We start from the raw sequence: 72089 nt of genomic DNA on the forward strand, positions 1-72089 counted from the left end.
CCCATTCAGAATATGTGGAATTACTGGAACATTTAGGATCATGGAACTCCAAGGGACTATAAAGCTTAGCTCATCCAATGTCTTCAAACCCAGGGCTTCCTTCCTCCAAGTTCAGTGCTCTAATCATTCTAACTATTATGCAATGTTGTCTCTTGTTGCCTACCTAGTAAGTGGATGATGGGAGATTTGAAATCAGGTCTACTGATTTTTAGGTCAGTATTTTTTTTTTCACTGCATGCCTTGGTCATTGAAAACACTCCAAACTTAAAAATCAGAAGACCTGGGCTCAAGTCCTGACTCAGCCATTTATTAGCTCTGTGACTTTGAACAATCTTATCTCTGAGATTCAAATTTTTCATCTTTAAAACAGAAATAATACTTGTAACACTTGTAACTTGTAACACTTAAGGTAGTCTGACAGGGCTTTTTAAGAGATTTAAGTGAGACAGCATATATAAAAGTGCTCTTTGAGCATTTAACTGAATTAAATAAACATTTACTAAGTGCCTATGGTATAAAGAATTATGCAAGGCACTGGGGATATAAAGATGCAAAAAAAGAGACATAATGCTTGAATTCAAGAATTTATTCTACAGGGAGGAATATGGTATTCATACAGATAAGTATGACACAGAGCAGAGTGCTGTAACAAGAAGGGATCTAGGCAAAACACTTCAGGAAAATATGAAGAGGGAAAGATGACTTTCAACTGGAAGAAAAAAGGAAGGTTTCATGGAGGAGGTGGCACTTGAGTCTTTAAAGGATAAGAAGGAATTTGATAGGTGGAGATGACTATGCATTGACTGTAGAGTGGCTGAATTAATTATGATATATAAATGCAGTGTAAAATTATTATGCAATAAGAAAAAAACAAATGTAAGGAATTCCTAGAAACAATGGAAATTTTGATAAATTGACATAGAAGGAACTAAGCAAAGCCAGAATAATATATTCAGTAACTAAAATCATGAAAATAAAAAGAACACTAAAGTAGTACCAAATGCTGCTTTGTTATGATGACTAGTCTTAGCCTAACGGGAAAGGTGAAGGAGTACCCTCCTCCTTTCAGCAGACATATAAGTGGTCATGGGCATGGAATGTTGCACATAAAATGAGATGCTTATGTGAAGTCTTGGTGGAAATGTGTATCAAGGGGTTAATGATATGGGCTTGAAGCCCAGGAGAGGAGGGATCCACAATTATAGATCTGGTAGTCACTTGATAACTGAATTCACAGCATGTAATGAGATAAAAAAGAGAGTGTGTAGAGGGAGAAGAGGAGAGAGTCCAAGACAGAGCCTTGAAGGATTGATAACTTTATGATGATTCAGTGAAAGAAACTGAAAAGAATAGTAAGCCAAATAGGAAGAGATAGTGTCATAATTTCAGGAAAGTAGTGTCAAAAACGGAGGGTAGAGGGTGTCTAGTAAGAAGAGGTTAAAATTGTCAAAAATCTTCATGATGGTAAAAACAAACAAAAGAAGAAAATATGGCAAGAACTAGGAAAACACCAGCATCTGGGAGAGCAATGACAATCGTGCTGACTGCCATTTCAACTGAGTAATAGGGCAGAAACTCAGATTGCAGAGGACTGAGAAAAGAAAAGGGGACAAAGAAATAGAGGAAACCAGCACAGATAAACCTTTTTTCTAGAAATTCATCAGTAAAACAAAGAAGTATAGGATGATAACTTGAAGAGATGGTAGCATCAGATGATTTTTTTTAATGGAGGAGATCTGGGTGCATTTAGGCAGCAGGGAAGGAGCAAGTGAGTGGACAGAGATTGCAAATTATTAATAGAGAGGTGAAAATTGAAGGGGAAAGTTCATGGAAGGGGAAAGGATAGGATCCAAGGTATAGGTAGAAAGGTTGGCCTTTATCAGGGAAAAATACCACCTCTTCTAAGAGTAGAGAATAGGACGATAGAATTGGGGAAGATGTTGAAGCTACTTGGGGTACAGAAGTAGGGAGAAAATAAGAGATCCTTTCATATGACCCCAGTTTTCTGAGTGATGAGGCAAAGTGAGTGAAAGTCTCTGAGGCCATCTCATCCAACCCTCTCACTTTCACTTTTTCCTGAGAGGCATGAGAAGGCATGAGAAGAGATTAGAACATTTGGAACAAACGCTATGGCAGGTGTGATAGACAATCAATCAGGGAAGAGTAAAAGGATTGCTTTGTAACAATGAGAACCTGATTGAGATTAGACAGCATTCGTTTATAGGGGAAGCAGTCACAATGGTTATGCATCTTCCTTCAGTGGCATTCTATGGTTCATGAGGAAAAAAATAGAGAAGGAAAAGTGGGGTCAATCCAAGACTGAGTTTGGAAAGAGATGATTATGTTGGGACAATGGAACAATGTATTCAAGCCTTAATTTCTTTATGGTAATCATTGTATATGCAGTATGAAATTCTATTAAACAATGAGAACCTGATTGAGATTAGATAGCCTTCATTTATACATTGATATAAATACATACACTAGATAGCATTCATTTATAGGGGAAACAGTCACAATGGTTATGCATCTTCCTTCAGTGGCATTCAATGGTTCATGAGGAAAACAAAGAGAAGGAAAGGTGGGGTTAATCCAAGGCCAAGTTTGGAAAGAGATGACTATGTTGGGACAGTGGAACAATCTATTCAATGTATACAACAATGTTGCAGACGAAAATATAAAATTCACTTTAGAATATCCCTCTGCCATGCTGGCCACCTTTTCCTCAGGATGAGTTGCTTCCAGGGATTCCTTTTTGGAGTCAGACCCAAGCAGATAGTTTATTCTTCTATCCAGATGTGCTTCTGCCTCTTCAGATTTCATTTCCATGTTCTCTGCAGTGACACCTTATCTTGTCCCCTTTCAGCTCCCTTAGAATGTAAGCTCTGTGAGGGGAGGGAATGCATGTCTTTTTGCATGTGTTTTTATCCTTAGCATTCAGTGTAGTACCTGGAACATAATAAGCACTTAATAAATGCTTGCTGCCTTGTCTTGTCTTGTCATGTCTTCCCTATAGCATCAAGATTTCTAAAGGAGGAAATTCAGTACCGAGCAGGAGTGATAGAGTGGGAAAGCAGTTAAGTAAGATACCAGTTAGAAGACTATTAAACATTCCAAGAGAGATTTTGATAATTAACTGTTAACATAGCATCATAGGGTCTCATACAAGATTTTCAGTACATGGTTAGCATTTGCTTTTCTAGGAAAGTTAAGTTTCCAGCCTGTGAACTTTCACCACCACTTCTTAAGGCTATTTTTTTCAGTAGATTTGATTGACTGACCACAGCACATGAGGAATTTGTTGTAAATGTTTAAAATGAGAGGAGCTTAGAAGAGATGAAACCTGAAGGATACCTGTTGGTTTGGAAACTGGATGGATTCTTCTTTGGTTTAGCTACAGATGTGACTACAGCTGTCAGGCCAGCTGTTGCTACTTTGTAATTGGCATGTTAGGTTTGAAATTCATCGTGTCGACAGACCAATTTTCAGTCCTGGGTGGAATAAATACAATATAATATCTGCTAAAAATAAGTTACGTGAATAATCTATAGCAGATTTTTCCACTCATTATCTCCCTCCTGATTTCAATCCTTTCAACAGTAATTGCTCAACATAATCCAGCATCATGTTTTATACATAAATCCTCATTCTGATTTCTGACAATGTTATCACCCTGGACAGAGCCTTAAATTCCTTATGGTACTCATTGTATGTGCAGTATGAAATTCTCCATTCAAACATTGCTCTTTAAATGCACGACATGTATACTTCAAAAAATAGCAGTTCTCATTTAAACCCATGCTAATGAGCATTAATATTAAATTCTACAAGATGGAACTGGCAATGACAGAGATCAAAGGAGCGTAGGATTTAGAGTAGGAAGGGGTCTCGGAGGCCATCTCGTCCAACTCTCTCACTTTACAAAAGAAGAAACTGAGGTCCAGGGGAGGGGAAGGGTATCCCAAGGTGACAAAGTAGGTAAAACAAGATTGTACTTCCAAAATTCCTGGGCTAGTGATAGAGACAAGAGAGGCAGAAATAACAGAATTACAATAAATTTGAAGTTAAGAGGACTTAGGGCTAGCATCTCAGCTCTGCCCAGTTTACTGCCCAAATGGCCTGGGGTCCCCTCTTTGGTTTCAGTTTGGACGAGTTGACTTGTAAGTTCCTTTCCAGGTCTAACCCTCTCTTCAGTGGGTTGGCTTGAGGGTCAAATCTGGCCTTCTGCCTGCTTTTCTCAGTTAATAATTATTAGGCTGTGGCAGCCCCCAATAGGTGGCAGGCCATATCTGTCCTGCTGGTCGTAGTCTGCTGAGCCCGTTTCTAGATTTTAAGGTTATTTCTAACCCTCATGTTCTAAGCTTCCTTCTAGCTTTGACATTCTGTATTGTAAGTTAAGTCCTTTCCAGATTTATGATTCCGAGAGTCTAACCTCTTCTAGTGTTATTCTGAATTCTTATTTAAAATCACTGTTGCTTAACATTTCCTTTGTATGTCATAGTTCTAACTAGACTGTAAACTGATTCTTTCACTACCTGCATGACCTTGGGCAACAAGTTCTCTGGGCCTCAGTTTCCCTATCTATAAAATGAGGATTTTGTACGAGGTGACCTCTAAGCTTCTGGTCACCTCTTACATTTTATGATCTTAGGATCCTCCAGGACAAGGCCAGGTCTCATATCTTATGATATCCCATAAAGGGCTCAGCCCAATGCACCCATGTCAACAGTTGCTAACTTAACGAATATTTGTGGGTTTGATTTGATTCTTACTATCATGAGAAAATCAGAAGAGGAGAACAAAAGGAAGAAATTAATAAATGGAAAAGGAAATGACACGCTTATTGCTAGAAAGTGTAGTACTTATAAAAGAACTTTAAGCACCAACTGCCTAGTTTCTCTCAAAATGTACTGTAGTTGGCATTGGAAAATAGATTTCTTCACTGCTTCGAAAACAACACATAAGCAATTGCTTTGCTTCAAATTAGTAATGGGAAAATTTGCTGCCCTTTAAAAAAATCCTACATGCAAACTTTGTGATTAATTTGATAAATTCTTGGAGGATTCCCACAATTATATAAACATGGGCCTATTTAGTTTGTTTGTTTGCTTAGGAATTTAGCCATATTCCCCAGGCAAAAATTATGAGGTGATGATGTCTCTGGAATGCTGAGAAAATAATAAACCACCCACAACCATCCTTTTCCCCCATATAACTGTGATAGATGGAAAGAAAAGAGGAAACTGTAGTTACCACAGAGGAGGACCGTGACTTGGGAAGTGAGATGTGTGAATGAAAAGATGAGGGAGGAGACTTTTATTCTGAGTGATGGGAAAAGAATCAGGGAGAAATGCGGACATGGAGACAAGGACGGAAGGAAGGTATCTTTTTGACAATAAGCTTTATGTCAGTCAGATTGTGTTGCACTACATAGCTATGTATATTGCAGGGGGGCAGGCAGTGTGTGTTAATGGCAAGAGTTCTATACTGGAAAGCAAGAGACGGACTCTGGAGTTGCGCCTGTCTCTTCACAGCTCTATGCATGGGGAAAACGCAACTTCGCCAAGCCTCCATTTCCTGATTTTGAAGATCCTCTTCCAGCTCTGATATTCTGAATCGACAGGATCACAGAATTAGAGTTGGAAGGGACCTTAGACATCATCTAGGCCAGAGCCCCTCATTTTACAGATTAGAAAATTGAAGTCAGGAGAAATTAAATGACTTGCCCAAGACTACACAGGTAGCAAGAGGCAGAGACTAGATTTGAACTCAGATCCTCTTAATCCAATAGTCTTCTGTTATACCACCTGACCATTGTATAAGGTCCTTTTACCTCTGACATTCTCTGTTCTCTGTTCTAAGGCCCTTTATAACTGATGTTCTGTGTTCTGAGCTCCCTCTCAACCCTGATATTCTCTGTTCTAAGGCCCTTTGTAACTCCGATGTTCTATGTTCTGAGGTCCCTTATAGTTCTTATATTCTCTATTCTAAGAGCTCTTTAATTCTGAATTCCACATTTTAAGATCTCTTTCAGCTTTCATGCTCAAAAGGCTGTTCTAGCTCTTCCATTCTCAGTTCCATGTTATAAGACATCACAGTACAATGAATAAAGTGTTAGCTTTAGAGTCAGAAGACTTGGGTTCAAAATCTGATTCTACCATTTACTAACTCTGTGATTTGTGGGAAGTCACTTAATTTGGCTTGGTCTCCATTTCCTTGGCTCTAAAATGGGAATGGGGATTGGCATAGATAACCTTCAAAGTCTCTACTGGCTCTAAATGTATGATTTTATCAATCTAGCCTTGAGGCTCTTCCAGCCCTGATATTTGGTGCTATTTCTGATCATTTTTATTGGCCCCCCACTAGGCATTGGTCAATATTCCTTTGAAGACTGGAGTTGTAGAATGTGTAGGTAAAATGTTTGGTTCAGTTGCTGTCAAAATTAATGATTTTTATTGGCAGAAGGTGGTTGAATCTAGGTATTAGAGACATTTTTTTTGGCTTGAGTGGAATTTATTTTAAAATGTAACACATGTTGCAGCCCGGGCTGTGAAGTATTAAGTGACAGAGGGCAGGGCCACCAATTTATTTCGGTGTATGATTTTGTAGTTCATGAGTAATGTGTGCTTGAATAGTTAATTTTTCATTTCAACACTGCCTGAGTATTGAAAAAACAGTGTGCCCAAAACAGTCATAGGCAATCTGAAATGTAGTCTGCTATTTAAATATGAATACCCCTTTATTCCCTCATTGAAATACCTAGAGGTGGAGTCAAGGTCAAAAAGTATTTACTGACTAGCTACTATGTGCCTAGCATTGTGATAGACATTATAACAGATACGTAGGCTATAGAACATGTAAGTTCTGTTCAAGATGAGTTTACTATAGATCTTTTTAATATCTAAAAGCTTTGCACATGGAAGAGGTATTTGATGTATTCTGAAAATCTCCTGAAAACAGAAGTTGGACAAAGACATAAAGGTCAGATTTATGATGACATGAAGGCAGATGAGAGGAAGCATGGTGTAATGGATTAATCCCTGACCCTGAAGTCAAGGAGATGTCTTGCCTCTGATACACATTAGCTGTGCGGTCATAGACAAATTGCTTAGCTTCTCAACGTCCTAGGCAACTCTCTAAGACTAAATTAGAGAAGAATGATTTATTTGCATTGGTGGAGGAAACTTCCACACTGGCAGTTACCCCCTCTGACAAACTCATGGGTCAGGATCCCATAGCCTGGTAGGTAAACTGTAGCTGTGAATGATACATTGATTGACAGAATCAGGATTCAAAAAAAAGATTGTGGTAGTCTAGAATGATGCAATGTAATAAAGACAAATGTAAAACCATGCACTTGAGCTAAATAAACAAACTTCCAAGTAAAGGATGATGGAGATGACAAGCCACTTTATTTCTCTGAGCCTGGGTTTGCTGATTTGTAAAATAAGAGGTCTTCCAATCCTAATTGATGATCTCATGTGCCTAGAAAAAAGTTTTTGTGAAAAAGTCCAGGGATAGAGGTAGGGGGTGAGGCTGAATATACCACAAGCCCAATATAAGTCAATGTTAAAAAAAGCTAATCAATCTTAGGCTGGATTAATAGAAGAAAAGTATCTAACACTAGGAAAATGATTGCTCCAATGTGCTCTGCCCTAATTAGAACCTAACAGAAGAGTTGTGCTCAGTTTAGGGATCCATATTTGAGGAAAAGTATACATAAACTGGAAGGCATCCAGAGAGAATTGGTCAGAATTATGAGGAAACTCAAATCATGACGTTCGAGGACATGTGAAAAAACTGGGGATTCTCCTTCTAGAGGAGAGAGTTTTCAGTATGTCATAAAAGCTATCTTCAAATCGGTGGAGTGATCCCATGGAGAAGATATGAAACTTGTTTTGCTTGGTGCCCAAGAGCATTATGGGTAAAAGATCAATTACAGCTCAATAGAAGGGAAAGTAATTCCCTATAAATTATATTTAGCCAAATAAAGTCAAATGAGCTATCGTGGAAGACAGTGAGTTCTTCAAAATTGGGCATATTCAAACTGAATCCAGATTCCATGATAATTCATCAGAGTTTCTGTGAAGGAGATTCCCTCTCAGATACAGTTTGGACTTTTGTTATTCAGTTGTTCTGTCACATCCAACTCTTCATGACCTTATGGACCATAGCACACCAGGCCTTTCTCTCCTCCACTCTTTCTTAAAGTCTGTCCAAGTACTGTGCTAGGCCTCAGGGATGCAGATTCAATGATCTGGAGTCTCAGGAATTTTATTGAAATTGATATTTTATTGAAATAAGGAAGACTAGGTTTAAATTCTACTCTAGACACTGCTCCAGCACAGTGCCCCACATGTAGTAAACAATCAATGCTTTATCTAATCTAGCCTGACAATCTATTTGTGCTTATCTTCCCTTGGTTTCATTTTTCTCAGTGAAATGGGAATAATAATATCTGTAAAATTTTCCTCATGGTAACATTGTAAGGGTCAAATGAGATAACATGTGTAAGATATTTTGCAAACCCTAAAACACCATCTAAAAGTTGTTTCTGTAAGGGGAAAAGGAAGGAATGCCAGCCTTAGGTATGAGTAAAGGAATGTGAGATATTCCTATTTGTCCCTTGCAAAGCTTTCTTTTTAGCTTTTATTACTCCCCAAAGTCTTCTCACTCCTTCCGCTCCCCCAGCTCCCACAAAGCACCAACTACCTTCATACTGCCCTCACTTGACAAGTGTGTGCTATCGGCCACAAATGGGTAGAGACCAGGGTGAGTCGAATTTCTTAGAATTCCACATTCCTTTTAGGACCGCTCAAAGAACAGTCTCAGATGCCCTTCCTGTCGGTGGTGGATTAATTGAACTGTCTTTGCACAGCAAGAGCAGCACATTGTCAGGTTAGAGTCACCAAAAGCTGGGTCCCTTCTCCCATCATGCCCTTTACCGAGCCTGGAGAAATGTCTAAATGAGCACAATTGTATGGGGGCAGCTAGGTGGTGCAGTGAGTAGAGCACTGGCCCTGTAGTCAGAAGGATCTGAGTTCAAATCTGGCCTCAGACACTTGACACACTTACTAGCTGTGTGACCTTGGGCAAGTCACTTACCCCGATTTTGCCCTGCCTTTCCCCTCAAAAGAAAAAAGAAATGAGCACAGTTGCTACAAAAATATGAAGTCAAAGAATGAGAGAACAAAGGCTCTTTTTTGATAGCAGTTCTTCCCTCCCATTGCAGTCTTCTTTCCTCAAATTGGATCTCCATGAGATGCTTCTTCTCTGGGCAGAGGCAGGTACTGTACTCAGTGTTCTTTCTCGGAAATATCTAGTGTGGTGGATTGCTTGTATGGCTAATTCACAGCATGCATTCACAGCCTCTGAAATATGTGGGCTATGTGCCCACATCTGACTCTGAGCATGGCTTGCACTTCATGAAGAGGGTACCACCACTCTTATCCTTTAAAAGCAAAACAAAACAAAACTAAGGGCAGGTTATCACAGCAGAGTATTAAAGGCAGTCTTTGCTAAGTTTCTTGAGTTGAGTAACAACTTCCAAATTGAAATCGTTAAACATTTCTGAATAGGATTTCAAAGATATATCATATACCTAGGTATGATCGTTTCTTATAGAGGCTATGAATCTGTTGGGGAGTATGCAGATAATTGAAAGGAAACTATACATTTTTAAAACTCAAAATCTCCAATATTCTGATATTAATTTTTTCTCTACTTTACTTTTCAAAATCTTACTTTTGTTATCTTTTGTTTTTATGACTTTTCCTAATGATTTCATAGATTGGATTTTTCCTGTTGCTACTATTGTTTGTTCCACTTACATTTGTTGTAGTCATCGTGTATATGGTTTTCTTGGTTCTGCTCACTTTACTTTGCCTTAGGTCATATACATCCTTTTCCTCTTTCTTTTTGCTTTTATTTGTATTTATTTATTTTTTAACATTCATTTTTTTAAATTTTCAGTTTCAAATTCTTTCCCTCTCTCTGGCCCCTCTTCCACTCATAGAGAAGGTAAGCAATGTAATATTAGGTAATATAAATATTAATATGCTTCTATCAATTCTTTATATGCATCATTTCTTACAACAACATAATATACCACTATATGCATGTACTGCACCTAGTTTAACCTTTTCCCAAATTATGAATTTCTATTTTTTCCCAGCTCTTTGCTACTATAAAAAAAACTGCTGCTATTGATACTTTGGTGTACTTTTTTATCACTGACCTCCCTGTGGTATATGGCTAGCATTAGTCACTCAGCAAAATTCCAATTTTTTTCCAGAGTCTAGACTAATTCACGGCTGTACCAGTGATGTATTCATGTGCTTATCTTCCTAACAACCCTCCCAACATTTATTGTTCTCTTTTTTTGACATCATTGCCAAGCTGCAGAGTATAAGTTAAAAATGTCAAATCTTGGCTCTTCTCAGCAATACATGGTTCAGAGATAGCTCCAAAAGACTCATGATGGAAAAAAGCTATCCACATCCAGACAAAGAATTACAGTCTTAATGCAGATTGAGGAAAACTATTTGCTGTCTCTATTTTTCTTCTTTTTTGATTTTGTATCTTCTTCCTCATGATTCATTTCATTGCATATAATTCTTCTTTATAACTTGACTATTGTGTAAATAAGTTTAATATAAAGGTATATGTAGAACCTATGTCAGATTACATGCCATCTTGGGGAAGAGAATGAGGGGGAGAAAATTTGGAACTCAAAAACTTGTGGAACTGAGTGTTGTAAACTAAAGATAAAAAAAATTGAAAATAAATGGTGCATTAAAAATGTCATATTTTTAAACTTTGCATTTCTCTTAATAATGAAGATTTGGAACATGTTTTCAAATATTCATTCATAGTTTGCCCTTTTAAATTTTTTGTTCAATTCTTCTGACAACTTAACTATTGAGAGATATTTAATAACATTTTAAAGGCAAAGGCAAAATATTGCCTAAATTCAAATTAGAAAAAGACCTGAGGGTGTTAATAGACCACATGCTCAATAAGAGCCACCAATTTGACATGGCAACAGCCTCAACTGACACTATTGAGAGCTACATCTGTAGAAACCCAAAATCCAGAGTGAGAGAAGTAACAATCCTATTACAGTTATCCCTTTGACGTCACGAGGGTTAGGGCCATGCCACCCTGAATCACCCCCACTCCACACTCCAAACCTGCATACACATCCATGGCATTAGTGTGATCTGGAAAATCTGTATAAAATTTTTCTGCCACTCCTTTCATACCAGAAAAGTCTGAATTTTTTTTCTTCTATGAGTTGTTTACAATACCTTATTGTAAAATTCCAGTAGACATTATATAGTACTATACATACTATGAGTTTTTTGAATTTGTAAACTTTTTCTTTGTCATCTGCTGGCTTTCATGTGTTGTCTGTGGCTTCAGGAAAACTCCCCAAAAATTCCCATTTAATTTCTTATGGCAATCCATGAGATAGCATAACCATAATGGGGAAAGCAGCAATGTGGAAGAGATAACTGTACCTGGTCTCATCATGTACGGAGACATCATATTGCCTATCATATTGCCATAATGCATATTATACATATACATATAAACATGCTTTCCCCAAGGCACAGAATTCCTTGAACACTAGACATAAAAAGGATGAAGACTCTAGTCCAGAAAGTCAAAGGCTGAGAGGGAACAAGCTTAGAACTTTAAAAATCACAAGCAGCAGCATTGTTAGCGAACCTATACTCATTCCCTAAAGCCTGAAATAATTCAAGTCTTTGAAAGTTGAGGTAAGGAAGTTTAAGACAAATATAAGCTATCCCACTTCACGTGTCACGTAAGAAACTTGTGGAGCTTAAAACACCAAGATGTGGTACTGGCAGAAATAGAAAAGGATCTAGGGAACATTTGGACAAAATGATAGATGGTGGAGTCATCAGTGGCTATAGACAAAAGCTGAGACAAGTTTGACCTTTAAGGCTGACTTGAAGGAATAAAGACATTCTTTGCTGGCATGTTCACTGAGGTATAAATTGGAAACAAAATAGAATTGTAGACTGTTTTGGCTGGAACACACCTCAGAGATCATTCAGTCCAACCATTTCATTTTACAGAGGAAGAAACCAAGGCCCAGAGTGAGTAAAAGTGACTTACTTGAAGTTGCACAAAGGAGACAGAATTGCAATTTGAACACATCTCTGGGTCTTGGTCTTGCTCCACTGGATAAGGGGCTATATGTTTGGATGATAATAATACCTGGATCCCCAAGGCATGACATTAACTTCACTGAGAGCCACTTTAGTCATCTGTAAAATCAGAATAATAATACATGTAATACCTACATAACAGGGTTATTGGGAACCTTAAAACACCTTGTAAATATTGGTTTTCACAGTATAAACAAAAGACTTTATTTTCCCATCCTACCAAAAAATGTAAGTGAACTTTATAGTATCTTTACGTTAATTTCAAATAGGACTTAAGATTTTTGTCATTTATCCACTGACGCCATGGGAATCACAGTTTTATGTTAAAATATATATTTTTTACTAACCAAAGTTGTGCTCATTTAACTCAACTAAAATGTATCAGTTGATGATTTTTTTCTTGCATTTTGCCTGTGGAACATTCCTCCTGAATAGCCAATAGTAGTCAGCCAGCGTGCCTGAAATCCATTTGCCTTGATATCATTTTTTTTTCATTATGGCAGTTTCTTAAAGGAAGCATACCCTATGCTTTTCACTGAGAGCATGTAGGTTTGGGTTTTTCCTTTTCGAGGAAAAATGACAAATGTGAATAAAGTAATAGATCTTGAATAACTTTTATGCTTCGTAACTTTATAGGCTTTCAGAAAATCATTTGCAATGTCTTCATCATTTTCTCCTTTCTCCCAATATGTTTTAATCATTTTAAAACATGATTTCCATTCAGCTCTTCATCGTCATTCAATTGTTCTTATAAAAAATTTATCACTTCTGTTACTTGAGGACTCTTTTTATTTTAGCCACATTGATTCTTTTTTTAATATATTTTTATTTATTTTGTTAAATATATCCCAATTACATGTAAAAACTCACATTCATTTTTATAAATTTTGAGGTCCAAATTCTCTCTCCCCCCTCCTGCCCCTTTCCACACCTTGAGATGTAAAGCAATATGATATTGATTTTACATATAAAGTCAAACAAAATATATATCCATATGAACTATGTTGCAAAAGACAGCGCACACGTGTGTGTGTGTGTGTGTGTGTGTGTGTGTGTGTGTGTGTGTGAGAGAGAGAGAGAGAGAGAGAGAGAGAGAGAGAGAGAGAGAGAGAGAGAGAGAGAAAAGAAACAAAGTTAAAAAAATATGCTTCAATCTGTACTCAGCGTCTCCCACTTTTCTCTCTGGAAGTGAATAGCATTTTTCATCTTAAGTCCTTTGGAATTGTCTTGTTCAGAGCCTCATTGATTCTTAGAAATTTATTTTTATATAAAGAAAACCTGCATCATTTGATACATTACCTGACAATTTCTCTTTTCATTCAACCAAGCTCAATGTGTTAGTGGTGAGAAAACTTTTTCAGGACTGAAAAACAGAGTTGATCTATCACATTCATCTTTCTTGGAATCAGTTACTTCCTTTGAAACCAGTTTTTGTTCTAAATCTCTAGCTCTCTCTCTTTCCCTTTCCTCCCCTTCTCTCCTCTTCTTCTCTATGTCTCTGTCTCTCTTTGTCTCTGTCTCTCTGTCTCTGTCTCCGTCTTTCTTCCTTCCTTTCTTTCTTTCTTTCTTTCTTTCTTTCTTTCTTTCTTTCTTTCTTTCTTTCTTTCTGTCTCTCTCTCTATTTCTCTCTGTCTGTCTCTCTCCCTCTCCTTTGCTGTCTCTCTCCTTCCTTCTGCTCTCTCACTCACTTTTTCCCACATTAGAGGATGCAAACAGGGAAGAAACACTATAACCACAACAATAAAGTTGTAATTAAGTGTAATTAAGAATTCGTATATCAGACAGGTCTTAAAGGCACAGTAAAATCCATAGAGGGGAGAAATCCTAGTAATATAGTAAGTCAGTCAATAAGCATTTAGTAAAGACCTATTATGTTCCAGGAATTTTATCAAGCACTGGGGATGCAAAGAAAGGAAAAAAAAAACTGTTCTTGTTCTCAAGGATCTCACAGTCTAATGAGGAAGACAACATACAAACAAAACATATGCAGAATAAAGAGGGTATAATCTCAAAGGGAAGTCACCAAGATTAAGGATGACTGGAAATGTTTTCTTGTTAAAGTTTTCATGTTAAAATAGACTAGGACATTAGCTGGGACTTAAAGAAAGCCACAGAAGGCAAGGGGCAGAGATGAGGAGGGAGAGAGTTCCAGGTATGAGAGACAGCCAGTGAAAATGCCTGGAACTGGGAGACAAAAGACCTTGTGAGAGGAACAGCAAGGAAGCTAGTGGTACTGGATAGCAGAGTGAAGAGGGGAGAGGCATGGAAGGTAGAAGAAACCTAAAAAAAAGGTGGGAGGGGGCCAGGTTATAAAAGACTTTTAAAAACCAGAGCGTTTTATTTATATTCAATTCTAGAAGTAACAGAGAGCCACTGAATTTTACTAAATGCAATAGGAAGGGAGGAAGTATGATGTTTTAACTTGCATTTTAGAAAGATCAATTTGAGTGGAGGAAACTACCATGAGATGAAATGTGAGGCAGGAAGACCAACATGAAGTCTACCACAATAGCCTAGATGTGAAGTGATAAGGTCTGTGCCAGGGCAGTGACAGTGTTAGAGGAAAGAAAGAAGCATAGATGAGAGATGATATGGAGGTAGAAATGACAAGATTCATCAACTAATTGGATATAGGAGGTGAGAGTGAGGATTTAAGTATGACACCTTGGTTGCAAGCCTAGGTGACTGGGAAGATGGTGGCATTCTTAACAATAATAGAAAAGTTAGGAAGAGAGGAGAGTTTTGGGGAAAAGATGTGTGCAGTTGGGGAATATTGAGTTTAATATGCCTACAAGACATTCAATTGAAGATGTCTAATGGCAGTTGCAGATGTGAGACTAAAGGGCAAGGGAGAGGTTAGGACTGGACAAACAGATCTGAGGATAATCTGCAAAGACAATAAGTGAATCCATGGGTGCTGACGGGATCAAGAAGTGAAGGAGTATGGAAAAGAGGCCTGGAAGACAGACATAGTAAGCGGATGTGACCTGGATGAAGATTCGGTAAAGGACACAAAAAAGAAGTGGTCAGACAGGAAGGAGGAGAACCAAGGGAGAGCACTGTCATGAAAACTGTCATGAAGAGAGTTACCAAAGGTTGCAGAGAGGGAAAGAATAAGCACTGGTAAAAAAAAAAGAAAGAAAAAAATTAAATTTGGCAATTGATGGATCATTGTTAACTTTGGAGATAGAAATTTCAGTTGAATGATGAGGTGGGAATCCAGACTACTGAGTTAAGAAGGAGCCAGTGATTTTAGGTGGCCTTAATAAGAATTTAAATCAGGAAATGGAGGAGAGGTGTGATAGGATAGCTAATGAGGATGCATGGATCAAGTGAAGATTTTTTCATGGGGAAGTTATGGGCATATTTTTAGGCAGTAGGAAACAGCCAATAGATAGGAAAAATTGAAGATTAGTGAGAAAGCAGGTATGATAGAGGAAGCATTCTTCTGAAGAAGACAGTATGGAATGGGATCACTTATCCATATAGAGGGACTACTTAGATAAGTAGAAGGGCTATTTTTTTATTGTGCAAAAGAGGTGAAGGAGAAAATAGTAGCAGGAGACATCTCTATAATGTGAGATGAGGAGCAGAGAAGAGAAAAATCTCACTGAATGGCTTGTGCTTTTGTTTTTTTTTTTGTTTTTTTTCCAGTGAAACATGAGGCAAGGTAATTAGCTTGAGAAGACGAGGGCAGGGGTAACCACGGAAGGTCTGGGAAAGGATGATAGACCTAAGTAATTGGAGAAATATTAATTGTTATGAGTAGACTGAGCCAATATAATAAAAATGACAATGCAACCTTATTCAATACCATACCAATTAAACAACCAAAGGATTACTTTATAGAATTAGAAAAAATAATAGCAAAGTTTTTGTGGAGGAACAAAAGGTCAAAGATATCAAGGGAATTAATTTTAAAAAGTGAAAAGGAAGGAGGCCTCGCAGTACCAGATCTCAGACTATACCACAATGCCATAATCCTCAAGCATTTTCATACTACGAAATAGAGTGGAATGTAACAGGTGAACCCCAAAACAGTGGAATGCAGTTAGGTACACAAAACAGAATCAAATAAACACCATAGCCTAGTGTGGGATAAATCCAAACATCTAAGTTATTGGGGCAAGGATTCATTGTTTAATAAAAAGGATGGTCAAATTGGAAAGTAGTTTGAGAGAAACAGATATAGACCAACATCTGACCCCATAGAGTAAGGCAATCTCCAAATGGATACATAAGTTAGACATAAAGAATGACTTCATAAACAAACTAGAGGCATCATGGAAGAAATTATCTGTTTGATCTTTGGACATGGAAAGTATTCATGACCAAACTAGAAATGGAGAGGTTAATAGGAGATAAAGTAGACATTTTTGATTACATAAAAATAAAAAGTTGGTGCACAGATAAATACAAATCAATGCAGTGTTTCTCTGATAACGGTCTCAGTGCTAAGATATATAAGAAACTGATTTAAATTTATAAGAATATGATGAGAATATCATATTTATAAGAATAATTCTCAAATTGATAAATGATCAAAATATGAATAAACAGTTTTCAGAGGCATAGTCTCAATAGCCATATAAAAAGCTCTAAATAAGTAATAATTAGAGAAATTCAAATTAAAACAACTCTGAAGTATTTCCTCATGCCTTCATCAGCAAAGTTTAACAAAAAAAAAAGAAAAAATATAAATGCCGCATGGATTATCAGAGAATAGATATGTTACCACACTGGTTATGAAACTGTGACCTAGTCAAGCTATTCTGGAAAGCAATTGGAAAAATTGCTAAAAAAACTAATAAACTGGGCATAAACCAGTCATATCACTAATAGATCTATACCCCCAAAGCCATCAAAGAAAGAGGAAAAGCACTATATATTTAAAAATATTTACAACAGTTCTTTTTGTGGTGGCAAAGAATCGAAAACTGAGGGGATATCCATAAACTAGGAAATGGCTAAACAAATTAGGGTATATGAATATGATAGCATACCATTTTTTATTTTATTTTTTATTTATGGAACAAAACAAGCATTTTCACATTGTGCTATCAGAAATGATGGAAACAGTTTCAGAGAAACCTGGAAGGGTTGTATGAACTGACACAAAATGAAGTGAATTGAACCAGGAGAAAAATGTATATAACAAGAATACTTTAAAGACCAACAATTTTGAAAAACTTAGGAATACTGATCAACTCAATGACCAACCACAATTCCAGAGGTCTCATGATGGACCCACCTCTAGATAGAGAAGTGATGGACTCAGAGTGCAGACTGAGGTGCACACACACACACACACATAAGTATATATATATATATATATATATAATCACCTATATCTATATTCATATCTATATCGTCTGTCTATGATGATATATCTCTTTATATATATATATATATATATATATATATATAGACATATATACATTTATATATTTATACATGAAATTAAAGTAAACTTACTCCTTAGAAGGAAAGCTATGGCATATCTAGATAGCATACTAAAAGTTAGAGACAATTCCTTGCTGACAAAGGTCTGCATTGTCAAATCTATGGTTTTTCCGGTAGCAATGTACAACTGTAAGAGTTGGACTATAAGCAAAGTCGAGTGACACAGAATTGACACTTTCAAATTGTGGTGCTGGAGAAGACTTTTGAGAACCCTTTGGATAACAAGGAGATAAATTAGTCAATAGTTAAAGAAATTAAGTCAGACTATTCATTAGAAGCACAAATACTGAAGCTGAAACTTAAATACTTTGGCCACAGAATGAGGACAGGATTTATTGGAAAATATCCTGATATTGTGAAATATTGAAGGCAAAAGGAAGAGGGGATGGCAGAGGATGAGATGGATTGATAGTGTCATTGAGGCAACAAACATGAGCTTGAATAGACTTTAAGAGATAGCAGACGATGAAAGGCCCTGGTGTTCTATGGTCCATGGGGTCATGAAGAGTCAGACACAAGTGAATGACTAAATAAATAACAGCAACAATAACAAACATACACACATCTATATATACACATAGATGCATATGTGTATCCATAAAAACATGGCCAGTGCAGAGATTTGAAATTTGTTTTCTTTGACTATACTTGTAGAATTGGGTTTTCTTTTTCTTGCTTTCTCGATGGCTGAGGATGGGGAGGTGGGAGTGGAAGAAGAGTTGGGGGAGTTGTCAGGCAGAGAACGCGGACTTGAGAATTTGTTTTTCAAAATTGTTATAGTTATTTTTTAAAAAGAGGCACTGTGGTGAGTGGGATAATGAATTGGTTAGTGAGGTGTAAAGAGATTGCCTTGCCACGGTGAGGGCATAATTGAAATTATGCCCCATAAATTTGTAGTGGACCTGGTCAGCACAGTTTTAGGGTTTTATCCATCTTCATTCAGTAGCATGTGAGTAGGAGCAAAGGTGGCAGATGGTGTGAGTAATCCAAAAGCTTGGGAAGGCAAGATATAGGATAAAGGGATAAGGAACTGGAGAGAAGAAGGAAATGTTGAGTTTTACTTGTTTACTAAGGGGTCAAGATGTGGAGGGAGGAAAATGTAACTAATGTAGAGGTGACAACTTAGTAAGAACTGATGGGTAGAGAGGTTGAAGGTCTCAGTGAGGACAAACAACAGAGTTTGGGATTGCAAGGGCTAGGGAGAGGTGGAATGACAATAGATTGTAATCAGATGAAGGGATTTCAGAGTTCCTGAGTCTGGGAGTGGAATATTTGTGAGTGCTGACCTGGAGGTAATAGGAAATAAGTTAAGATTAGGACTATTACAAATGCCCAAATTAACTGCAAAGGAACTATGAAGGAAGACATTATCTGAATCCAGAGGAAGAACTGATAAAGAAGTATGTATTTACATAAAATGTATATATGCATATATATGCATATATGTACACACATATTTGTGTCTAATGGCAGCCATCTCTAGGGCAAGGGAGGGAAAGAATAAAGTGGAAAAAAAGAAAGTTATATGATAACTTTATTATATATTTAAAAGGAATAGCAAGTTGTACAAAACAGATTTGTAGTTTCATGTGTAAGAATCTTTTTTTCTCTTCTACTATGTTATGGAAATGCTCATTTTATTTCCCAATTCAGGATTTTACAAAAACACTAAAAAATAAAAAAAAAGATTAGGAATTAAGAAGTTAGGGTATTCAAGTTAGTTTAAATTTCCTAATATAAAAGCAGGAGTTGGGGTAGGAAAGAGACTGCGTCTGGCACTGAATTCATCGAGGAAGGAAGAAAAGTATCCTGGAGGTGAGTAGAAAAAAGCTACCAGAATCTTGATTGGGTGATAAACATAAAAATATATATACATCTATATACACACATGTACATATATACATGCACATGAAAAACATACATACATATATGTACATATGTGCACATATATCACCATAATTTCTCCTCATTTGAGGTAATATACACACATATACATATAAACATACATATATTTGAGGTTTACATATGTATACATTTGAGGTTATATATTATATTTTAGGTTACACAAAACACACACATATATAATGTATATGTGTGTATGTATGTATATATAATCTCAAATGAGGATAAGTTATGAAGTGATGGTGGTAAAAGGAGAGCCTGGAAGTGTCATGTGGGAGCAATGAGTATTCCAACTCCCCCAACATGTCCACCAAATGGGGGACAAAGAGAGTTGGTATGAATAAAGGCTACAATTCAGAGAACAATAAACATGCATAAGACTTCTCTTGGGAGAAAACCAAACAAACATGCACATGTAGCATGGAAAAAGATTCAGCCAGCATTCCCATTTTTATACACATCAGAAATATAGGGCATAGTTCCACATTGCTTTTTCTCAAAAATTGAAGTCAAACTCATTGATCTATAGTTGGCAGATTGTTTTCTCTTCTCTTCTCTTCTCTTCTCTTCTCTTCTCTTCTCTTCTCTTCTCTTCTCTTCTCTTCTCTTCTCTTTTCTTTTCTCTTCTTTTCTCCTTTCCTTCCTTCCTTCTTTCCTTCCTTCCTTCCTTCCTTCCTTCCTTCCTTCCTTCCTTCCTTCCTTCCTTCCTTCCTCCCTCCCTCCTTCTCTTTCTTTCTTTTCCTTCTTTCCTTCTTTGTTTCTTTCTCTCTGAAATCAGGATCTCTTCCTTCTCTAATCTTATGATACCATACTCATTAACCAATATCTTTCAAAAAACAGCACCAGTGGCTCAGTAATAATACTGGTCAATTCTTTATGGATTCAATGATATAATTCATCTAAGCCAGGTGACTTGAATTCAACAAAGGCATTTGGGTACTCTCTTATTATGTCCTTTCTTATCTCAAAGACTCAAATCCTTATTAGTCCTCATTATTTTGCAATTTGGGGGACTTAGGGGGACTTTGGGGATTTTCTGTATAAAGATCATTCCTTTATAATATAATTTTTTATTTAAAAATGAGCAGCTCTGACTTCTCTCTATGACCATTTGTCAATATCCCCACATATCCCAAACAAAAGTCCTGCTCCCTTATCAATTTTCTTTTTTCTTCCCTCCTAGCCAAAAAACTAACAAACAAAAAACCCAGAAACAAAAAGAAATTTTGTTGTCCTTAGCTTCCCTCACCAACTTCATCTCATTCTGAGCTGTAGCATTCCTGGCGCTATTTTTACAGGAACTCACCACCACCATAAACATTTTCCATGACTTGGTCTTGTTTTCATCTTTTGTATATTTCTAGTTAAATCTAAGTTTGTTTCTCTGTTCCCTGTAAGACCAAATTTTTCCCCAGTCAAATCCTATTTTTCTCCTCATTGAATTTGTTTCCCTTTGTATTTTAAGAATTTCATTCTTAGGTATCTTCCATTCCTCCTGATATTACTTCTTCTGACACATTTTAATAGATAGGATCTTATCTATATTTCCCCTGAACCCTTGGAAATGCATTTTCCCAAAATCTAAGATCCCTATCACACTAGGTTCAGATTTCCTCTTCTTCATCACATATTCAAGGATGGAGTGGTCATTTGCCTTCACATTTCCTGTTATGTGAGCCACAGAAACTAATTCCTCCTTGTGGGTGAGAATCAAATCCAGAATAGAATTTTTGCTTCTTGGTTCTTCCACTGAGGTAGACAAAGACAAAATGACAAACTAGCATGACTCTGGGCAAATCATTTTGTCTCTGTTTACCTCAGTGTCCTCAACTGTAAAACAAGGATAATAACCACATCTGTCTCCCAGGGTTGTTGTGAGGATTGAACGAAATAATATTTGTAAAATATTTAGCCCACTGCCTGGCACATGGTAGGATATTAGTAAATGCTGTTTTCTACCTTCTAACCCATACTCCTTCTCTGTTGTCTGCACTAAGTAGGCCCACGTTTGTAATTATACTAACTCCTATTATTTAAAAATCCATTTCAAAGAAATTTGCTGAAAAGTGATAGACTGAGGGAAAATAGTCTGTGATATTCTATGGGAATAGGGATGAAAGGGTGATTAGTTTCTTCTTTCTGTTTTCAAATGGATGCCTATAAGTAATTGCTTTTTCAAGCAATTTTTGGAATCCCAGGTGCATCATGTCACGGTTTGGAACATATTTTGTAGTAGAAAATGTTGGACAGAAAAGTCAGTCATAAACGTCAAGCTAAACCAGTTCTTCAGTGCAAAAGATCACTCTGACATATAAGGAAGAAAGGACACTGGAGACCTGTAGCCCACAGGTCATGTTCTATGGAGAATTTGTAGGAAATACTTATAAATCTGGACAAGTGGACACAGGATTAAGTATGTATGACAGAGAGAGAGAGAGAGAGAGAGAGAGAGAGAGAGAGAGAGAGAGAGAGAAAGAGAGAGAGAGAGACAGAGACAGAGAGAGAGACAGAGACAGAGAGAGAGAGAGAGAGAGAGAGAGAGAGAGAGAGAGAGAGAGAGAGAGAGAGAGATAAAGAGAGACAGAAAGATAGGAGTCATAGGCTTTAAAGACAGAAGGGAAATCATCTAGCAATTCCATTCCCAATTACAGAAGAGAAAAATGGGGTCCAGAGAAGTTAAGTTACCTGATCAAGATCTCGTTAGTAAATAGGTGAGCTGGGATTTGAAACTGGGCAATCTAATGCTAAGATCAAAAACTTTTTTTTTCCCCACTGCATCATACTGACTTCAACCCTTGACAACTGAAATAAATTCAACAAATACTTACATAAAAACTACTTTGTACAAGTCAGGATAGTAATGGGGAAAACTCACTGTCTTTGGAATCAGAGGACCTGTGTTCAAATCTTGTTTCTGTTATTATCTTTTTTTTCATAAAATAGTTTATTATTATTTTTAAAATGAACAAATAAGAATTTAAAATTTTGTCACTTTTAATTTGAATACAGTAAATATTGATAGATATAACTTACATGAACAAAAGCTCTTTGAGGTCCTCAATAATTTTCTTTTTTTTAAATTTAATATATTTAGTTTTCAGCATTGATTTTCACAAAAGTTTGAATTACAAATTCTTTCCCCGGTTCTACCCTCCCCCACTCCAAGATGGCATATATTCTGGTTGCCCCATTCCCCAGTCAACCCTTCCATCTGTCACCCCACTCCCCTCCTATCCCCCTTTCCCTTCTTCTCTTGTAGGGAAAGATAAATTTCTATGCCCCATTGCCTGTGTATCTTATTTCCTAGTTGCATGCAAAAACCTTTTTTTGTTGTTGTTTTTGAACGTCTGTTTTTAAAACTTTGAGTTCCAAATTCCCTCCCCTCTTCCCTCCCCACCCACCCTAAGAAGGCAAGCAATTCAACATAGGCCACATGCGTATCATTCTGTAAAACCCTCCCACAATATTCATGTTGTGAAAGATTAACTATATTTTGCTCCTTCCTAACCGATCCCCCTTTATTGAATTTTCTCCCTTGACCCTGTCCCTTTTTGAAAATGTTTGTTTTTTATTACCTCTTCCCCCTGTCTGCCCTCCCCTCTATCATCCCCCCTTTTTTATCTTCTTCCTCCTTCTTTCCTGTGGGGTAAGGTACCCAATTGAGTATGTATGGTATTCCCTCCTCAGGTCAAATCCGATGAGAGCAAGATTTACTCATTCCCCCTCACCTGCCCCCTCTTCCCTTCCTACAGAACCACTTTTTCTTGCCACTTTTATGCAAGATAATTTACCCCATTCTATCTCTCCCTTTCTCCCTCTCTCAATATATTCCTCTCTTATCACTTAAATTAATTTTAATTTTTTAGATATCATCCCTTCATATTCAACTCACCCTGTGCCCTTTGTGTGTATATATGTATATACACCTACATATATACACACATAGATACACACATATGTATATATATGTTTACACATACACACACACATATATATATATATATATATCATATATGCATATTCCTTTCAGCTACTATGATATTGAGGTCTCATGAATCATACACATCATCTTTCTATGTAGGAATGTAAACAAAACAGTTCGATTTTAGTAAGTCCTTTATGATTTCTCTTTCTTGTTTACCTTTTCATGCTTCTCCTGATTCTTTTGTTTGAAAGTCAAATTTTCTATTCAGCTCTGGTCTTTTCACTGAGAAAGCTTGAAAGTCCTCTATTTTATTGAAAGTCCATATTTTGCCTTGGAGCATGATACTCAATTTTGCTGGGTAGGTGATTCTTGGCTTTAATCCTAGCTCCATTGACCTCCAGAATATCATATTCCAAGCCCTTTGGTACCTTAATGTGGAAGCTGCCAGATCCTGTGTTATCCTGATTGTTTTTCCACAATATTCAAATTGTTTCTTTCTGGCTGCTTGTGTTATTTTATCCTTGATCTGGGAGCTCTGGAGTTTGGTGACAATGTTCCTAGGAGTTTTCTTTTTGGGACCTATTTGAGGAGGTGATCGATGGATTCTTTCAATTTCTATTTTACCCTCTGGCTCTAGAATATCAGGGCAATTCTCCTTGATAATTTCTTGAAAGATGATATCTAGGCTCTTTTTTTGATCATGGCTTTCAAGTAGTCCAATAATTTTTAAATTATCTCTCCTGGATCTATTTTCCAGGTCAGGGGTTTTTCCAATGAGATATTTGACATTGCCTTCCATTTTTTCTTTCCTTTGGTTCTGTTTTATAATATCTTGATTTCTCATAAAGTCACTAGCTTCTACTTGCTCCAATCTCATTTTTAAGGTAGTATTTTCTTCAGTGGTCTTTTGGACCTCCTTTTCCATTTGGCTAATTCTGCCTTTCAAAGCATTCTTCTCCTCATTGGCTTTTTGGAGCTCTTTTGCCATTTGAGTTAGTCTATTTTTAAAGGGTTGTTTTCTTCAATATTTTTTTCAGTATTTTTTGAGGTCTCCTTTAGCAAGTCATTGACTTGTTTTTCATGGTTTTTTTTGCATCATTCTCATTTCTCGTCCCAATTTTTCCTGTACTTCTCTAACTTGCTTTTCCAAATCCTTTTTGAGCTCTTCCATGGCCTGAGACCAGTTCATGTTTTTCTTGGAGGCTTTTGGTGTGGGCTTTTGCACTTTGTTGACTTCTTTAGGCTGTATGTTTTGGTCTTCTTTGTCACCAAAGAAGGATTCCAAAGTCTGAAACTGAATCTGAGTGTGTTTTTGCTGCCTGGCCATGTTCCCAGCCAACTTACTTGACCCTTGAGTTTTTCAGCGGGGTATGACTCCTTGTAGAGCAAAGAGTACTTTGTTCCAAGCTTGAGGGGATGCGCTGTTGATTTCAGAGCTATTTCTATACAGCCAGCTCTGCCACCCCAGCACTCGTCCTTCTTCAAGAACCACCAACCTGTACCTGATGTAAATCTTCAGCAGGCTGTGCACTCCTGCTCTGATCCACCACTTACTTCCTCCCACCACATGGGCCTGTGGCCGGAAGTAACTGCAGCTGTAGTTCTGTGGCTGCATTTCCCCCACTGCCCCTGGGGCAGTGGCTGAACCGTGAACTCTGTCCCCCGCAGCTTTTCCCACTAACCTTCTCTGTTGTCTTTGGTGTTTGTGGGCTGAGAAGTCTGGTAACAGCCACAGCGCACTGATTTGGGGTGCTAGGGCCTGTCCTGCCTGGCTTCTATTCTGGTTGGTTCTGCTGCCTCCCACGCTGAGCTCTGCTCCCCTCTGCTCCATGCGTGATAGACCTCATCCATTGACCACCCAGGCTGTCCTGGGCTGGATCCCTGCTTCCCTCTGCTGTTTTGTGGGTTCTGCAGTTCTAGAATTTGTTCAGAGCCATTTTTTATAGGATTTTGGAGGGACGTGGTGGGGAGCTCACACTAGTCCCTGCTTTCCAGCTGCCATCTTGGCTCCACCCCCGGAAGGCCCTGTTTCTGTTATTATCTGCATGCTCTTGGCCACATTTATTTTAGCTCTCCTGACTCTAAGTTTGTATAAAATGAAGAGCTAAGAGTAAATTTTGCCTAAGGTCTTTTTATGCTCTAAATACTTCATCTTACAAATGCAGCAACAAAAATGAAATCCCCTGCCCTCAAGGAGCTTACATATTTTCCAGCTAGATGGCAGAGTGGATAGAATGCTAGGCATTAAGTCAGAAAGATTCATCTTCCTGAGTTCAAATCCAGCCTGAGACACTTAATTAGCTGTGTGACTCTGGGCAAGTCACTTAATCCTGTTTGTCTCAGTTTCCTCATCTGTAAAATGAGCTAGAGAAGCAAATGACAAACCACTCCAGTGTATTTGCCAAGAAAATTCCCAAAGGGTCATGAAGAGTCAGACAAATGACTAAGCAAAACAAAACAAATGAAAAAAAATACACATCCGTATTACACAAGATAGAGAGTGAAGGGGACAAGGAAGAGACCAGACAAAGTGCCGTAGGCAAATCTAAGGAAAGAAGGCACTCATCGTGGGGACATGAGGAATGGTTCCATGGAACAAATGTTATGTGAGCTGAATCTTTGTTGTTATTATTATTAAATTTTATTTTTAACTTACAGAATAAAACAAACATTTCCATAATGTAGTACAATAAAAAGATGGTTGCACATGAAACTACAAATCTACTATGCACAACTTGCTGTTATTTTCAAATATACAAGAAAACTATCATGTAAATTTCTTTTTTCTCCCTCCACCACCCTAGAGATAGCTACCATTAGACACAAATAGGTATACACACATATATATGTAAATTATTTTTTGCATATTTCTATTTACCAGTTCTTTCTCTGGATGCAGATAGTGTCTTTCTTCAAATGTCCCTTATAGTTAATTTGGGTATTTATAATAGTCAAAATAGCGTATTCATTCTAAGTCATTCCTAAAACAATATTACTGTTTCTGTATACAATGTTCTCTTGGCTCTGCTAATTTCTTGCTACATTATATTTTGTCTGTCTTTCCATGTTTTTTTTTCTAAAATCACTGAGCTCATCATTTCTTATAGCACAGCAATATTCCATCACAATCAAATACCATGACTTGTTCATGGCATTCCATCAATAGATGGTCGTCCCTGCAATTTCCAGTTCTTTGTCACCACAAAGAGACCTGCTATAAACATTTTAGAACATATAAGTGTGTGTAAGGAGGATTTTGCTATCCTTTATAGAGTTCAGTTTCTCAGGATCTATGGCCTTAGGAATGTCTAGTTTCCAGATGCTAAATAATAACTCCTAGAATAGCCCCAGGGACCCTAGATAGTAATTCCCAGAATCTTAGTGATAGGCAGTCCTACTGAGGCTGCACCATGAGATATAGGGGTGATATAACTCATATTTACTATACTTGTACAGAATGACAATATTGTTAAAGTTAACCTATGAGCTTAATGTTGGCAAGATGCCTTCTTTGTCTGTTGCTCTATAAAGCAAGTTGGCACTGGTAAGTGAGTGGGGAAAGCACAGGGGAATCATGGGGAATCTGTGTGTACCTTAACTGGCCCCCATCAAGGCTTAAGGATATTTAGGGATGCACAAGCTATGACTGTCTCAATTGACCCCATCGAGACATAGGGATAGTTGTTACCCCCCCTTCTCACTAACCCTTGTGAGAAGGGTGATTAGAGAATGCTGTAGGACCTGGTTCTCTCATTATCAGCAACCTTTTTGAGAAGACTAGATTAGAATAAAGTAAGATTATTAACCCCTCCAAAGGTATCTGCCTGTCTAATCAGATCAGGAGTGAACCTATTGGAGGCTGGAGTCCCAAAACTCCAGTGCTTCCTGTGTGTTATCTCTGAAACAATAGATTCTTTTTCTTTTTCTCTAATCATCTTTGGAAATAGACCAAGTAGTGGTATTGCTGGGTCAAAGGGTATAGGTAGTTTGATAACTCTTTGAGCATTCTAGGCATGAAGGATAGCTGGCACAAATGCATGGAGGCAGCAAGGAATGATGAGTTTGGAGACTTGCTTAGAGAGAATGGACTCTGTGCACGAGGGGAAATAATACGAAATTAGTTGGAAATGTGGGTTGAATCCAGACTGCGGATGCCTTGAAATACCAGATTAAAAAGTTGATATTTTATCTCAGAGACTAAAGATGTTTGAGTTGGGCAGGGACATAGCCAAGATTATGCTTTAAGAACATCGTTTTGACATCTGGATGGTAGAAAGATTTTATAGGGAAGGGAGTGATAGCCCAGAGTCCAAATACCTAGTTATTAGAGGTGAATAAGGAGAAATGAATAAGCATTTGGTGCTCCTCTAGCACCATAGGCATTTTAAACTCCACATATATGAAAATCAACTCCCCCCACCCCCCATAAATCTGTCCCAAATCTAAGTTCTATGAAGTGTATTCCCATCCTCTTAGTCACCCAGCCCAGAAACTTTGGCCTTGTCTTAGGCTCTTCCCTCTTATTTTTTCTTGCACAGTCCATCAATTGCAGTGTCCTATTGATTCTGTTTCCTTATATTTTGTAGCTGCCCTTTCTTTCTACAAATATGGTCACAATTACAGCTCAAGCCCTCAAGACCTCTCAGCTGGACTACCCCAGAGGCAACTAGGTGGTGCAGTAGACAGGGGTTAAGAAGACCTGAGTTCGAATTTGACCTTAGCCATTTGCTAGCTGTGTGACCATAGGCATGTCAATGAACTTATGTCTGCTTTAGTTTTTTCAACCGTAAAATGGGGATAATCATCGAGGGAGAGAATATAGTGTAAATAAAGCAGAGGATGTAGGTCAGAACATTTGGTGCCACGTATACCCTAAAGGCATGAGACCCAGTAAAGGATTAGAAGGAACAGAATTCAACAACGTCATAAAAGCCAAAGGAAGACAGGATACCAGATGGAGGGGTCAATCATCCCTGCCAAAAGCAACAGAAATATTGAGGAGGACAAGAAATTGGGACAGGAAAACTACTTTCCTCAAATCCCTAAACACTTGCAAGAGTTTGTACACACAAAAAAAACAAAACATAAATCAAATGGGAAAACAACAAAAACAAGAACAACGCAGGAGTAGACAGCCAACTGGCAAACATGATTTGTCTTTCCTAGTCATGGTGATGGAAAACATGTCCTCAGAAAATGACCTGGAAACAAATAAATCTCTTTGATTCACTACAACAACTCTCTCTGAAGCTGAGTCATTATTGTAAGCCCTACTCCCTGCCTCTAAGTAAGAGAAGCCAACTCTGATAGCCACAACTGTCTTAATGAGCTGGTCAAGGAGTAAGTGGAGGCCTCAATAAACCCTTCCCAATATACCCACATCCTTCTGTACCAGGTAGAAGATGCTTGAATTTTCAGGTCAGAGCTGTAGCTCTATAATGCTATACCTAGGTGATTTCTGAGTTCCCTTCAAATTCTCAAATGTCAAACATCTGACAGTAGATTTTGCTGGTAGTATGGGAGAGACTAAGTGCCCTAGACAAATTTTGCCAATTTCACAATATTGCTCTAGAATTCATAGTACAGACCAACATAAGACAGCTGTTTGCAGATCAACATCAGTTTACAACTTGATGTCTAGTTACAAGTAAAAAAAATATTTTCTTGAGTTTCTAATTTTTTCTTGTAATATTAACGAGCTATTTAGAGAGTTCAGTATAGATTAGGAGTCAGAAAATTTGATTTTGAATCCTGGTTCTGCTATTTCCTTCTATGGATCTATAATTTCATCAGTTCAAATTATTACCCATCCATGCCTGCCTGGCCTGTGAAACTTTTGTCCGTGCCTTCTTATAAGTTTGCCACAAGGGATCTACCCAATGTGCTAGACCATCTTCTAGTTCTTTTGATGATTGGATGATACTAATGGAACGCATTAGTTCTCCATTGTTTTATTGCCTTGTGATCATCCAATCTTCCTTTTTGCTGATACCATTTTTTGTTTGTTTCCTTTCCCTCCATATTCATTATTTCTACTATGTTGCTTCCTCTTCATACCCGCTCTTCTCTGTTGCCCTTTGGTTAATCCTCAATTTCAATTCTTTACAGACTCTAGCATTTTATAACTCATAGTTGCTCAATATCACCAGAAGAATAGGTTTTTAGAAGATGGTTCTTTGTTTCAGCTGAGAAGCTTTGTAAAGATCAGCAAACAATTTCCCCAGGGCAATCCAGACTACTTAGGCCAATTTAGAAACATAAACCTGCATTACCTCAGAAATGGTAGGAATCTCAGAGATTATTTAGTCCAACCTGACCAAGAACTTTCTTTACAATATTCTCAAGCAGTGGTTCTCCTCTATTTAAAGGCCTCCATTGATGGGAAAGCAACTACTTTATGAGGCATCCCTTCTGGCTGACTCTAATTGTTAGGGAGTTCTTCCTCACAGTAGGATGAAATCTGTTTCTCAGCAATTCTCACCAACCCAACTCTTCTTAGTTCTCTAAAGTCCCTTGTAGCCCTAAAATCTATGGTTCTGTGAATATGAAGGGAGAACCTTAATCCCTCGGAAAGGTTTTGGGATTAGTTGGAGATGGTGATGCTTTTTAAGGCTTAAGGCCTTTGCCAGAGGTGGAAAATAAATGGAAAAACAGTAATTTCATTCATTCCAGCTATTGTGTTGGTCCTTTGCAGCCCACATTTCTCACTTTGTTCCAAGATTTAAAGGAGGGATAAAAAAGTTTTTGAATACTTTTTTTGGTTCTGTTTTGTGTTAAAATACAGGTGTTGTGGCCTGCTTCTGCCCTGGAAGAATATCCGCTTTTTATGAACTAGATTAAACAAAGTTTCTCCAACTCTAAATTTGAAATAGCATATTTAAAGGCAGGTGGGTGGATGGGTATGGAGGTGGAAAATCAGAAAAGACAAAGGAAGGGAACAGGGGAGAACTCTTGGGAATCTGTTCACAGAGAGCTCTCAAAGATTTTTCAAGTTGAGGAGTGATATTATGTTAATATATGTTCTAATTGCTCAGCAATAAACAACACCCACATGCTGAATAAATGTCAAGACCAAGCCTTTTTAAAAATCTGCTTTGAAACAATGTCAGTCACTGCTATTATTACAAAGAGACTGAACACTTTTGTTAGCATTGAAATTTATATGTATATATATATATATACATACACACACACACATACACACACACACACACACACACACACACACACACACATACATATATATATATATATATATATATAAAACCTGGGGTATTAGTTACTGAAAGTAATAGACCTCATGTGAGAACCAAGAGTGGGAGGACAGACATAGTTAGTTGTTACCATTTGCCAGCCAACTATTAACAAGGGACCTCACCTCTTATCAATGATATACATGACAGCATTGTTTATTACTGAACGTGCTATAGGTCAGGAACATGCTCTGCTAACTGGCTGACAATACTATGGTGTAACATACATGTATGTAAGTATATATGTATACATGTGTATATATACACTATATACATGCTTATATACATGCACATTATATATGTATATATACATAAATATGTGCATATATGTATATGTGTGTGTATACACACCTGTGTCTGTATGTATAAATTTAAAGTGCAGATGGGTAAAAGAAAATGTGTGCCCAGTAGAAATGCTATGTAACATTCTGGAACATTAGTTCAGTCTTTCCAGTGTAGAAGCTGCAAAGGCTTAAGGTAGTAGAGCCCAGCTACTTAAGGAAAGCAGTATGACAATGGAAAAAGCAGTAGCCTTGAAGTCTTGGTTCTACTATTTGACTTTGGTCAAACCATTTCCATTCTGTGAAGTGGGAGAGTTAGATCAGACCTCTATGATCCTGTGCCATTTCTAACATATTTTTTCTACTTGTGGAAGTGAGATCATATAGTAATGATGAAACTCATAGGATGTCAGAGCTGGGAATAGATATTAGAGGTCATCTAAACCAACCCCTAGACAAATTAACCAAGGCTGACAGCTAATAGGTGACTCACAGCTCCTTAACTGAACTCCTAAGTCACAGATCTGACCACGTCATTTTCTAGCTTAAAAAAGTTTCTGCTGCCCTTTGCTACCTCTGGCATTAAAAAACAAAGAAATTGTTTAAAATTTAGAGCCCCTCCCAATCAGTCTCAAGCCACATAATAACTCCTTGAAACTCCTGTCACAATTTGCATTTGTTTTCTTATCACCTGGCACAGCACCTGACACAGAGCTGAAACTTAATATATGCGTATTGATTGACTGACCTTTCCAAACATTGCATATCATTTCCTTTTACAAGGATTAGACAGCCTCTAAGGTCCCTTCCAGCCAGAAATCTGCAATCCTCTACATAAAATCACATCTCTTGCCTCCAAGCCTTTCTGTTACAGAAAGCAAAATCTCATGGGATTCGGAATATATTTTTATTGCCATAGAGAGAGAAAGCCTGAGGAATGGGATCTTGGGTGGTCACCAGAGGAGGGGAGAAAAGATAAGAAGACCAGTGTAAGGTTTTTTATAAAAAATATAATTAAATTCCCACTCAAACTCAGAATGAATCAGAGCTCAGAAATCTTGTCTTAATGAAAATAAGAGCGGTTTCATACTTTTGTTTTTCTCCAAGGTAGAACAAGTCTGTAGGAACATAATTTAAAAATAGAAAGAGCCCCTCCCCGCCTACTCCACCCCCCCAAAAATCACTTATGAGAGGAGTAAAATTTAAGCAGCAATATTTTATGGCAAATAGAGGGTTAGCCATTGAGTCAGGAAAGTCTGGGTTCAAGTACTGTTTCTGACACATTTTAGCTATATCACTTTGGGCAAGTAAATCAGTTCTCCTTTGTGGTCTTATTTATCAGATGAAGATATTGAACTTGATGATTTCTAAGGTCGCTCAGAGCTCTGACCTTCTGTTACTGCAGTTCTGTGATCACTGGGTTATCAATCAGTCAGTTAAGTAGCATTTATTAAGTAGCTACTATGCATCAAGGACTGGGCTAAGCAATTTGGGCAAAATTAAAAGCAAAACACAAAGGAAGAGTCCTCACTCTGAATGAGGTCATAGTCTAATGGTGGAGACAACATCAAACAACTATGAACAAATTAAGTATATATACATGTATATACACACATATATATGTGTGTATGCATACAAATATGTGAGTATGTGTGTATGTATGTGTGCATATGCTTATATATAATATGTATATACATAAATGTATATATGCATGTGTATGTACACACACACAGGAGAAATTGGGCAATCTTGGAGGGAAGACACTAAGATTAGTGAGAACTGGGACAGGCTTCTTGGAAAGGTTGGACTTTAGCCAAGAATTTAAGAAGTCAAGGAACCTAGGAGGTAGAAATAAGGAGGGAGAAAGTACCAGGTACAGGGGACAGACACTAAAAGTGTTGAAGTCAAAAGATGGAGTGTCCTGTGTGAGGAACTTCAAAGAGGCCAGTAGGTTAGTAGTGGTGTAAGAGGTAAGAAGAAGAGAAATGTAGGAGGGGCTCAGGTTACAAAGGGCTTTTAAAGACAGAAGATTTTGTATGTGGTCCTAGAAGTTATTGGGAGTCACTGCAGTTCATTGAATGGTGGTGAGGATAGGTGGTAATAGGGTCAGAGTTGCATTTTAAGATCAATTTGACAGCTGATAGACTGGAGAGGGAGATGAATCAGGGTGAGCAACCAACAGACTACTGCAATAGTCCATGCATGAGGGGGTGAGGACATGAGTCAGGATGGTGTCAGTGTCTAAGGAGAAAAGGGTGCATACGGAAGACTTGTCACAAAGATAGAAAAGACAGGACTTGACAACTGATTATATGGGGGGTAGGGGTGTCATCCAGTCAATCAATAAACATTTATTAAAGACTTACTTTATGTGCTAAGTGCTGGAGGTATAAAATATAAAAAGAAAGACAGTCCTAGACCCCAAGGATGTTATAATCTAGTGGAGGAAGATAGAGGAAGGGAGAAGACAAAGAAGTAGAAAAGGGGCAGGGAGCAGCATCTGTATGAGATGGGGGCGGGGCACAGTAGAGAAATTGTTGTTGTTTATCCTTTGTTCCTGAAGATGATCATGACATCAGGAAGATGATGTCAAGACTTGCAAGTGAATTGGATTTAAGTGAGGGAGGGCTGTGCAAAGTCACCAGCCTCACTTTCTCCTCCAGGGCCATCTGGGCCCAGTGGCATAGATCCAGACAACTGGAGCTGGCCCTGGATGCACTTGGCCTTTTTAAGCTAAGGCCTTTAGCAGATTTCAGTTTGATTGAAGCAACAACCATTCAGTGTTTAAGGCTAGGTAAGAAATGAGGCAGAGAATGGAGAAGTAGGAAAAGTCACAAAGTCGTGCAGTCAGGTGAGAAATGAAGAGGTGAGAGTGAGGAGTCTTTAGATGGCACCCAGGTTTCAAGCTTGGGTGACTGGAGAATGACGGTATCTTTGAAAATAATAGGGTATTTAGGAAACAAGTGGGTATCCCCAGAGTCAATATGTATCATTTACTTTAAAAGCCTTCTCTGATAGCCCCGAAGTTTATCTCTCATAAGTACATGCTGCAGATCTCAGAGGAATCTCTGTGTTCTCATCTCAGTTTTACAAAAAAATAGTGTTATAGGAGGCCTGAGGGTTTATTTCTTTTTCAAAGCTAGTAAAATGCCACTATTTTAGATAGTTAAAAGACTGAGAAAGATCTATGGCAGAAAACGTATAAACACAGTATTCCCAAAGTTTCAAAATTTCGTTTGAAACTCTTCTATTGAACTTTTCCCTTTAACTTCTGAGAAGCACTTTGGTACATGCATGTGGATTTGTAGATCAAGAGGCCTGGATTTGGAGTCAGACAGCCTGGGTTAAAATCCTCACAGTGTGACTATTCAGGAGTCATTTAACCTCTCCCAGACTCAGGTTTTTCATCTGTGAAATAATCTGAAGTAATAGAGATCCTGGCTCACAGGTTGTGATAAGAATCAGAGGACTTAAAGAGAGGAAAGTACTTAGCCAACTTTCATTCAACATATAAATGTAAGTTTTCATTGTAAGTAGACGTAAGTAATGGGAGTTTCTGCTCCTATTTACTTCTACTTTGCTCTTGTTGGTCAGTCATCTTGGACTCTTTGTGACCCCATGGACCCTAGCACACCAGATCCTTCTATCCTTCACTCTCTCTCAAAATCTGTCCAAGTTCATGTTCGAGTACAGTCTCTCCATCCTATCCTCTACAATCCTCTTTTCCTTTTGACTTCAATCTTTCCCAACATCAGGATCTTTTTCAGAATCCAAACTTCTCATTATGTGGCCAATGTATTCAAGTTACAGCTTCAGTATTTAACCTTCCATTGAATAGTCTGAATTATTTTCTTCAAGTATTGACTGATTTGGCCCCTTTACTTTCCAAGGAACTTTCAAAAGATTTTTCCAGAATCACAATGTGAAAGTGTTCTACAGTGTTCAGCTTTTCTTATAATTCAACTCTCACAGCCCTACAATGCAACCAGAAAAACCATAGCTTTGACAATACGGACCATTATTGACAAGGTTTTATCTCTACTTTTTAGTATGCTGTCCAGATTTGCCATAGCTTTTCTCCCAATGAGAAAACATCTTTTAATTTCATGACTTTAATTTCTTTGAGCCCAAGAATATAAAATCTGATACTGTTTCCATTTATTCTCCCTCTGTGTGTCAGCAGGTGATGGGACCAGTTGCCAAGATCATAGGTTTTTGTTTGTTTGTTTGTTTGTTTTTTGATATTAAGCTTCAAGATAGCATTTGCCCTCTCCTGTTTCGCCTTCATCAAAAGACTTCTTAATTCTTCTTCACCTTCAGCCATCAGAATGGTATCATCTAAATGTCTGAGAATGTTACTATTTCCCAGGCAACCTTAATTCAGCTTTTGATTCATCGGTCTTGGTATGTCTCATGATGTACTCTGCATCTGTTATTGTTTAGCCAGTCAGCCACGTCTGACTCTTTGTGATGGTTTGGACCTTTGCACAGTAATACTGACTATGAGATTTTCTTGGCAAAAATACTGGAGTGGTTTGCCGTTTCTTCTCCAGTGGATTAAGGCAAATAGAGGTAAAATGACTTGCTCTGGGTCACAAAGCTAGTAAATGTCTGAGGCTGAATTTAAATTCAAGTCTTTCTGACTCCACACCCAGCATTCTATCCACTGAGTTACCATTATCAGCATTATATATGTTACATCTACACAAACTATTCTGTACATATTTCTATCAGTTCTTTCTCTGGCTGCAGAGAGCCTCTTTCTTCATATATCCTTTATAGTTAATTTAGGTAATCATAATAGACAAAATAACTTATTCACTCAAAGACATTTTTTTTAATTTTATCATTTTTATTTAACATTTTAGTTTTCAACATTGATTTCCACAAGATTTTGAGTTACAAATTTTCTCACCATTTCTACCCTCCCCTGGCCAATTCCAAGATGGCATATATTCCGATTGCCTCGTTCCCTGGTCAGCCTTCCCTTATGTCACCCCACTCCCCACCCCTATCCCCCTTTCCTTTACTTTCTTGTAGGGCAGGATAGATTTCTATGCCCCATTCCCTATATATCTTGTTTCCCAGCTGCATGCAAAAACAACTTTTTTGCTTTGAGCATCTGCTTTTAAAACTTTGAGTTCCAAATTCTCTCCCCTCTTCACTTCCCACCCACCATCCCTAGGAAGGCAAGCAATTCAACATAGATCACACATGTATCATTAATGTAAAACACTTTCACAATGCTCATGTTGTGAAAGGCTAACTATATTTCCTTCCATCCTATCCTCTCCCCCTTTATTCAGTTTTCTCCCTTGACCCTGTCGCTTTTCAAGTGTTTGCTTCTGATTACCTCCTCCACCTGTCTTCCTTCTCTTCTATCATCCCCCCTTTTTATCCCCTTCCCCTTACTTTCCTGTGGAGTAAGACACCCAGTGGAGTGTGTATGTTATTCCCTCCTCAAGTTGAATCTGATGAGAGTAAGATTCACTCATTCCCCCTCACCTGACCCCTCTTTCCTTCCAACTACTTTTATTTGCTACTTTTATGGGAGATAATTTACCCCATTCTATCTCTCCTTTCTCCTTCTCTCAATATATTCCTCTCTCACCCCTTAAATTTATTTCATTTTTAAAGATATCATCCCTTCATATTCAACTCATGCTGCACCCTCTGTCTATATATATATATATAATATATATATATACATATACATATATATACACATATGTATGTGTGTGTCTGTATGTATGTATATTCCCTTCAACTACCCTAATACTGACAAAAGTCTCATGAATTACACACATCATCTTTCCATGTAGGAATGTAAATGAAACAGTTCCACTTCAGTAAGCCCCTTATAAATTCTCTTTCTTGTTTACCTTTTCATACTTCTCTTGATTCTTGTATTTGAAAGTCAAATTTTCTAATCAGCTCTGGTCTTTTCACTGAGAAAGCTTGAAAGTCCTCTATTTTATTGAAAATCCATATTTTGCCTTGGACCATGATACTCAGTTTTGCTGGGTAGGTGATTCTTGGTTTTAATGCTAGCTCCATTGACTTCCGGAATATCATATTCCAAGCCCTTCAATCCCTTAATGTAGAAGATGTTAGATCTTGTCTTATTCTGATTGTGTTTTCACAATACTCAAATTGTTTCTTTCTCGCTGCTTGCAGTATTTTCTCCTTGACCTGGAAACCCTGGAATTTGGCAACAATATTCCTAGGAGTTTTCTTTTTGGGATCTTTTTCATGAGGTGATTGGTGGTTTCTTTCAATTTCTGTTTTTTACCTTCTGGCTCTAGAATATCAAGGCAGTTCTCCTTGATAATTTCTTGAAAGATGATGTCTAAGCTCTTTTTTTATCATGGCTTTCAGGTAGTCCAATAATTAAAATTTAAATTATCTCTCCTGGATCTATTTTCCAGGTCAGTGATTTTTCCAATGAGATATTTCACATCATCTTCCACTTCTTCATTCCTTTGGTTCTGGTTTATGTCTTGATTTCTCATAAAGTCATTAGCATCCACTTGCTTCAATCTAATTTTTTAGGTGATATTTTCTTCAGCGGTCTTTTGGACCTCCTTTTCCATTTGGGTAATTCTGCCTTTTAAGACTTTCTTCTCCTCATTGGCCTTTTGGAGCTCTTTTGACATTTGGGTTAGTCTATTCTTTACGGTGTTATTTTCTTCAGTATTTTTTGGGTCTCCTTTAGCAAGTTGTTGACTTGTTTTTCATGGTTTTCCTGCATCACTCTCATTTCTCTTCCCAATTTTTCCTCTGCTTCTCTTACTTGATTTTTCAAATCCTTTTTGAGCTCTTCCATGGCCTGAGACTAATTCATATTTTTCTTGGAGGCTTTTGATGTAGACTCTTTGACTTTGTTGACTGCTTCTGGCTGTGTGTTTTGATATTCTTTGTCACCAAAAAAGGAATCTAGAGTTTGAGTGTGAGTCTGAATTTGTTTTAGCTGCCTCTTCATGTTCCCAGCCAACTACTTGACCCTTGAGCTTTCTGTCAGGGTATGACTGCTTGTAGAGTAGAGAGTACTTTGTCCCAAACTTTAGGGTCCAAGCACTGCTGTTTTCAGAGCTACTTCTGCTCCACTGTCACCCCAGGCTCTGTCGCAGAAGCACTCATCCTCCCCCAAGAACCTCCAACCCGGACTGCAATCCAGATCCAGGCAGGGCATAGCAAGAGAACCTGCCTTTGTGCTCACAAAGCGCTCCTTGTACTGATCTGCTGCTAGATTCCTCCTATTGTGTGAGCAAGGGCCTTGGGAAGCAGCTGATGCTGTAGCTCTGGAAGGAGCCTCAGGAGCTTCCTGCTGCTGCCACCACTATCACTGTACCACCTCCGCCACCCCTAGGGCTGGTGGCCAGACCACTCTGAACTCTATCCCGCAGTTTCCCACTAACTTGCGCTTTGGCATTTGTGGGTTGAGAAGTCTGGTAACTGACACAGGTCAATGATTCATGGCCCTAAGGCCTGTTTCTGGCCGGCTGACTCCCAGTCTCGTCTGTCCTGGCTGTGCTCCACTCCCAGCACTGAGCGATAGACCCTTCCCAGTGACCATCCAGGCTCTCCTGGGCTGAAGATTTGTTTCCCTCTGCTATTTCTTGGGATCCACAGCTGTAAAATTTGTTCAGAGCCATTTTTTACAGGTGTTTGGAGGGATTTGGGGGGCACCTTAAGCAAGTCCCTGCTTTCCAGCTGCCACTTGGCTCCGCATCCTCAAAGACATTCTTAAAACAATATTGCTGTTGTTATATACAGTGTTCTCTTGGTTCTGCTCATTTGTCTCTTCATTATTTCATGCAAGTCTTCCCATGATTTTTTTAAATCATTGAGCTCATCATTTCTTATAGCACAATAGTATTCCATCACAATAAAAAAACACAGCTTATTCAGGCATTCCTCAATTGATGGACATCCCCGCAGCACGAAGAGAGCTGCTATAAACATTTCAGAACATATAGGTTCTTTTCCTTTTTCCCTAATCATCTTTGGAAATAGACCAAGTAGTGACATTGCTAGGTCAAAGGGTACAGGATAACTCTTTGGGCATTATTCCAGATTACTCTCCAAAATGGATGGATAAGTTCAGAATTCCACCAACAACGAATTGCTGTCCCAATTTTTCCACATCCTCTCTAACATCTCTCACTTTCCCCTTCTATTGTTTTAGTCAATCAAGTAGGTATAAAATATTATCTCATGGTTGTTTTACTCTTCGTTTCTCTAATCAATAATGATTTGGAGAATTTTTACATGACTATAAATTGTTTTCAATTTCTTCATTGGAAAACTGCCTATTCATGTCCTTTGACCGTTTATCAGTTGGGGAATGACTCATATTCTTAAAGGTTTGACAAAGTTCTTTATATATTTTAGATATGAGACCTTTATCTGATAAACTATTTACTAAAATTTCCCCCTTATTTTCTGCTTTCCTTCTAATCTTGATTACATTTGTTTTATTTGTACAAAACCTTTTTAAATTTATTGTAATCCAAATTATCCATTTTGCACCTAACTTTGCTTTTTCTCTCTTGTTTATTCATAAATTGTTCATCCTTTCACAAATTGGATAAGTAATATATTCTATGTTCTTTAAATTTTCTCGTAATATCTCTTTTTATATCTAGGTCATGTATCCATTTTGATCTAATCTTGGTAAATGGTATAAGATACTGGTTTGTTCATAGGCCTTACTGTTAACAATGCTTCCTGTCTTCGTTCTCCAGAATGTCTGGCTCTAGATCAGTAACCAAACCATTATGGTTATTGGTGATGTTAAGCTCTTTCTTGCATAGTTCTTCTGCATAGTCTTGTCACCTCCCCTTAATCTTTTCTGCTTCAGTTAAATCCTTATAATTTTCTGTCTTTTATCATGCCTGTTTTTCAGGAAACCGTTCCTCTGGTATCTCTAATGTTATTGAAGACATCTCTTGTCTATCCCATTGTATATTTTTTTCTATTTCTTTGCATTCCTCATTTAAGAAAACCTTATCTCTCCTTGCTATTTTCTGGAATTCTGCATTCAATTGGCTATATCCTTTCCTTTCTCCTTTCACTTTTACTTTCCTTCTTTCCTCAACTACTTGCAAAGTCTCACAAGACAGCATTTTGCTTTCTTGCTCTTCCTTTTCTTTGGAATTTCGTTGTTGTTACTGCGTCCTGTACAACATTGCAAAACTCTGTTCATAGTTCTTCAAGCACTCTATCTACCAAATCTGATCCCTTAAATCTATTTATCACCTCCACTTCATATTCACTGGGATGTTATTTAGGTCATACCTATATGGTCTGGTGGTTTTCCCTACTTTCTTCAATATAAGTATGAATTTTGCAATAAGAAGCTCATGATCAGGTTGACTGTGTGTATGTTATTGAGGCACCTAGGGCTTACAATGGATAGAGTACAGAGCCTGAAGTCAGGAAGACTCATCTTCCTGAGTCCAAATTTGGCCTCGGCCACTTACTAGCTATATGACCCTGAGCAAGCCACTTAACCCTGTTTGCCTCATCTTTTTTCTTCATCTGTAAAATAAGCTGGAGAAGGAAATGGAAAACCATTCCAGTATCCTTGCCAAGAAAACCCCAAAGAGGGTCATGAAGTTTTAGACACAACTGAAATGATTGAACAACGACAACAACGTGTGTGTGTGTGTTTCTACCATTACCGCCACCATCACCATCACCACCATTGTTCTTAGCTCTACTCACCACTGCTATTAATATTACTGCTAGTATTGTTGTTAGAACTACTACTGATGCCACTGGTATTACTGATACTTCTACAATTACTACCCCTACTTCTGTGTGACCTTGGGCAAGTGACTTACCTTCTTTGGGCCTGCTTCTTCTTCTTTTAAAAAGAGAGGGTTGGCCTCAATTGCATTTAAGATCTCTGCGAACACTGACATTTGATGATCCTATGACTCTATCCTACTCTTTGAAACCACTTATTTTAATCTATTTTCGGGCAGTTGTCAAGGCATCATTTTATGCCTCTTTCTTTGACTGATACTTATTGGAGAAGTTCTGCTTCATTTGCATAATTTGCCTCCGTGATTTTTGGCAACAGACTGAGGGAAATTCATTACAACCTGGAAGCCTCTGGGGAGCTGTTTTCCAGAGAATAGCAAGGAAGGACAAGAAGGTTTTCTTAGATGAGTAATACAAAGAAATAGAAGAAAACAATACAATGGGATAGATGAGATCTCAATAAAGTCAGAGATATCAAAGGAACATTTCATGCAAAAATGGACACAATAAAAGATTAAAAAATTATAGGGAGTGTGGTTTTGTTTTGTTCTGTTTTTTTGTTTTTTGTTTTTTGTTTTTTTTTTTTTTGGCTAGGGGAGCCCTGCTATCTTCTGGGAGGGAGAGGGACAGTTGTTTGAAAGACTAGGGTGAGGCACAGATTGTTTCCTAGATCAGTTAGGGCTTTCCCAGGTTTCTCTCTTACAGGACACCCTGAGTGCTTGAGAAGGGATTCAAGTCTGGTTATGAGTGGAGTAGATTCTAGCCTAGAAGCACCCAGAAGGACATCATTGGCAAAGAGGAGCAGGCTTTGCAAGTAATGCTCATACCAGCATAAGACAATGGAATGAATTCCAATTCTGTGTTCTTAAATGCCTAGCTAGAAGCTCCCTTTCCCTTACCACTCCCCTCCTCTATACCCACAGAGGCATCTAGGTGGCATGGTGGATAGAATACTGGGCCTGGAGTCAGGAAGATCCGAATTCAAATCCAACTTTAGGCACTTACTAGTTGTGCGACTCTGAGCAAGTCACTTAACCTCTGTCTGCCTCAGTTTCCTCAACTGTCAAGGGTGAGAGAAATAATAATACCTACCTTTCAGAGATGTTGTCATGATCAAATGGCATAATACTTGTAAAACGCTTAGAATTTACCTGGCACATTTGTACTGCTAACTACTTGTTCCACTGTTAACAAACTGCTCTTCATATCAAATCTTTCCTTACTCCCAGAAATTACTTTGTGTATATTTTCTATAAGTCTTGTTTCCCCCCAATAAAATGTAAGTTCTATGAGGCAGAAACCCTTCCATTTTTATCTCTAGAGCCTAACACAGAGCCAGGCTCACAGAAGACATCTATTAGATGTTTGCTGTACTGATTGATTTCTGGTCTGGCCTCTATTGATGGGGTGTGAGGGGCAGAATGTGTGTGCATTTTGAACAACAGATGGTGGTAACCATTTGTCTTGGGTTTTTTGTTTGTTTCATTTGTTTGTTTTATAGCAAATAGTTTATTTTCTAGTATCCTATGACCAGGGTCTTTGCAAGTGAAGCAGTACTGGGATTTTCAGCAAGGTTTATTTTTCTGGCTCTTGTACTGGGGCTGCCATCAAGAAAGGAGGGCATATCGGAACCTGATATATTAGAACACTAGATTGGAAGATCAGAAGCCTTGAGCTTCTCTCTCAGCTCTGCTACTTATGACTTGTGTGACCTTGGAAAAGTCAATTTTCCTATTTTCCTCATCTGTAAAATGAAAGGATTAGACTTTGATAAGATAGAGATGACCTAGAAAAGGACAATCAGAACGGTGCGGGACCTTGAGTCCATGTCCTATAAGGATTGCTTAGATAACAAACAAACAAACAAAACTGTGAATGTTTAGTCCATAGAAGAAAAGACTTAAGGGTACAGGCTACCTGCCTTCATGTACTAAAAAGAATTCTGTGTGAAAGAGGGATTAGACTTGTTCTGTCCGTCTCAAGAAGGCAGAGCTAAGAATAGTCGGTAGATGTTGCAAAGAGGAATGTTAGGCTTGATGTTAGGAAAAATTTCCTCAGCACTGTCTAAGAGTTGAATGGGGAGAGGGGAGGTTGTGGTCCTACCTCCCAGAGGTCTTCAAGCAAAGGCTAGATGGTCATTTGCCAGATATAATGCGTTAGGAGTTTTCTTGCTGAGGTCCCTCCACCTTTGAGATGTGACCTGATGATCCTAACATCTCTTTCAGCTCCAGTTCCCATGTTGTAGCAGAAAGAGCATTGGCCTTAAAGTCACAAATCCTACCCTCTGTTACTTATTAACCATGTAACTCCAAACAAGTCGCCTAAACTCTCTGAAGCTCCACTTCCTAATTTGTGAAAATAATATGTGTATTACCTTCTCCACCAGTTTATTGGGAGGAAAGTGTTTTGTTAATCTAAGATCAGTGGAGAAATGCAGGCTGCTCTTCTCCTAAGTATGGAATAAAGTTATATTTTTCTTTTCTTAACCCACCATAACAGTTCCAAATATGCTGCAGAAACAAATAGCTGACAAGGGGGAGAGACAAAGGAGAGGACTGGGGAAAGAGGCAGAGGGGACCAGGAGGGCAATGAGAATTACATATTGAGTTACCAGTGACCTGTAGGCCGATGTGTAGAAACACCCAAAGGCTCATGACTTTTGCCATGCTGTTTCTGGTGAGGTCGTTCAATCCCCCAGCTGCAGTGGCTAGCCAGTGATTACCCAGAAGCAGTGTGCTTTCTCACCAGGCTCCCCTCAGCCTGGTGGGCAATACTACGAGATCTGATGGCAGCTTTAAATTAGAAAGTGTCAAAGATGGCGGCTGGAAAGCAGGGACTAGCGTGAGCTCCCTCCGAAAACCTATAAAAAAATTGGCTCTGAACCAATTCTAGAACTGAAGAACCCACAAAACAGCAGAGGTAAGCAGGGCTCCAGCCCAGTACAGCCTAGATGGTCTCTGAGTGAGGTCTATTCCACATGGAGCTGGGAGCTGGGAGCCAAGCAGAGAGAACAGAGCCCAGCGTGAGCAGCACAGACCAACCAGACCAGGAGTCGGGCGGGAGTGTGCCCTAGCACCCTGAATCAGTGAGCTGTGGCAGTTACCAGACTTCTCAGCCCACAAACACCAAAGGCAACAGAGAAGGTTAGTGGGAAAAGCTGCAGGAGAAGAAGGAGTTCATGGTTCAGCCACCACCCCCAGGGCAGTGGAGGTGGGGCAGCTACAGCTGCAGCTGCTTCCGGCCCCAGGCCCACCTGGTGGGAGGAATTAAGTGGCAGATCAGAGCAGGAATGCAGAGCCTGCTGAAGATCTAAGTCCAGTCCGGGTTGGGGGTTCTTGGGGAAGGAGGAGTGCTGGTGAGGCAGACCTGGCACATCCCCCCCAAACATGGAACACAGAACTCCTTAGTTTACAAGCAGTCATACCCCGCTGAAAAACTCAAGGGTCAAGTTAGTTGGTTGGGAATATGGCCAGGCAGTGAAAACACACCCAGATTCAGTTTCAGACTTTGGATTCTTTCTTTGGTGACAAAGAAGACCAAAACATACAGACAGAAGCAGTTAACAAAGTCAAAGAGCCTACAACAAAAGCCTCCAAGAAAAGCATGAACTGGTCCCAGGCAATGGAAGAGCTCAAAAAGGATTTGGAAAAGCAAGTTAGAGAAGTAGAGGAAAAATTGGGAAGAGTAATGAGAAGGATGTGAGAAAACCACAAAAAACAAGTCAATGACTTGCTAAAGGAGACCCAAAAAAAAAATACTGAAAAATATACTGAAGAAAACAACACCTTAAAAAATACACTAACTCAAATGGCAAAAGAGCTCCAAAAAGCCAATGAGGAGAAGAATGCCTTGAAAGGCAGAATTAGCCAAATGGAAAAGGAGGTCCAATGGACCACTGAAGAAAATACTACCTTAAAAATTAGATTGGAGCAAGTGGAAGCTGGTGACTTTATGAGAAATCAAGATATTATAAAGCAGAACCAAAGGAATGAGAAAATGGAAGACAATGTGAAATATCTCATTGGAAAAGCCACTGACCTGGAAAATAGGTCCATGAGAGATAATTTAAAAATTATTAGACTATCTGAAAGCCACAATCAAAAAAAGAGCCTAGATATCATCTTTCAAGAAATTATCAAGGAGAACTGCCCTGATATTCTAGAGCCACAGGGCAAAATAGAAATTGAAAGAATCCATCGATTGCCTCCTCAAATAGATCCCAAAAAGAAATCCCCTAGGAATATTGTTGCCAAATTCCAGAGCTCCCAGATCAAGGAGAAAATACTGCAAGCAGCCAGAAAGAAACAATTTGAGTATTGCAGAAACCCAATCAGAATAACCCAAGATCTGGCAGCTTCTACATTAAGAGATCAAAGGGCTTGGAATACGATATTTGGGAGGTCAATGAAGCTAGGATTAAAACCTAGAATCACCTACCCAGCAAAACTGAGTATCATGGTCCAAGGTAAAATATGGATTTTAAATAAAATAGAGGACTTTCAAGCTTTCTCAGTGAAGAGACCAGAGCTGAATAGAAAATTTGACTTTCAAACACAAGAATCAAGAGAAACATGAAAAGGAAATCAAGAAAAAGAGCAAGAAAAAGAAATTGCAAGGGACTTACTAAAGTCAAACTGTTTTGTTTACATTCCTACCTGGAAAGATGACATATATGATTCATGAAACCTCAGTATTAGGGTAGCTGAAGGGAATATGAACATATATATGTGTGTGTGTGTATGTGTATGTGTGTGTGTGTGTGTGTGTATAATATATGTTTATGTACATATATATATATGTATCTATATATGTGTGTATATATATGTGTATATATATATATATATATATATATACATATATATATATATACACCACATAGAGAGAGAGGGCACAGGGTGAGGTAAAGATGAAGGGAAGATATCTAAGAGAAATAAAATCAAATTAAGGGATGAGAGAGGAATATATTGAGAGAGGGAGATAGGGAGAGATAGAATGGGGTGGATTATCTCGCATAAAGGTGGCAAGAGGAAACAGTTCTGTGGGACGAGGGGAGAGGGCAGGTGAGGGGGGAAGGAGTGAACCTTGCTCTCATCAGATTGGGTCTGAGGAGGGAATACCATACATACTCAATTGGGTATCTTACCCCACAGGAAAGAAGAGGAAAGAAGATAAAAAAGGCGGGGATGATGGAGGGGAGGGAAGATGGGGGTGGAGGTAATCAAAAACAAACACTTTTGAAAGGGAACAGGGTCAAGGGAGAAAATTCAATAAAGGGGGATGGGTTGGGAAGGAGCAAAATATAGTGAGTCTTTCACAACATGAGTATTGTGGAAGGGTTATACATAATGATATACATGGGGCCTATGTTGAATTGCTTGACTTCTTAGGGAGGTTGGGTGTGAAGGGAAGAGGGGAGAGAATTTGGAGCTCAAAGTTTTAAAAACAGATGTTCAAAAACAAAAAAAAAGTTTTTGCATGCAACTAGAAAATAAGATACACAGGCAATGGGGCGTAGAAATTTATCTTGCCCTACAAGAAAGGAAGGGAAAAGGGGATGGGAGGGGAGTGGGATGACAGAAGGGAGGGCTGACTGGGGAACAGGGCAACCAGAATATATGCCATCTTGGAGTGGGGGGAGGGTAGAAATGGGAAGAAAATTTGTAATTCAAACTCTTGTGAAAATCAATGCTGAAAACTAAATATGTTAAATAAATTTAAAAATAAATAAATAAATAAAAAAGAAAGTGTCTCCCTTGGCATAAAAAACAACTCTTCCTTTCCCTGGATTCAGAGAAAAAATGTCTGTCATAAAATGTAGACTTCCTGCCAGAAGACAAGTCTCCATTCCTTCAGAATGTAGGGTGTGCGTGTGTGTGTGTTTTTGTGTGTGGTATGTGTGTGTGTGTGTGTATTTTGAGGAGGCACTTACATCATCTCTGACTTGTATTTAGAAAATATCCATTTCTCATAATAAATATCTGTTGAAAATATATATGGTCATAGAGAAATAGTGAGATAGTAAGAGTTGTTATGATGGGATTGAAAAAGCTGCTTTACAAGGTTCAATAGGGTAATGAGAAAACAGCTGTAACATAGAAAAATTCTAATCATAAAGTATTTCTCTGGCTGTACCCAGTGTTTAATTATTCTCCTGTGATCTACTACTGAAGTAATAACTCCAATGCAATTAAACTCCTTGAGGATGGCAAGTTTGGAGTTTGCATTGTTTTGGCTTTGCATCTCCAGCACGATGCCCTAATCTGGCGGGGGCAGGGGAGGGTAGGAGAAGCTGGGGCTGACCTATAATTTTGTTAGGGAATGCTAGTATGAAGACATCTCCAAAATTCGAATTGGCAATGCATCTGTAACTTAGGATCAAAGACCTAGAGACAGAAAACCATCTAGTTGACTCTTTCATTTTATACACGAGAACACTGAGGTCAAGGGAGGCCAAGGGACTTGCACAAGATCACACAATTAGTAAGGGCCAGAGGCATGATTTGAACCCAAATGCTCTGACTGCAGAGGCAGGTTAAATGATTTGCCAATAGCAAATGTGTGTCCATACTGTGACCATACAATGTCTCTCAGGCAGGATTTGAACCCAGGTCTTCTTGACTTCCAAATTCTCAATCTATTATAACATTCTGTCTTTCACTCAGTATATATGTAACATGGCTCCTACTTAAGCAGTGTTGGGGGAAGACATGGCTCTTGATTGGGAGAGAGGTTGTGTGTGTGTGTGTGTGTGTGTGTGTGTGGTTTCTCTTTCATTCTTGAAGAGGGACATCACATGCGTAAGATGATGACATGACTTGCAATTGAATTGGACTTGAGTGAGGGAAGGCTGGATCCAGTGGCCCAATATTGATCAGGACAACTGGAGATGGTCCAGGATGCAAGGGGGGACTTTGGCTAAGGTCTTTCTGAGTTCTCACTTTGAGTGAGGCAACACCCTTTCAGTGAATAGGCTAGTTGAAGAAGTGAGTCAAGGGATGGACCCTTTAATAAAAATAATCAAACTGGGAGGGGAAGACCTTCAGGGAAGAGAATGCTGAGGGGAACACTGTGTACCTGAGAAAGAGATTGCTTGTGAGTTGCTTCCCTAGTTCTTGTTGAGAGAAACACATGAGCAGAGAACACTCTAGAGATGGAAGAGAGGAAATTTTTGGAAGCTGCAGGGATATAGAGGAAGCTACCTACTCAACATATCCCTGATTTCCAGGTTTCTTTTCTAGACTTCAGAGAAAGGATTTCCCTATAGGTGAAATCAGGCACTCCATCTTATTTTGAGCAGAGATCTTATCTCATTCCCAGATGAAGAGCTCATTCACTGGTATATTATTTGGCATAATTCTAATCTGTATAACTTCTCTGATTTCTGTTTGCTGTTTTGCTTAGATAAGTGGGTTTACTTGCACTTCACTAATCATGATGGTCTTTGGTGTAACCAATGCTTGGTAGAAAGCACCCAAACTGAGTATAAGCTAGGGTTACTCACCCCCTTAAGAGCATCACCCACACAGCCTCTTTTTCCCTGAACTTCATACCCCTAGACTGGAGTGACATTGGAGGTGTGGATGATAGATCTAATTCTATTCCAATACCCAGCTCAGAGCCCAGATAAAAAAGTTCACAGACTTGGTGGCTCTTCTGGGGCCTAACTGTTCTCCTCTTCCCTCCCTCCCCCCTCCATATTGTGGAAGTAGTCTCTATGTTTGTTGAACTGAACTGAATTATTCCAAACTTCTCCCTTATACACTTATAAAGTCCTGAGCCTCACAAAAGTGAGGTTCTACATTAATGGTAATTGCTAATATGTGCCTAGACTTCATTATTCCCAGAATGTGATATAACACTGAATCAGGAAATGAAAAGTAAATTGGAGTCAATTAATGACTGAGAAGTCAAATCTCCCAAATTATCATGCTATTTATGGATATGAACTACCCACAAAAAGTGATAGAAAGTCAGTCACTTTTCACATTTTTTTAATTGCCATTACCACTGGGAAAAGGGAGAAAAAAAGAGGCAACCCACAAAATTGTTCTGAACTGTTGACTCTTTAATGTAATTTCGTCGATCAAGCCAGGCCTCAGTGTCCTCGAGCTGAGATCAGAAGCCTGAGGGGATGGGAGTTTTAATGCCGGAGATAATTTTAGAACATGGGAACATGTCTATAAATTGTAGGCTGAGGCTGGATGATGCAGTGGGTGACATGAGGCATTGAGTTTCTGAGGGAGAAAACCGAGTGTTGCAGAAAAGTTGAGAACAAGTTGGTATTTTCCACTTTTGACACTGCTCATCCCATAAGCTCTCTATCTGTGTTAGGGGCTGAAATTCTCAACCATGTATGGCAAAATTTGTTTTCAGTATCCTCAATCCATCCTTTTGTCCCTTCTTCCTTTTCTACTCACTTTATCCAAACCCGTTCTAAGATTTTTCCTTTATTCAACACGTAAATCATAAAATATAAGAGCTAGGATAGACTTTAGAACATAGACCATTCAATGGAGTAGTCGGAAAGACCTAGGTTCAGCACTTGGATGCATTCTTGGCTGCATGACCATTGGCAAGTTACTTAAGTGCATAATGATCTAGGTTATCTTCTCAGACTAAAGTACAGCAATTGACATCTCTATCAGTGGAGGGAGTTTGAGTACTGATGAAACACAACTTCTACCAACAACAACAAAACCACAACTTCCTCATTTTGCAGATAGTGAAATTGGTGCCTAGGTATAGGAGGTTGAAGGGATGGGTCAGTGCTAGAGCCAGAAATACATTCCTTTGGAATATTTCCATGCCACCGCATTGCATTAATGGAGAGTAAACAGGGCAAAGCGGGTCGCCGGTGTTATTACCATCTCTAGCAATATAGACAAGATGATACTCAGGGATTAACAGCCTTGCCCATTCCTTTCTGCTTGCTAGTACTGCTGTTAATGAGATCATACTTAGGAGGGATTTCTGCAGAACATCAGCACTTCTGGGAAGCTGCAAGGAAACACCAGCCATAATTATCACCTAGCTGGGCTCTAGTTGGAAGAAAAGATACTTTAATTAACTAGGATGAGTAATCTGAGCTTTATATGTGGGCCCTTAGTATGTAAATAGATGGCTATTCATCACCAGGAAAACGTTCCATTATTTTCTCCAGCCTTCTAAAATGCATCATAAACCAAAGTGAGAGTTTGCTTTTGGTCAATCTGCCCTACCTAAAAAACAGGTATGGGATAGCAAATGTAATTAGGAAGAAATATATATATTGAGAGAGAGAGAGAGAGAGATTTCATTTTAATTTCTCTTGATCCATGTTTCCAGAACTTTGTCATCCAAGAAGGAATGGCCTTTATGGTAGCAGGACTTTTGCTTCATTAGAGTCATTACCAGAGGTTTCCTCACCTCCATGCCTCCATTCTAAAACGGGAAGCATCACCTCCCTCCCTTCACTAGATATATATGTTAACTGAAGCTCAGCATCTAATTAAAAGGTTTCTTATCACCACAAAGTAAATCAGGAAGAAACAGAGGATGCCTAAGTGTTCTCTGAATGGGAAAGAGAAGGCACCTTTCATTATGCATTTTCAGAAACAAGCCCACCAAGCATCAATGTTGATACTGTGAATGGCCTAAGGACTGGACACTCACTGACCAGGCCTCCTATTACATTTCCGTACAAAATGAAATAGCCAGTCTCTCAGTGTCCTAGACAACTCTCCAACACCAGAAGTTGCATTGAAATTGACGACCAACATTGGTAGAGGCAGCTGCTTCAAAATGAGTACCCTATTCCAATGGAATCACATGGCTAAGCTCTATCCCTTTAACCAACTATGGGTCTTTGTCATTTTAATTCTATTAATTTTTGCCAATTCAAAAGAGATGCCTGTTGGATTCATGCCTCCTGACTCCACTGCAAATCAAATATCCCCACCAAGTTGGAACTTCGAAATAAAATTAGGATCCTTTCCATTGATCTTATGAGTATAATTTATTTCCTAAAATCAAAAACATTTTGAGAACACACATATTCACTTTAAAATGGACTAATGACCTCAGCGTAGGTTTTGATCTTAGAATGGGAAGAGGTACCAGCAATTTGGAGGAACACTACATAAACTAAGGTAAAGAAAAAAGCTAATAAAGAATCCTATGATTAAGACTGGGAAGGAATCTAAGCTATCATCAAGACATCTACGTAGGGCAATGGATAGAGTAGTAGACTTGGAGTCAGGAAGAACTGCTTTCAAATCCTGATTCAAGTTTTTCCTTGCTTTGTGACCCTAGTCAAGTCACTTAGACTTTGTTTTTCTCAGTTTCTACCTCTGTAAAAGGATTGTTCTGAAGATCAAATTGAATAAACATATGTGAATGTGCTTCGCAAACCTCAAAGAGCTTCTGTTGTTGCTTAAGTAATTTTTCAGTTGTGTTCAATTCTTTGTGGTCCCATTTGGGGTTTTCTTGGCAAAGATATTGGAGTGGTTTTCCATTTCCTTCTCAAGCTTATTTTACAGATGAAGAAACTGAGGCAAACAGGGTACGCAGCATCACACAGCTAGTAAGTATCTGAGGCCAGATTTGAAATCAGGTTGATGAGTCTTCCTGACTTCAGACCCTGCACTTGATACGCTGAGCCATCTAGCTGCCCAAAACTGTTCCCTAAACAGTAGCCAATTTCTGGATCAACACTTTTCTTTTGTGGCACAGAAAACCATGACCCAAAATGTTAAATGACTTGCCCAGTTGTCACACAGGTTAATTGTTAGAGCTGGAGTGGCCTTGATCAGACATTTAGGAACCTAGGATCTAGAGATGGAAGAGACCTTGAAAAATACCTAGACAGGGGTGTTGTGAGGCTCAATTGAGTGAGACAATGGATGTAAAGCAGTTTTCAAACCTCAGAGTGTCATAAAAATGCCTGTTGTATCATTGTTGTTATGGTTTTTGTTAATATTGTTATTATTGTTAGGCTCCAGTCAACTTCTGGTGATGATTTCATTCCCTGAGCCTTCTACTGCCCTCCTGCTGAGCTCAAACTGTGCTTATCAAACAATACAGGGGTGTGCTGGTAAATGTTTAACAACAGAAAAATAAAATATTTGCACACAATTTTAAGTTTAATCTATATTACTAACATTTTCTCCACCATATCTTAAGTCCAGACAATCAATAAAAGAATAAATCAAGCCCTGATTTATAGTGATTATTGATTTCTGAGGTGTAAAGGCTCAAAGTTAAAATGCCATAATTGGCTCTCCAACCCCCGACTTTTTGTAGATGAGGACATGGAAGCACAAAGAAAGGAAGTGGTGTATTGCCTTTGGAGATGGAGGGGATGTCAGAAATTACCTATATCAACTCCCATTTTACAGATGGGGAAACTAAGGCCCAGTGGAGAAAAAAACTAGGCTAAGGTCTCCTGCTTAGCAAGTAGCAGAGATGGAGTTAAAATAGATATTTTCTGATCCCAAATCCAAGGCCCTTTAGACCACATTATGCCATTCCTATTTATGACTATTTGTTTCTCCCCTAAGATATGAAATTCTGGGGAAGAAAACATTTTAGACAGGTCTTGTTCTGAGCCAGCAAGATGATCCTTGAAGGGCTGAATCCAAAGCTGTCGTCTCAGAGGAAGAGAAAGCCTAGTTCTTTATCTTAATCACCCAATCTTAATCCCATCATGACAGTTCAGAATTTCTTAAGTATAAGTTGCCTGGCGTGGAGCCTTTTATTCTACATAGAGAAAAACAGCAGAGTAATTCAAATGCCAGTTTGGCCAGTGGTCTTTATTTTTTTATTAGTTTTATTTTATTTTCCAAAGTATCTTCTTATTCCTTCCCCTCTTCAGCCACTGAGAAGGCAAGACAAATAGTCTCTTGTGAACCTAATTCACAAAGCATCATAGGATTTAGAGTTGGACAGGACTGGGGAGACCAATTAGACATGTCTTCTAATTGTACAAGTGAAGACACTGATGCCTTGAGAAGTGATGTGATTTATCCAAGGTCTCTTTGACATTCAGTAGCACAGGCTGGGTGTGATGGTGCACCCCTGCAATCCCTGCTACTAAAAAACTGAAGCTGGCGGATCATTTACACTTGGGAGTTCTGAGTTACAGCCTAAGCTGATTTGGTGTCTATACCATCTGGTATCAATATGTAAAGCTCCTGTTAGTGCGGGGCTATCAGACTGCCCAAGGAGGGGTGAACGGGCCCAGATCATAAATTTATTCAGTTATTTTTCAATAGTATCTGACCTTTTGTGATCTAATCAGGATTTTTTGGTTTGTTTTTTTTTGGGGGGGGGGCAGTTATTGGCAAAGATACTGGAGTGGTGTGCTATTTCCTTCTCCATCTCGTTTTTACAGATGAGGAAGTGAGGCAAACAGGGTGACTTGCCCAGGGTCAGATGAGTTTTCCTGACTTCAGGCCCAGCATGCTATCTATCTACTGTACCACCTAGTTGCTCAAAATGGAATATAAATGAAGCAGATCAAAGCTTTAACAGTGGGATTGGATCTGTAAATGGACATTGTACTTTTAGCTTGGGCAAGATAGGAAGACCTAGTATTTAAAAAAAAAAAAAAGTAAATAGTGCAGTCAGAATTTGAACTCATGTTCTCTGACTCCAGATCCAGAATTCTTTCTATGACCTTATGCTCATTTTTAGGTTGTCTTTGCTCTTTTTCTTCCTCTTTCTTTCTTTTCCCTCCCTCCTTTCTTTTATGTTTTTTTCTTTTTCTCCCTTTCTCTAATTTCCCTCTACCTACCTACCTTCTTCTCTCCCTTGATTTTTCTCTTTCTCTCTCCCTGAGAAGCATAAGCAGCATTTCATTTATTACCCTTTCTGCAGTGCTGATATGAACAATTGGTACAGTATCAGCTCACCCCTAGCTAGCAAGGCAGAGTTCCTCCAGATACTATTGTTTGCATTTCTCAGATTGTTGATTAGGGTTCTTTTTATTCCTTTCCCCCCTCTTTATGCTATGTGCACGCACACACACACATGCACACACGTGTGTATATCTATATATAGATATGTAGACATATCTCTTTCTATAGCTATAGATAGATATAGGGATAAAGATAGAGGTATGTATAGAGATACAGACATAGATAGATGAATTATATAGAGATATAGATACATATAGAGTGATAGACGATTGATATAGAGATACAGATAGATATAGAGTGATACAGAGATAGACAGATAGATATAGACTTAAAGTTATAGATAAATAGATATAGAGATATTGATATAGCTAGATATAAAGATATAGATAGATAGATAGATAGATAGATAGATAGATTTATTTCAGCTGTATACAACATCATGGCTGCCAGTGAGTTAAGTTTCCTGGGGTTTGTAATAGAATCATCACAAACCTCAGTTCACTGTTTTCCCCAGGCAGTCCTAATATAAATGGCTCATAATTACTACACACGCAGAGGACTAATGGAATTGGCATCACAGGATTGTAAGGAAAGTCGATAGGAGCACTAAATCACAGGGTTTGATTCTCTAGGGAGTCAGGGTCAGAGCATTTCATTCTATATCCTTACTCCAAATGTCTTCAGGGTTGAATCAACACATGATGGGGAAGTAGGAGAAATATGCTTTTGCTCTAGCTCACTTCCCTTCTTCCTTCATTCCCATGAACACCTTCCTTTCTTTCTTCTCCCCTTTTTCTTCCTTTCCTTCCTTTCTCCTGCCTTCATTTTTTTCCTTTGTTTCCTTCCTTTCCACTTCCCTTACCCCCTTCCTCCCTTCCTCCTCCCCTCCTCGCCTTCCACAAAAAAATTTATTAAGCATTCATTGTGTGCAAAATGCTTCTAGTCGTCCTAAGGAGAGAGAAAATTTAGTTAAGACAGAATCTGCTGCATGTTTGCAGGCTTCCGTTTCTATCTCCATGGGACTAAAACAAGAGGCCAGGCTAAGGACTTGCAGACACAGACAGGGAGTCTCTGGGAGTGGGGGAAGCAGAAGAAATAGCCTTCCTGGTAAGACCTAAGAACACCTTCTTGTGCCTTTGTATTTGTAATAGTAAGGCAATAATAACAATGCAGATGACAGCTTTCAAAATACCTGTTACAGTATTGCTCCTAAAAGTTTGCCAGATCTGGTGAGGATTCTATAAGAAGCTGCTAGATAGAGTTAGAGGCATTGCCCTGCTCTTGGAGAATTTTCAGAAGTATGGGGGTGAAAAGTAGGGTTCCCAAGATGCAGCCAAAAAGAGGAAGTCATGCATTACTTTCAATGGTTAAGAAAGATGCATGTTTTACCCAACAGGCTATACTTTCAAATCCTGGTTTTGCTCTTCTATACTTCTTTGACCTTGGATAAATCACTTCTCCTGTCTGGGTCTCAGTTTTTTTCTTCTTTTCTAGGTAATTTGAGGTTCCTTTCAATCCTAGACGTTCTTACCTTTGATCACTTAGGGGAGAATGGTACTAGAAAGAATTTAGTGCAGGGCTACATGGAACATTGGAAAGGCTTTGGAGTTACAGGACCTGAGTTAAAATCCTTTCTCTGTGACTTTAGGCAAGCCACTTCCTCATTGGGTCTGTTTCTTCAACTATAAAATAAGAAGTATGAACTGGTTAACCTCTGAGGTTCCTTCTGACTCTGGATCTATGATCCCATGGACTCTTGAAAATTGTAGGGTTATTGAAACTCATTGCATCATAGATTTACAACTGTGAAAAAATTGAAAATTGAAATAGAAAATTGAGGTAATTGAGGGAATTGAGGGGACTAGGCCAACAGATGGTCGATTGTGGGAATTGAGTGAGCCATGCTGACTCAGTTCTGGAGCTAGCTTAGTTTCTATTCAATTATGGGTCTAGTCCAATTTCTGTCTTGTAAGAAAAATTTATTTAGTTGCAGCAATTTGGAGAAAACCTTATTACATTATATGAATCTGACACTGTGTGGCTGGGAAACTGGACCACCTCTCCTTGCTGTTTACAGACCTTAACTAAGGAACTACATTATGCTCACCAGAAACTCAGCCAGAGCCAAAGATTGATTCTCACTCCTATGTCTTATCTGAAAACTGACCCTGTATTGATGGATTAATTATTGTTTCCATGTTCCTTTTATTGTTTACAGACACTTTCAGGGGATGGGATACCTTTTTTTCAGAATTCAGGAAGTGAACACCTGTTGGCTCTTCCCCTCCCAACTTGGAAAGTCCCTAATCTTCCATACAATTAGAAATCAGATTACCTAACCATATTGTTTCCTTTTAATCAATTGGTCCTACTTGATTAATTGTTCTTAATGTATAGAACTCTGTCTTCCCCTGTATTTGGGGTCCAGGTCTAAGCTGAGGAGGTCTGCTCCAGATTAGTTAGGCAATTGGCATGCATTTCTTAATAAATTGACATGCTCAGAACATCAGACCTTTGTTTCCTCAGTTATTTTATCTTTCACCCACTACAGCCGGAAAGGACCTTAGAGGCCAGAGTCGAACCTTTTCACTTCACAGATGAAAAACTAAGTCCCAGAGGAGCAAAATGATTTGTCTACGGTAACACAGATAGTGTCTGGGAGGGGATTCAAACCCATGTCCTGGCTCCCAGTCCTATGCTCTCACCACTCCACTCCAATTACTGTTCCATGCTTCTAATTTCTTCTGCAAGGGAAGAATTAACTTTACCTTCCTTCATGGATCCTTTTCTTCTTCCTTCTCTGGCAGGAGACAAAGGAAAGAATCAGAGCAGTCTACAAATGAGAGATTACACATGCTCTTTTCCTCTCAAGACTGACTCTCCAGAGGCAACATGATATTTTGTCATATGTTCAGTAAGATCTCCTAGACTCACTGTAAATCCCATGAGCCTGTGATCCTAATGTGATGAATAAAAACCCCAACAGACTTTCTAGGCAATTAATAATCGATTTATTACTTAGGCTAGCTAACAATACATTGATGGTCAGGAGTTTCTTTTGATAGGTAATAACTCCTAATGGAGACACTGAATGTTTTAAACATTTTTTTGAAATGGAATGCCCTTGACAGGAGAAATCAACCCTGATTAGTGGATATTTAATGAGGAAGTGGGCTAGGGGTCTTCAGGTCCTCCTGCTGAGAATGTGGCTTAATCATAAGATTTAAATTTCTCAAGCAGTCTGGACAGGGGATTCCATCTACAACCAGACCACTCTGGTTGGTTGTCTTCTTCATGAGCTGAGTCACACGAAATTCTAATGGAGGCTTGCAAAGACAGGGCTATTCTCCTAGGGACAAGAACTCACTCAGGCTGGATTCTATTTACACTCCACCACTATTCTGGTTGGATGGGGCCTGGCCCAAGATTGAAAAGTATATTTCCTGAGGGTTGAGGGTTAAGGGTAGTGTCATCTATCAGCCATGTCTTTCAGATGCTGATTGACCTATAGGGACTGGTCTCTAAATGAGGATGTAAAAGAGAAAAAAGCCTTAATCCTAATTTAAGAATTGGTTGTTAATATCATAACAAAATAATAATTTCTCTCACTAAACAGGCTGATGACCCCAAGGATCAGACAGAGAGGCAGAAAAAATTACTAATTAATCTGAATCTGTTATCAAAGTGGCAAGAAATGGGAGGAGGAGGAGCCTTCAAATTTAAAACCAAAACAACCACCTACCCTCTTGCAAAGAGGGCTCAGGAAATCAGTGATGACTCAGGGTTGAGAAGGCAGAATAATAGCTTAAGTACAAAGAAGATTTAGGAGGTGTATTTTCTTCTTTTCAACTCAAATTAGGAAGCCATGGAGCAATGATTTTGGGGAAAGGCTTCATAGTTACTTGGCCTACCATTCTTCATTAACTCCAGCCCTCTCTGTGTTTCTTCCTCTTAGGTTTGTGACTAATATGAATATTCTATATGGATATATGTATATTCTATACCTATATGAATAGTCTATAGAATCCAAAAGGGTAGAGAGTGATAAAATAAGTAAAAAAATAAAAAATAAAAGTAAAGCTATCATGAGATGCTATTCAACGGTCAAATAAAATAACCCGTAAAGAATTTTGTAAACTTTGAAGCACTTTATAAATGCTAGTTGTTGCTGTTATCACCATCATTGCCTGTATAATTAACCTTTATAATTGATTTGGAAGATGGATTCTCTCATTCACTTTGCAAAAATTAGATTTGATCACTAACGTGCCTCAGTAGTACCTCTAACTATTACATTCTAATCCAAGTCACTAAGAAGGAATCATGAAACAGTAGAAAGAAAGATGGACTTATCATTGGATGACTTTGATTTGAATCCTAGTTCTGTGACTTAGGAGCCACATGGTGTATTGGAGAGTTCTAGATGAAGACCTAGGTTCAAATCTTGCCTTAGATGCTGACTAGCTGTGTGACTCTGGGCAAATCATTTCACCTCTCTTTGCCTTACATTTCTTATCTGTTCAGTGAGGGGGTAAACTCAGTGGCCCTCATGATCCTTTCTAGCTCTAAAGCTATGATCCTCTGATCCTGGTTACTACCTATGTGACCTTGGGCAAATCACTTCAATTTGCTGGGCTTCAGTTTACTCATCTGCACTAATGGTGGACAAGGGGAGTAGTCTTAAGGATCATTTAGATTCCTTCCAGACATAAAAGTACAATGCTACATTTTGACCAAACTCATTAGCTTTGCCCTTAGTCTGCATCACTATTATTCACCCAGTTTCCCAAGTCTGCAGTCTTCTGACTACTTCTTCTAGGCTACTTCTGACTACTACTTCTAGAACAACAGTTCTAGAGCAGGAAAGGATCTTAGAAACTATCTTGTCTAATGACCTCATTTTTCCAGATAATAAAACAGAGGTACAGAGAAGTTAAAGTACTTGTCCAAAGTCACACAGTCACACAAATAATAGTTATAATAATAATAGCTAGCACTTATATAGCATTTTAAAGTTTGCAAATGGCTTTAACATTATTATCTCATTTGATACAGCAGCACAGATAGGTAAATGCTGATATAATCCCTATTTTGCAGAAGAGGAAAAGAGGGCTTAATCTACTTGCCTAGGGTCACACAACTAATAAGTGCCTAAGGCTGAATTTGAACTCAGAACTCAGGTCTTCCTAACAGAAGTCCTCTTAACAGTAATTTAATGTTAACTTCACACTGAAACACCTAGCTACCTCATAACTGTCAGGGCCAAGATTTGAACCCTGATCCTGATTCTAAGTCAATTTTTTCCAGCAATACATATTATCCCTTCTCATTTGCTTCACATTAAAAACTATTTACCAAATCTCTTGTTTCTACTACATTTCTTGCAGTTATTCCCTGTTTTTCACCCTGTCCATTTTTACCATCTTAACACAGGCCCTCATTACCAACTGTATGGACTGTGGCAATAAGCTAATAAGGGACTATTCTGCTTCCACTGTCCTTCCATCCAGCCTAAGTACAATTGTCAGAATTATCTTTCCATATTCATAGAACACGAGTCCAAACCTCTACCCCACCCCATCCCCACCCCATGCCCAAAGACAGCCTAGGACAAGATGCATGGGAAAGCATGGATGGGATGCAATCCGCACCATTGGAGGAGTAAACACATTGAGGATCTCACAGATTCGCTAAAATATTCCTCATAGAACTCCTCTGCTCAAACATTTTCAGTGGCTCACCCTCACTTCCCCCAAAAAAGTTTTTTTTTTGTTTTTTTTTTCCCTTGGATGAATCTTCAAGGCCAGAAGAGGCCTTGAATAGTAGAATATCGTTCCACCCTATTTTCCTAGTCTTACCTCATGTTGTTCCCTTCCACACATTCTGACCTCTGGATGAACTGGTACTCTGTGTTCCCAAAACTACACCGCAATGTGCTGTTACCATGCGTTTGCTCCCACTGTTAACAGCTCAGGAATATATCCCCTTACCTTCTTTGCTTATTTATTGTTTATCTATCTATCTATCCATCTATCTATCTACCTATTTGTCATTTTCAGTCCTGTCCAACTCTTCATGACCCCATTGGGGTTTTCTTGACAAAGATACTGGAGTCATTTGCCATTTCTTTACCCAACTTATTTTACAGATGGGGAAACTAAGGCAACCAGGGTTAAGTGACTTACCCAGAACCCAGGTCTTCCTGACTCTAGTCTTGTACTCTATCCACTGCAACACCTAACTGCACACATATTATGTATGTAATCCAATGTAGAAATTAATTCAAGAATTAGAAAGAATTATTGAATATTGGAAAAACTGGTGGACTTTTAGTCACAATTCAAATTCCAACTACACCATTTATCATCTATGTGACTTTGGGCCAGTCTGTATTCACTCTGTGCTTCAGTTTCCTTAGCCATAACATTAGAACAACATATCATATCATAGAGGTATTGTGAGCACCAATGAGATGCTGAATATAAAAGCACATGGTAGCTATAACATAACTATAGAAATATAAGCTCTAATTATCACTATACATAATCTCATGAAGACTTTTCACTAGAAGTTAGCTTCCATGTTATCTTCAATCAACATTTTTTTTTCCTTCCTAATTGGAGAGTGACAGCAGTTTTATGCGAACTTTGCTCGTTGTAGATTTGAACATTCAGAATGATCCTGGCAGCTTTTGTTAAGATGATTACAGGTTGGAGGCTCATAACCTTTCAAGGTTTGGTAAAAGTCTGCAAGTGGGAGGAGGTTTGTGACAGCTGAGGTGTGGGCCGGATGCTTCTTCTAAACGTTTTCATTACATGCACCTAAGTATGAATACTCCAGCTTTTTCATCAATTTTCTGGTATAACATCAGAATCATATCACAGGGAGGAACTTTAAAACAGAATTCTAGAGCTGAAAGGAACCTTAGAACATAGACTATCCTAACCTAAGATCTTCTTAGAGAAGATCTAGTCCAGAGATTCTCAAATATTTTTGGTCTCAGAACCTCTTTACACTCTTAAAACTGAGTAAGGACTCCAAAGGGCTTTTCTTTATTTGAGTTATATCTACTGTTTATTTCAATTATATCTACCAATATTTACCATGTTAGAAATTAAAATATCTTAGTATTATTATGAAAATAGCTTGGAATTTGCAGACCCCTTGAAAGGGTCTTGGGAATCTCTGGGGTCCCTGGACCACATTTTGAAAACTGCTGAGATTCTAATAAAAACCCTTCATTTTCTACCCCAAGGCACCAAGGTTTTAGACTGATGTGGATAATGAATGATTGCTCAGCTGGTGTTTGTGTCACAGAAGATGCAGGGACTGAAGGTGGCTAAAGAATATTGCAACTGTTTATTATTTTTTAACGTTTAGAAACAGTTATTGTGAATAATTTTGGCAAATAATTTCCCAGTATTTACAGCATTTTGTACTGTGGTTGGTTTTATTTTGTTCTGTGAAGACACCAAATAGCTCAAAATTAATGTCTCGTGGTTGAAATTTAAACTGCTGACTTCAAAATCCCTTTGAGAAATCAATGTGGACCCAGTGGAGATCATCTCTGTGTATTTCTATCCTTGATGGTTGTTGAAAGCTTAGCCCTTCTGTATGAGGATAATATGATAGCTGGAGGGCTTTTCTGCTTTATTCAAGGACATATCAAAAGCTTAATTTATCATCCTAATTTATCTTCTAGCTTCCTGCTTCTGGCCTACTTTGATTTAGCCCTTCCCAAGGGGTGACAAACCACATTCATGGCTGAAATCTAGCTCTCTCTGTCTTACCTTTGGTGTATAGCATTGATAGTTGATTTTTGCCCTGTACTAACTCTGGGCATTGCTAGTTAAATCCAGGGAGACCAGGTCTGTTAATTTAATGATTCTTCCCTGTTCACAAAGAAGCACGATATCCACATTCCTGGGGAGGAGGGGGCCTACGTTGGCCCAGTTTCTCAGATTGATCCAGGTCTGATATAAAGTTCTCAGAGGTAAAAAGCACCTTAGACTCTGTGAGAGCCGACTTAGTGAAGTTCACAAGATTTCGTGTTTCCCACCTTCTAATACTTCACTCTTCTCTACAAACACTATAATCCAGCGACACTAGCTTCCTTGCTGCTCCTCTCACAAGACGCCCCATCTCCTGACTCCAGGCATGGAATATTCTCCCTCCTTCCTTCTACCTTCTGGCTTCCCCAACTTCCTTCAAGTCTCAGTTAAAATTCTGTTTAGTGTGAGAAAACTTGCCTAGTTCTCTTTAATCTTAGTGTCTTCCCTCTGAGATTGTCCACAATTTATCCTGTCTGTATTTTGTTTGTACATAGCTTTTTGCATATCTTCTCCCCCATCAGATTGTGAATTCCTTCAAAGCATGGGCTATTTTTGCCCCCGTCCCCCATCCTCAGTGCTTAGCATAGTACCTGGCACATAGTAAGTGCTTAATAAATGCTTATTGACTTGATGAAGGTGGGAAATAGCAGAACCAAGATTTGAACCCAGGTCTTCTGACAGAGAGTTGAGTGCTCTTCTTGCAATATTTTCCTGATGTACCTACAGAGGCTTTGTATAAATTGGCACTACTATGTGCAACTATTCATATATCTCTGTTCTGACCTGGAAAGAAAAGAAAGAGAAGCAGGGAGCTCCAGGGGAGAAATTCTTCTAGACTATTTTATACTGATTTTGTTTGTTTCTTTGCTTTATTTTGTCATTGTTCAGTCACTTGGTCATGCCCCACTTTGGCAGAGATACTGGAGTGGTTTGCCATTTCCTTCTTTAACTCATGTTACACATGAGGAAAGTTAGGCAAACAGAGTTAAGTGACTTGCCTAGGGTGACACAGCTAGTAAGTGTCTGAGGTCACATTTTAACTCAAGCTCTTCCTGAGTCCAGGCCCAGGGCTCTATCTACTGAGCCACCGAGTTGCCTCCAAGGCAAACAGCGTTGAGTAACTTGTCCAGGATCATACAACTAGTATATATGTCTGAGGCCAGATTCGAACTCATGTCCTCCTGATTGCTAACCTGGCCCTCTATCTACTGTGACATCTATTCATGGATTCTTTCTTCTAGTGAAGTTAAAATAAAGTTCAATCACCTGAAATTACCACAGGTCACTTACACTTAGAGAACTTTAATCTTTACTTAGGGCTTCATGTACTAGATTCACTTGAGCATTGTGAGCAGCTCATAGGGAACTTATAACAACCAAGTGAAGTTGGCACTGTTATTATTCCATTTTAGAGAAGAAGCAACTGAGGCCAGGCTTCCAGGGATGATGTGACATGCTGAAGGTCATGCAGCTAGAGAAGTGTGAGGAGTGGGATTAGAACCCAGACTTCTTGACTGCTAGTTGAATATTCTACCATCTATTCCATACTGCCTCTCAAATTGGACACCAAATAACTTGTCATTAATTCTGCCCTGAAGCAGCAACTTTATAGTCCCTTCCAGGGGTGTCTTCTGCCTTCACAGATCACAGACTATGAGTGTGGTATGGTAAAAAGACCTCTGGACCTTCAGTCAGGAGACCTGACTTCATGGCCTTACTCTGTCATTGACTTACTTTATGATCATGGACAAGTCATTTAACCTTCTGAGCCTCAATTTTCTGATCTCGTAAATGGGCAATAATACTTGCATTCTCTACTATAAGAAGCTATTTGGAAGGTGGGGGTGGGTGGGGAAGGAGCAGTGCTTTGTAGATATTAAAGAGGTAGAGAACTATGGATAAATTACCTAGGTGGTATTTCCTCCAGCTATGCTGTAGAAATCCTTGTTTCAGGGAGTGCAGTTTTGGGCCTCAGTGCTCTAGATTTCTAGATAGTAGCCAGAACAAGAAAATAATCAGTGGGTTGTCAAACAAATGGCTCCTCAAATTTTCTCCTCTTGGAGTGTCTCTGTTCCTTGACTGGGAGAGTAGGGCCTCTGGCTTCTGTGATACAGTCTTCCATAGTCCAAGCAGGAGGAGGCAAAGGGATGCTCCTAGCTGGCTCTCCTTCAGGTGAACCTCAATCACTTGTCAAAGAGAACAGGCTCAGGCTTCTGGGCTGCACAGGAGCAGAACATCTCTGGAATGGTTGTTGAAAATGTATTTGCTCCTCCAGGTGTGCTCCATTTTCTTGATTAAGGAATTTCTTAATTAAGGATTAATTGGATCTCTAAGCTCTAGTCTAGAGGCTCTTAACATAGGTTTTATGGAAACCAAGGGGTCCATGGACAGATTTGAGGGCATCTGTGAGCTTGGATGGGAAAAAGGGATCTTTGTTTCCACTCTCCTTTGGTTTCTTTTGTAATCCTATGTATTTTATTTTATGTCTTTAAAAACATTGTTCTGAGAGGGGGCTTGGGTTCATGTGTTTCAATGGACTGCTAAATGAGGTCATGACCTCCTGCTTCAGGATTTGAGAATCTAGGCAGAAGTATGAAGGATGGTCATGAAGGCCTCCTCTAGATATCTCCTCAATGTGTGTCTTTGTTCTAAGTCTATAGACCTACTATAGACCCATGACTGGGACAGTAAGAATAATCATTAAGTTCAAACAGACTGAAGCTAATATCCATGGGGTTTTTTGTTTGCAGTTGTAAATCTATTCAACCATATTGATAACAACATTTATTGAGATCCTACTATGTGGCTAGGGCTTGACTGATATAAACAGCAAGGAATCCAGCCCATGGGGCGGCTAGGATAGAACACAGGCACTGGAGTAAGAAGACCTAAATTCAAATTCGACCTCAGACACTTGACACTTACTACTATGTGACCCTAGGCAAGTCACATAACCCTGTTTGCCTCACCAAAAAAATATACAGCCTGTAACCTAAGGGGATTTATTCTTCTTATCTACTCCTGATTTTACATCCACCTTAGCTCCTCCTTTGGTACCTGGCACATAGTAAGGACTTAATAAAAGCTTGTTGACTGACTGATTAACTGATAATGAAGACATCATTGGAAAACTGTGAGGCGTTTTCTTTTTTTTTTGGTACTCCTAATTCACCGACACTTAAAGAAATGTTCAAAATTTTGAAATCTTGTCTCATATTGGCAAATCAATAACTCTGTACATCTCCAGTTGTGTTTGGGGGGAGGGGCAGGGGTTGAGAGCAAAGAGTTGTGAAACATCCTCTAAATGCTTTGGGCCAGTGTCATGTTAAGTCCCAATCATGGAAATAGCTCCATTCTGCGAAGCCTGTTGGCAGCCTTTACTTAGTTATGGTGCTGGAATAAACAAGATTGATCAGTGAGTGTGCATTAGAGGCATTTCAAGCTTATGTAGGGCATCAATTATTTACAGCATTACCAGTTTTAATGATTTGCAGGCTTTATGGAAGGACATGCCATGATAAATAAATAGACCAGAAGAGGATGTTCACAGTGTCAACAGTCATTTATTTTCCTTGGTTTTATTTTAAAACTGCCAGAGAGAAGGAGAGGGAGAGGAAAGCCCATTCAGCTTTGTTGTGACTAATGACTTAGGCTCAAAGCTGCTGAATCAACCGTTTTGACCAAAGCAGCCCATGACTAGGATGAGCCAGTCACATTCACAGAGAGAGTTAGGCAAACTGATTGTTTTGGATTCAGCCAAGCTGTCTGGCATGCATGTCATGTCATCTCCCCTCTCCAGACCTTGGCAGTTGCTGTCACCCATGACTGGAAAGCACTCTGTCTTTTCCTTCACCTCTTGAGAACCCCTGGCTTCCTTCAGTGCTCAGCTGAAGTGATGCTTCTGCTAATTAAGACCTATTCTGACCTCCCTGAGTTACTAATGGCCTCCCACCAGAAATTACTTTGTGTGTACCTTGTGTGCATCTTATATTAATGTATCTATGTGCAGGCTGCCCACCTCTCCCCTTCCCCCAGAATGTAACCTCCTTGAAGATAGGGACTTTTTCCTTCCCTTCCCTTCCCTTCTCTTCCCTTCCCTTCTCTTCCCTTCCCTTCCCTTCCCTTCCCTTCCCTTCCCTTCCCTTCCCTTCCCTTCCCTTCCCTTCCCTTCCCTTCCCTTCCCTTCCCTTCCCTTCCCTTCCCTTCCCTTCCCTTCCCTTCCCTTCCCTTCTCTTTTTTCTTCCTCCTTTTCCTCCCTTTCTTTTTTTCTTCCTTCCTTCCTTCCGTCCTTCCTTCATTCCTTCCTTCCTTCCTTCCTTCCTTCCTTCCTTCCTTCCATCTTTCCATCCTTCTTCAGTACTCAGCATAAGGCCTGATACATTAAGGATACTTAAAAATGCTTACTTGTTGATTGACCATATTTTTTACTTTTCCAGTAGGGATGCTTTGGCATCCAAATACTGGCCCACAATATTTTGTGTTGCTCTTCTGGCTACTAAAGAAATAAGAGAAATTCTTTCCTCCCTTGTTCCTAAAAACCTATTTGTGTTTCAAGAAGTTTTGAAGCCATGCACTGCTTATTGGATTATTTTTTAACTGCTGTTTTGTGGAGGGAATTTGTAAAAAGCCCTCAGTGTCTGTTTAGAGGTCTCCTGAAGCTTTACTTTGAATAAGAGAAGATTGGCTACTGTATTAAGAAAATTTTTTTTCTCTTGGCATCGGTTAAATGGAATTCAATCCTACAAGTCTCAATTGAGCTTGCTATTAAACTTAACCCCATGAGGAGAGAACCCACAGAACCTGAAAAGTATGTGTTCTTTCTTCTTTTATGATAAAGAAAATTAATGGCTTCTTGGAAAATTGTGTGAATGAATGAATTTATTACTTTTAATAGTACATTTGACATAACTGAAGTTAGTCAAAATGGATATGAGTGTGTGTGTTTATGTGTGCTTGTGTATGTGTGTAAATATGTGCTTGTGTGAAAGCATGCCTATGAAAGAATTCTAGTATACTGGTTAAGGGTCTTACTGGGGTTTTAAACCTTGTCTACCTGAATTTCCCTCAGCACTATTGGAGGATTGCAAATGTCCTTCTGTGCTGCTGCTTCCAAGTAACATGACATCAGTTTTGCTAAACTTCTGTGATCTATATTGGATCTTGAGTGGATGAAACAGTTTCTGGAGATGTGAAACTGATAAGTGGCTTTGGGATCCTAAGGGAAGCAGAGCACTAGCTAAGTGTCATTTCTGATGTGAAGTCCTACTTCAAAGATCTCATCAGGGACCTGAAAAATTGATTGCTTAGCAACAGCTGGCCCTCATCTAAAGGACAAGTGAGCCTGTCATATGGGCTTTGGGGATGTAATATTGAAGATGACTAACTTGGTTTAACTAAAGATAGAGGCTGAGTCTAGAGGATATGGGAGAGGGGTGGGGAACCTGTGGCCTTCAAGGTCCTCAGGTGTGGCCCTTTGACTGAATCCCAACTTCACAGAACAAATTCCTTTAATAAAAGGCCTAGAGACTGCAGGTTTCCCACCCTTAGTATGGGATAATTAGGAATATGACTGCTAAAGATTTAGTATGCCATCTTTCCCAGAACAGCCTTCCCAAATGTTTCATTCTCATAATTTAAAAAAAAAATCCTACATATGTGAACCTACAGAAACACATGGCAATAGAGTGACAGGATGCAGCCCTTTCACCTACCCATTTAGCATCTGCCCTGGTACTTTTTTTCTTCCCAGACCTAAAATTTCGTTAATGTAGTTAGCTCCTAGTGAGGAACTGCCTCAATCAGTGCAGATGGGCATCTTCTTTGGAACTAATAGTCTTAGAAAGTGGACTGGGGCACTTAGAGGTTCTGTGACTTGCTAAGGTCAAATAGATGATATATGTTAGAGGTAAGACTTAAACCCAAGTCATTATGACTTTGAGTATAGTGTTCTATGAGGAGAAAACCCACAGAACTTGAAAGGTACATGTTCTTTCTTCCTTTATAATGAAGGGGATTAATGGCTGATTGGAAAATCATGTGAATGAATGAATTTATTTCAAAGACCTATGCCATGCCACCACAATGCCTGCTCCCTTTCTCAACATTTTTGTACATATAAATACACATATGCCACCATCCCTCTCTACAACATGGATGTCATTACCTTCAACTCCTAGCCAAAAACTGGCCAGGATGCCCAGGATATGGCAGCACATCAAGGACAGCTTCATAACATACCGAATTTCTAGTAAGCTTGCCCAACCATATGACCTGTGGGACTGGAGTTTCTGGCTTCCCACCAAACAATAGATAAATGAATAGAAGTTAGACTCTGTCTTGCCATTGGATTTATGTGGCACTTACTTGAACATGTCAGAGAGAGCATATGGACTATAGCAGAACATTGTGTGAAAAGAATAGTCTAAGTGATTAATGATGTGAGCCAATTTTGATAGGTATGATGGATATGATTAGACAGTGCTTATCCACATGCCCCAACAGTACAGAAACATCTGGATGATTACCTAAGCATTTTAATTTTTCATCCAGATTGTTGCCATCATGTAGACATAACCAGAGTCTAAGACTTAATGGAATAATAAAAATTTTAGAATAAAATAAAATCTCAAAGATCATCATTCCAATTCCTTCATTTCACTCTTCACTCTGGAGAAAAGAGGTTATTTTCCTCATGTTCCACTTTTTTGTCTTTGAATGAATGAAAAAGTATTTATTAAAGCACTCACTATATTTAAAGCTCTATGTTAAGTACTGAGTGTACATATAGGAAAGTGAAACAGTCTCTATTCTCAGGGAACTCACATTCTAGTAGGCAAAGACTACAAAGCAGCCTGGTAGCCCTTAAAGTACACACGTCTAAAGAAGCAGGGAAAATGGCCAAGTGCCTCGATGTTGGGTGGATAAGAAAGGAAGTGAGGGGCTCTGGACATGTGATTTCATTGTTATAGGGCACCCCCTGTGTGAAAACTCCCTCTATCTAAACAGACTGGCAACTAATAGGCATAGAGAGTTGCCTGGAGTCCTGAGAAGTTATGTGACTTGCCCAGAATCAAACAGGCAGTCTTTTTCAGAGGTTAGAGTTTAACTTAGAATTTCTTGACATGGGGTTCAGAGTTTTATTCATTACTCTCTGGCAGTCATTCTCCAGGTGTGATCCTTTCCTCCCAAGAGGTCCTTGAAACCCTTTCAGGGGTTTCTTGAGGTCAAAACTATCTTCATTATAATATTAAATTACTTGCCTATGAAAATATGCCACCCATTTCTCTCAATACATGTATGTGAGACCAGATTCTTTGTATTGTTATTCTTGTTTTTCAATTGTTTTCATTCATGTCTGACTCTTCATAACACCATTTGAGGTTTTCTTGGCAAAGATACTGGAGTGGTTTGCCATTTCCTTCTCCAGTTCATTTTACAGATGAAGAAACTGAGGCAAACAGGGTTAAGTGACTTGCCTAGGGACACACAGGTAGGAAGTGTCTGAGGCCAGATTTGAACTCAGGAAAAGGAGTCTTCCTGACTCTGAATGTAGAAACAGATGTGAGAATCCAACTGTCTCCTCTTTAACCAGACATTGAAGAAATTTTTTAAAAAATATGCAAAACAACGCAATTCTTCTCACTGATTTTTTTTTGTTTTGGACAATATAGTTATTTTTGCAATGATTTTATTCATGTCATACTTAATGAGCTTACAATTTTTATTGTAAAATTAATAATTTTTAAATTTAGCTGTTTCAATCTTTGATATGATAAACATTGAAAGACATAACCTGGAACAGCAGAGGAATCCAGCCAGCACACAGGTCTGGGAGAGCGCTGGTTGAGTGAAACACAGGATCAGGAAAAGGCCCAGGGCAGAAGTACCGGCCATGGCCACAATTGAGCCACAGGCTTCTCAGCCCAGGATGGGAGTCTGTCGGAACTATAGGAGACACCAGCACAGAGCCTGCGGCTGCAGAAGCAGCTAGCCCAGAGGCCTCCAACCCATAGTCTAAAGGTTTGAAACTCGCATTCTTGTATGTCCAGGAGCCATAATGGCCAGGTAAAATGGCTCTCATCCCTCTCTTGAATAAACCCAGACAATACCCCCATGGGAGAAACAGAGGAGCCAGAAGGGGGGCTTCAGTAGCAAAAGAAGTTGGGGAGAGGGCCCTTCCTGTGGTGGTGGAAGGAGATTAGTGCAGGAAGAGAGGTGTCCCAGCAGCCCTCACCTAAGCAAAACAAGAGTAAGGTCTAACAAATGTCAATGCCAGGAACCCAGACGTGGCTTTGCAAAGCCAGGGAAAGTGGCGGACACCAGCACAGACAACATCTGAGACCACCTGTGCTATAGAGCACTCCTGGGGAAGATGAGACTCCCAGCAGCCAGACCACCCTTCCCCAACACCTCACAAAACCTGAGGTCATAGCACATAAAGCTGGATTCCAACACAAGAAACTTGGGACAGAACCCCCAGAGCCCCAGAAGAATAGATCCACTTTAGAAACCAGGAGAAAAAAAAAACAACATGAAAAAGAACACTAGGAAGTTTTCAAAGACTATTGATTCATATTATGGAGACAGGGAAGAGCAAAATACCAATTTAGAAGAGAATACCATGGACATTACACCCCCATCAGAAACCTCAAAAGAGAAAGTGAACTGGTCTCCAGACCAAAAAGTATTCCTGGAAGAGCTCAAAGAGGACTTTGAAAACCAAATTAGGGAGGTAAAAGAAAAAAGGGAAAAAATTCACTGATGAAAACAAATTTTTAAAAAGTAAAATCAGTGAAATGGTTAAGGAGAATCAGAATATAAATGGAGAAAATGTCTCATTGAAAAGTAAAATCAACCAAATGGAAAAGGAGATAGAGAAACTAAAGGAAGAAAACAATATATTAAAAATTAGAATGGGGCAAGTAGAAGCTCATGACTCTATGAGACATCAAGAATCAGTCAAACAAAATCTAAAGAATGAAAAAATAGAAGAAAATGTGAAATATCTGATTGGAAAGACAACTGACCTGGAAAACAAAACCAGACAATCTAAGAATTATTGGTCTACCTGAAAGCCGCGATGAAAAAAAAAAGAATCTGGACAGTATCTTCCAAGAAATCCTTAAGGAAAACTGCCCCAAGGTACTAGAACCAGAGGGTAAAATCATCATTGAAAGAATCCACTGATCACCCTCTGAAAGAGATCCCAAATTGAAAACTCCAAGAAATATTATAGCCAAATTCCAGAACTACCAGGTCAAGAAGAAAATATTGCAAGCAACTAGAAAGAAACAATTCAAATATCACAGAACTACAGTCAAGATCACACAGAATCTTTCAGCTTCTACATTAAATAACAGGAGAAATTGGAATATGGTATTCCAAAAGGCAAAGGAGCTTGGACTACAACCAAGGATCAACTACCCAGCAAAATTGAGCATCATTTTCCAGGCAAGGAGATGGACATTCAATGAAACAAGGGAATTCCAGACCTTCCCAATGAAAAGTCCAGAGCTCAATGGAAAATTTGATGTTCAAATAAAAAACTCAAGAGAGACATATAAAGGTAAACAAGGGAAAAGCTCTAGTTAATCAATAAGGCAAATTAGTTATATCCCTATATATGATAGTTTTGTTTTATATTTGTTTTATACATATGTCAATCTTGACAATAGTACAGTTATTATGACAATTGAAAGGGATATTCATAGACTGTGGGTGTCAGTGTAAAAAAACTGTTATAATGATAAAAATATAATTAAGAGATATGAAGGAATGGTTCTGGGAGAAGAGGTAAGGAGGTAGTAGAAAAAAGGGTAAATTATATCACATGAAGAGGCACACAAACCTATTATAGTTGAGGGAAAGAAAGAAGGGAAAAGATCTGTATTTGAACTTTACTCTCATTGGATTTGGTTCAAGAAGGGAAAACATATTCTGATAAGTATAGAAATCTAATTTGTCTGACAGGCAGTGGGAGGGGAAAGGGAAAAGAAAGGGGAGGTGGTGGTCAGAAGGGAGGGAAGAAGTAGCAGGGGGAAAAGGTAAGATAAGTGAGGGGAATAAAGAGGGAGAGTAAACTAAGGAAGGTGGTGGTCAAACCAAACTGTTGAGGAGTGGAAGGGAGAAGGGAGAAATAAAAGCATAAAAGGGGGGAAATAGGATGGAGAAAAAGACACAAATAGTAATCATAACTGTGAATGTGAAAGGGATGAACTCTCCCACAAAATAGAAGCAGATAGCAGAATTGATTAAAAACCATAATGCAGCATACAATATGCTGTTTACAAGAAACACATTTGAAACAGGGGGATATACACAGGGTAAAGGTAAAAGTCTAGAGTAGAATATATTGTGCTTCATCTAAAGTAAAAAAAAAAGCAGGGGTAGCAATCCTAATATGAGACAAAGCAAAAGCAAGAACAAATCATAGAAACAATTAATAACTTTATTCAAGAGAATGACAATAATGAGACACCATACCAAACCTTATGGGATGCAGCAAAAGCAGTTCTTAGGGGAAGTTTTGTATCTCTAAATGCTTACATGAATAAAGTAGAGAAAAAA

The 72089-nt window shown here is 38.8% G+C and overlaps 1 long non-coding RNA gene across 1 annotated transcript; it reads right to left on the reverse strand.

Moving 5' to 3' along the window:
- Positions 1–7134: 7134 nt before the first annotated feature.
- On the reverse strand, positions 7135–43025 carry LOC118841052. The gene is made up of 3 exons (XR_005009837.1): positions 42899–43025; positions 12148–12299; positions 7135–9451 (listed from the first exon to the last, which is right to left on the reverse strand). It is a non-coding gene; the product is annotated as an uncharacterized LOC118841052 (long non-coding RNA).
- Between the last annotated feature and the right edge of the window lie 29064 nt (positions 43026–72089).

This window comes from Trichosurus vulpecula, chromosome 3 (genome assembly GCF_011100635.1).
Source record: "Trichosurus vulpecula isolate mTriVul1 chromosome 3, mTriVul1.pri, whole genome shotgun sequence".
In the NCBI taxonomy this organism is placed as follows: domain Eukaryota; kingdom Metazoa; phylum Chordata; class Mammalia; order Diprotodontia; family Phalangeridae; genus Trichosurus; species Trichosurus vulpecula.